The sequence below is a fragment of the Tiliqua scincoides genome, chromosome 3, assembly GCF_035046505.1.
Source record: "Tiliqua scincoides isolate rTilSci1 chromosome 3, rTilSci1.hap2, whole genome shotgun sequence".
NCBI classification, from domain to species: domain Eukaryota; kingdom Metazoa; phylum Chordata; class Lepidosauria; order Squamata; family Scincidae; genus Tiliqua; species Tiliqua scincoides.
In genome coordinates this window covers 163,311,491-163,372,438 of record NC_089823.1, presented here as the reverse complement: position 1 = coordinate 163,372,438, position 60,948 = coordinate 163,311,491, and the positions used below count along the sequence as shown (strand labels likewise).

Below are 60,948 nucleotides of genomic sequence, written 5' to 3'. Positions count from 1 at the left end.
GCTGGCTGAACAGTTGCTGCAGAATTGAGTAGCCCCATACTTCCCTTACCCAGTGGAAGGGGACAAATGTTCCCTTCCCCCAAGGAGCTAGCAGCAGCTGCCTAGTTGTGCTTAGGATGCCAAGGCAGCCCTGTGTGCTGGGCAGCTCAGGACTGAGCCCTAAGGCCCCAATCCTATCCAGCATTCCTGAGCTGCAGCACAGCCCTGAAGGAAACAAATATTCTCTTACTTTAGGGGGGGGGGGCTTTGTGACTGCCTCCTCTTCGCAGGATACAGCGCAAGCCCCATTGGTATGGCTGCTGCACCAGTGTTGGAAATGTGGATGGAACTGGGCCCTAAGCCGTACTACATCAGTCACTTCCAGATGCAAAACCATATCCTTTTGCATAGAAAGTGGCCGGGTAGTGCAGGGAAAAGCTGTAATCCTATATGCACCTTCCTGGGACTAACAGCCCAGGTCTGTTCATATCTACTCAGAAGTAAATTCCACTGTAGTCAGTGGGGTTTGCTCCCAGGTCAGTGTGGCTAGGACTGCAGCCTCATAGCCCAGTCCAACCCAACTCTCCAGCCCCAGGGGAAGGGTACAAATGTTCCCAGCCTTGAGGAGGCCTCTGTGGCTGCCTCTCCAACACAGGGAGCAGCGCAGACCCCACAGGCACAGCAGCACAGGCACAGCAGGGAAACTGGATGGGCCTTAAGGCTGCAACCCTACCCACACTTTCCTGGGAGTAAGCCCCATTGGCTATAATGGGACTTACTTCTGAGTAGACATGCACAGAATCGGGCTCGCCCGCTGCTACTAAACCACAGGGACGCTCAAGATTCCACTGAGCAGCTGTCACCTTTTTTGTTTTTAACCTCGCGGGCAAGGGGAAAAAGCATGACGTCATCAGCATTCGAACGTCCCGCATTAAGCAATGGCATTAACACTCTAACCGGCCCTCCTCTATGTTCAGAAGCCTGTGTCGCTCGGCTTGTGACGCGAACCGAAGGCGCTCAAAAAGTCCCATGGTGCTCCGCGCGTCCCGCTGATTGGCTGAAGCGAAACGGAGCGCGCTGTTCAAAGTGGTGGTGAGCGGAGGCACCACGGCTTCGGGCGGGTGGGATCCTGCTGAGAGTGGGCGTCCGGGAGGGGACTCGGAGCGCTCCCCGGGGCTGAGCGGCCTCCCTACCGTCCGTCGGGGTCTGAGTGGCCGTCCTCGAGGAGCCCGCAGGGAGCTGCTGCTGCGGCCAGAGCGGCCGTTGGAGGGAGCCCGGCCCGGCCCGTTCGTCTCGAGGCTGGGCTGAGGCTGCGGCTGCCTGACGATGAGTTTCCAGGGCGGCGCCAAGAAGGAGGAGAAGGGCAAGAATATCCAGGTGGTGGTCAGGTGCAGGTAAGCGGGTGTGCCGCTGCCGCCCCCTGCAGAGCTGAGAGCCGGGGGGGGGGGGCAGGCGGCCTCCTCCTCCTCCTCTGGGGCAGCACCCAGGAGGCCTCCCCTGCGTTCTCACTCACAAGAAGCCCCACTGACTTATGTGGCAGCCAACCCGTGTGCCACAGCCCACTGGTGTGCTGTGAGCGGTCTCCAGGTGTGGCGCTGGAGTCATCTGTTAGTAGTGTCTGTGAGGGTGTGAGCCCCCCCTCCACCAGCAGCATGATGTGTCCTGTCAAATGCTGAAGAGCTGACTGGGTGCCTTGACCTGGTCAGTGTGTGGTGAAATGAAAAGGGTTGAGAATGGCTGTTCTGTGAGGCTTCCTTCCAAGTAAGGGCATCAGAACAGCCCTGTTGGATCAGGCCAAAGACCCACCTAGTCCAGCTTCCTGTATCTCACAGCCTGTACCCACCAAATGCCTCAGTGAGCACTCAAGACAACAAGAGACCTGCATCCTGGTGCCCTCCCTTGCCCCTGGCATTCTGACATAGACAAGTACAGGTGTGAGTCACTTAACAGCAGGGGATGCATTCTCCTATCCCTGTTGTTATGTGATTAGGTCATTAAGGGAGCATTCAGCCCCATCTAGTGCTTTGTTGTGTAAACAGACACTCCCTAGCTGGCTGTGCAGTCTATTGGAGACTGATTACCTCTTATTTGCATTAAGAGTCTCTTTGTTGTTTAAACAGACACTCAGCTGCAGGCTGTGGGAGACCTGACTGCCTCATTAAGAGCCTCTTTGTTGTGCTTATATGCGGCCTGTTGTTAAGCAGGCAGTTAAGCAACGCACACTTGTACACTGTCTTGTGGCTGTTGGCACCAAAGCTAGCCTTTCCGCACAGTGTCGGGAATCGTGATGATCAGACCACTGTTGTCAAAAAAAAAAGGAAATTTCCTTAAACTGATATTACTTAACTAGCAGCAAAATCAATTGCAGGGGATGGACAGAAGGAAGACTGTAGACCACTGCTGTAGTTGGCTGATTTCTGATGAGACACCTTGCTGGTTTCTTGCAAAGAATGCTGAACTGTAACCTGATCCAGCACCAGCAACGCACTATTATGACCATAAGCAAGGAGTGCATACATTGAACATGGTTTAGTTGTACCTTGTCCTTAAGCAGTTCAAGGGCTGTGTGGATGTTTGATTGGGTATGTATCCTGGGACCGGTGCTTTTCAACCTCTTCATAAATGACCTGGAGACAGGGTTGAGCAATGAAGTGGCTAAGTTTGCAGACGTCACCAAACTTTTCCGAGTGGTGAAGACCAGAATTGATTGTGAGGAACTCCAGAAGGATCTCTCCAGACTGGCAGAATGGGCAGCAAAATGGCAGATGCGCTTCAATGTCAGTAAGTGTAAAGTCATGCACATTGGGGCAAAAAATCAAAACTTTAGATATAGGCTGATGGGTTCTGAGCTGTCTGTGACAGATCAGGAGAGAGATCTTGGGGTGGTGGTGGACAAGTCGATGAAAGTGTCGACCCAACGTGCGGCTGCAGTGAAGAAGGCCAATTCTATGCTTGGGATCATTAGGAAGGGTATTGAGAACAAAACGGCTAGTATTATAATCCCGTTGTAAAAATCTATGGTAAGGCCACACCTGGAGTATTGTGTCCAGTTCTGGTTGCCGCATCTCAAAAAAGACATAGTGGAAATGGAAAAGGTGCAAAAGAGAGCGACTAAGATGATTACGGGGCTGGGGCACCTTCCTTATGAGGAAAGGCTACGGCGTTTGGGCCTCTTCAGCCTAGAAAAGAGACGCTTGAGGGGGGACATGATTGAGACATACAAAATTATGCAGGGAATGGACAGAGTGGATAGGGAGATGCTCTTTACACTCTCACATAATACCAGAACCAGGGGACATCCACTAAAATTGAGTGTTGGGCGGGTTAGGACAGACAAAAGAAAATATTTCTTTACTCAGCGTGTGGTCGGTCTGTGGAACTCCTTGCCACAGGATGTGGTGCTGGCGTCTAGCCTGGATGCCTTTAAAAGGGGATTGGACAAGTTTCTGGAGGAAAAATCCATTAAGGGGTACAAGCCATGATGTGTATGCGCAACCTCCTGATTTTAGAAATGGGTTATGTCAGAATGCCAGATGCAGGGGAGGGCACCAGGATGAGGTCTCTTGTTATCTGGTGTGCTCCCTGGGGCATTTGGTGGGCCGCTGTGAGATACAGGAAGCTGGACTAGATGGGCCTATGGCCTGATCCAGTGGGGCTGTTCTTATGTTCTTATGTATTGTGCATATAGCGACCACACGTGTACAGTGGTAAGCTTTTTCAAAAGTGTGAATGAATGGGGGCCTATAGACAATCCCAGATCCAATTCCTGCTTTACCTGCATTCATTACATTGTATGTCTGTGCCGTTTTTCTGAGTTAGTACTCTTATAAAATGCATGCATGTTTGTGGACTACTGTATTCTCACCTTGCTTTTATTGTTTACTAAAGTCAGCCTGCAACCAGATACCTTTTGTTTCATTCCCTTTTTTGTTGCTCTTGCTCCAATATCTCTTATGTAATGTAGCTTTTTTCTTATAACACTGACAGTCTTGAAACTCACTTGATATTAATGTCTCTGTTATGATGAAAACCTTGAAATTGTGATTTTGTGTATCCTCATTGCTCATAAAGGGTGAAGTCTAAACCTGTACACAAACTAAGTGATTGAGGAACTTGGTTGTAAATGCATTGAGGTTCAGTCCTGTCTTGGGGGAGGGGAAGCAAATTTGCTATCTGTGCAGATGTGTTGTGCTTTTAGCAGGACTATTGTGGTTTGAGAATATGCTGCAAGTTAAGAAGCTTCTCTGAACGCTACAGTCATGGGGCATATGCCAAAACTGAATACAAAATTAGAATATGTTCAGTAAGGTTTACAATACCCAAGATCATTGAAACTGACTTTGTAGAGGACATGGAATTCATGCAAATTCTCATCAATTTTTAGTCTTGTTTACTTCACTGTTCTCCCTCAAGGTGGATATTTTTGTATCAAAACTCATTGTAAATCTGATCCAATCAGTTGTCCTGCCTTAAGCTTGTGAATCAGTTGGCACATCTGTATCAAAATTAGTTCTGACTGTGTAAATTTAGCTTTGTAACTGTCTAAGAAAGTTACTAGCTTTCTAGCTCACATATTGCTGTTGCTACAATTGTGCCTTAAATTATAGTTCCCAATGCATGCCATTCAAAAGCAACTAAAGTTAAATGGCAAATTTCCCATTCAACGCACACAATTTGTCTCATTAATCTCTTTTCCATAAGAAGCAGCTCTTGTCCAAACACAGTTTGGCCATTTTGAGCAATTTCACACATTTGCTGGTGTACTGCCAAAGAATATACACAACAATATCATAATTTGTAATGTCAAATTGATAATTATTTCTTGGGTTCCATTGGCTTATGTGTGTTTCTGAAGTTAGGTTACATCCTGTACTTGGCAACTTCTGATTAATAACCTATTTATTAGACCAATTTATCAGATATAGGTTTAATAACCCATTTATCAGATACGAAGCTTGCAGGATGTCTTAAATTTTTGGACCCTAGCTTGTTTATTTATTTTTGGGTGATAATGATGATGATGTTTGTGGTTGGAAAAACCATGAATGATTTTACAGGTAAATCAAAGATTTCACCTTTCCTAGTGTTGGCTTGGTCTTAAATACGTAGTTAAGTCTAGATCAGATGCACCCAAATTTAATATGCTTATAGAAACCTGTGTGTGTGTTTGAGTTCATATTTCAGTGTAAAAAGTGGATAGTACTGTCAAATTTCAATTAAGTTTGAGACTTGCTGATACCAAAGCAAAGAGTACATCCAGCATGCATACATTAGGCTGTATTAGCCCTAAACTGGCTTGCATCTTTAAACCTAGCACACATTGTGACTGAAATTTGAGATGAACTCTTGTGTTTTCTAAGGCCTTTCAACGTATCTGAGCGCAAAGCAAATTCCTATGCTGTTGTGGAGTGTGAGCATGCAAGGAAAGAAGTTCTGGTTCGCACTGGAGGGTTGACTGATAAAACATCAAGGAAGACTTACACATTTGATATGGTAATATTTACTAATTTTATACTTGTACTAGAATGCTTAGTTACCTTATCAGCTTTGACAGTTTGCAGGAAGTGTGGCATACAATCAACTGAAGTAGCTGTAAGATTTTTCAGGGACCCAGGAAGAGCCAGATAAGCATACAAAGTAAAAGTATGATGGTACTGAACAACTTGAGTAGCAGGGCATCCTTCAGGTGAAGCCTTCTAATACTCTTTTGCAGTTGTGGGATTAGTTGTGAGCTTGTATGAGTTGTGAACTTTAGTTCTCAGACTCTGGGAACAGCTTCAGTTTCTAGTAGAGCTTCTGGGAAAGATGCAGTAGACATCTGAAAATTATAGTAACTTTGCTGATAAGTATAAAAACGTAGTCTGCCAGCAAAAATTTGCCAACTGCTTTTTATACTGGGGGTGGGAAGGATAAGGAGACTGGCAAGGTGGTCTCTCTTTCCATGCAGTGGTTACCAATCTGACCAGATACAGTGATGCTATTATAGTAAAAGATGGGTTTATACAAAACCGGCATCCTTCCATCAAACTCCCCTTTTAAAGCATGGGGTTTTTTTGGAATATAAACATATTTTCTCCTCCCTTGATGAATAGTGGGATTTTCTGAATGCTTTCCACATGCGCTGCCTCCGACGCATCCTCGGCATCACCTGGCAGGACAAAGTTCCAAACAACACAGTCCTGGAACAAGCTGGAATCCCCAGCATGTATACACTGCTGAAACAGACGCCTGCGTTGGCTCGGTCATGTCGTGAGAATGGGCGATGGTTGGATTCCAAAGGATCTCCTCTATGGAGAACTTGTGCAGGGAAAGCGCCCTACAGGTAGACCACAGCTGTGCTACAAGGATATCTGCAAGAGGGATCTGAAAGCCTTAGGAATGAACCTCAACAGATGAGAAACCTTGGCCTCTGAGTGTTCTACTTGGAGGCAGGCTGTGCAGCATGGCCTCTCCCAATTTAAAGAGACACTTTGCCAACAGACTGAGGCACAGAGGCAAAGAAGGAAGGCCCATAGCCAGGGAGACAGACCAGGGACACACTATACTTGCTCCCAGTGTGGAAGGGATTGTCACTCCCGAATTGGCCTTTTCAGCCACACTAGACGCTGTTCCAGAACCACCATTCAGAGTGCGATACCTTAGTCTTTCGAGACTGAAGGTTGCCAACAACAACAACATTTTGGGGAGGAAAGCAAAAGTACAGTCTATTCACTTATCCACTGGAATGAAGAGTACCACTTACTTTGTACCATTTGCAGTCTGTTTTCACCCATCCACAGTCATTCTGAAGCAATCACAGCATCCGCTGTAGCAATTTTGAATCTCACAGAGGCCATATTGAACTATATGTGCCAAGAATATGCCCGCACAGCCTGGGAAATGAATATCGGTAGCTAGAACACTAGGCAGCCTTTATGACCATGAGGCAAGTGCCTGTTTCATGACTGCTGCAAAGTGTAATATTTTGTATCTAACACAACAGGTTTTTGGAGCTCAAGCCAAACAAATTGATGTGTACCGGAGTGTTGTGTGCCCCATTTTGGATGAAGTACTGTTGGGCTATAATTGTACAGTGTTTGCGTAAGTGTCAAATTTAATTTTTCTTTTTTTACTTTAAAATGTATTTCTGAAGCTAATGGTCCACAATTTCTTTGCACAGTTATGGTCAGACTGGTACAGGAAAGACCTTCACTATGGAAGGGGAGAGATCACCTAATGAAGAGTATACGTGGGAAGAGGTAAAATGATGCGTTATGAAATCTAAGAAAAGGATGTTGAATTGCAATCCTAAACCCAATTATAAAGGACTGTGTCCTGTTTAACTTAACGTGCCTTAGTTTTGAATAGATGCAGAGGATTGTACTATAAATGTTTCACTGCCTCTAGCATTAGTACAGTGTTCAATTGCCACAGCACTAGGGATACACATATTAAAGAGCCATGCTTACTTTTGACTTGATAGTGTGTTATATTCCTGGAATTTAAGGAGAATCAACTACTCCTAGTTTATTGTGTGTGTGTTTTTCTATAGGATCCACTTGCTGGTATAATTCCCCGTACACTGCATCAAATATTTGAGAAGCTTGCTGAAAGTGGCACTGAATTTTCTGTAAAAGTATCCTTGTTGGAAATTTACAACGAGGAGCTCTTTGATCTCTTAAATCCAACTCCAGATGTTGGGGAAAGGTTACAAATGTTTGATGACCCACGTAACAAGGTAAAAGTCTGACTTAGCTTCTTGAAGCTTTAGGATTCTGAACTAAATATGTAACCTCTGAATTAAATAAGTAACTTAAAATTCTGTTTTGACAGAGAGGTGTGATAATTAAGGGACTGGAAGAAATAACTGTACATAACAAGGATGAAGTTTATCAAATCTTGGAAAGGGGAGCAGCAAAAAGAACCACTGCAGCTACTTTTTTGAATCAATATTCAAGGTAAGAAACTTTCCTCCATCATAAGAGGCACATTAGGCTTTCCTGCTACTATAAATAATTAGAAAATGCATCCCATCTAAAGCTGATGTTTGCCTTTGAATAAGCAGGCTAAAATGCAGGATCTGCTATAGCTGTTGAAATTCTATTATGTTCCTATAAATTATTCTGGAGATACTTATGTCTTGGTTTTTGTTGGTGCTGAACAGTTCTAGTATCCTTAAGTAATTCTGAATGTTTGGAACTGCTCAGCTGTTGGAAAATATTTAAGAGACTTATGCCTAGCTATTTAAATACCACATATGAAAAATGAAAGGACTCCCTTCTCCCATATGCACATCTGCTGAGTTAATAATTGAAGGCCATGATGTAGGTGTCCTTGAGGTTAGGCAGGTACTTACTAGGAACAGGGATTTCTACAATAATGACTAGGTTAAACCTCCCCAGAACAGGCTACTCTGCACCCTGCTTTTTTCTTTGGCACCAAGTCATGTCTGTCTTATCTGGAAGAGCTTCTGAAGATTGATAGTGTTTCTTCTGCAAGAAGAATTTAATTTTAATTTTGCTGCTTTGCTAGTTCTGTTTTATGTTTTATCTTGAATTGCATGTTTAATGTTTTTAGCTGTTTGGAGGACTGAATTATGAAAAGATGTGGTTAAGAACATTTTAAGTAATTTTAAAATATCAAGCCTGGCTACAGCATAGACTTCGTATTTGAAGACTTGTATCTGAATTGGACAACCAGCAGGGGGCATTGGTACTTGCGATAAGACCAAGAGGCAGAATGAGCTTAAAGAAGCTACTATGCTGCGGAAGGGAGCAACAGATGCATAATTTGGGTAACTGCAGAACTAGAATCCAGTACTCACTTTTGCTCTCATAGCATCATAGCTTTGCTTTGACAACCAAAAAACAACCCCTTGTCCTAGATCAGGATATCCTTGGTTTGCTAGAATATAGATAAGTCTTCAAGTGTTCAAATGGTTAAACAGTGCCTAATGTGCTTATGATGGAGGATATGAGTATTCAAGTATTCACATGGTTAAACAGGTGATGTTTCCTGAGGTTTGGAGGACTGGGAATGAGTTCTGTGCATACTCAGTTACACTGGTCACAATTTGTGTTTTAATGGAATACTTATCTAAAACTTAACTTCATTTGCAGTCGATCCCATTCAGTATTCTCAGTTACATTACACATGAAAGAAACAACAACTGATGGAGAAGAACTTGTTAAAATTGGGAAGCTAAATTTGGTGAGTATCCATATTTAGTGTGGCGCAAATAGATTAGGCATTGGAATAACAAATAAAAGGGAAAGATAATATTGCTATAGCGACTGTAGATCTTGGCCCAATCATCAGTAGTGCCGGCACAGTGCACATTCTGCCGGCATAAGCTTTTGCAAAAGTGCTGTAAAGCACTTTGTGATGGCGTGCATATTTGCAGTGCCAGTGGGAATGCCAGAGCCTTCCCCCTGGCACTGGCATGCAGAGCTGCACCCACCAGAGCAGGTACATCTGGCACTGTACAGCACAGAGGTTGGGAGGGGTGGAATGGAGCAGGGGGAGGGCAGCGATGGGGGTGGGATGAGCAGATCAGATCCAAAAAGTGGTAAGGGGACAAATGTCCCCTTACCTCAAGGAGATCTCCAGCGTGCAAAATTCCCCGAGGATGCAGCAGAAGCCATGCCAGCATGGCTGCATCGGCTCTGGGAAACATAGATAGGATTGGGCTATCTGTGTTGAACCCAACTGAGGTAATCTGTTACCTCATACCTATTCAAAATTTATTATTAATGTATTTAATACCTTCTTAAAATGTCTTAATAAGCTGACATGCAAACATGTAACACAGAAGATGCATTGACTCTGTCTTCCAGTAGACTACATTTCACCTTTTTTCTGGTTTATAAAGCAAGCTTGTATTTTCAAACTGTGTAACTGCAGGAAGCTTGTTGACTGGGCAAGGTGTTGTTTCTAGGTTGATCTTGCTGGAAGTGAAAACATAGGTCGTTCTGGAGCAGTTGACAAACGAGCTCGTGAAGCTGGAAATATCAACCAGTCTCTGTTAACCTTGGGAAGAGTTATTACTGCACTTGTTGAAAGAGCCCCACATGTTCCCTATAGAGAATCTAAACTCACTAGAATCCTGCAGGACTCTCTTGGAGGACGTACAAAAACATCTATAATTGCTACAATTTCTCCAGCATCAGTAAATCTTGAGGTAAAGTACTTGCCTTAAAAATACTTTGAGATATATGAAGTGTCATAGTTTATAACGTGTTCTGGTAATTGGGAATATTTCAGAAGTGAAAACATTGAACAGAGTAAGAGTGAGCCTTAGCCATAGGGAACAGGTTGAAGGATACTGCAAGCTCATAGCCACCTGGCTGAAAAATTTTTATAAGAGAAAATGAGCAATGCAAAACAATATGTAACATATGTAACAATATGTAACCACTTATATTATGTGCTGTTTTCCATCATTGTAATTTCAGATCTGTACTGTATATCGGTATCCTTCAACCTTGGGGTTGGAACCCCAAAGGAGTCATGAAGCCTCAGTTGTAGGGTTCTGACAAAACCATTAGACTAGAGCACCACCAGTAAAGGGGGAGGCTTCTAGTGTACCCCTTCAGGTACCAGAAGATTGTGTCCCAATCCTGCTCAGGTTCTTAGCAATTGTGCTAAAATAGCTTTCACTAGTGCCAGGCTTCATGGTAACTTTTTCTGCTCTCTATAATAAGGATATTTGGTTACAGTGAACAGTGCTGAGAGGGCATTACATGGGCAGGGAGTGGGCAACAACAGGGATTGGAGTGGGCAGATAAGATCCTGGGAGGGGCCCAGGATCAACAGTGGGGTTCCCAGTCATTTATATATTGGGATGGTGGCACAAAAAGGTTGAATACCACCGTTGTACATCATCCATTTTAAAGTATGACAACTGATTGAAGATCTTGAGCAAAAAAAGAATGCCCTACTGGATCAATAAACTGGGATCTAATTGCTTAGCCAAAATTAAACTTGTAGACTGGAAAAGGAGTCATGTAAGGTGTCCCAGTTTATATTTGTGAAGTGTTAATGCCCTTTGGTTCTTCTCAATTCGTCTGTTTTGATAGTTATTTATGAATGAGTAACTTTTAGGCATGAATTTATTAGGACCTCAGTGCTTTGAGTCCTAGCTGTGAGAATCAGTAAGTTCCAGTAGTTTATGAATTGTTCCATGCTGTCTGATTGGTACACCAAAATTGTTTTTACCCACATGATCTTGTTCATGAGCATCGCAAACCAGGATATTCTCAATCATGATTATACTGCTGGTTGCTAACTCTTTCTTCATGCACTAGCTACAGTTAGCTTTGCTGGCACAATTAGATTCATAATAAGTATTTGACTTCTCTTTTTAACATAGAGTTGCATGCCTCCCAGTGGGTTAGGAAAGTTGGTTAGGATAGGTTGTATTAGTGGAGGAGTTGGAATAGTCTGTTAATGACAGAAGCTATATTTCCAATATTACTTTATCTTTTTACATGGCTACCATGAGACTGAGGTTCCTGTGCAGCTGCACAGCTTGAAGCCCCATGAAGCTGAGCTCCACATAGCTTGGAGCTCAGTGTTCCTGGGTGTCTGGTGATGACACTGACATCATTGCCATGCATCCAGAAATACCGGCAAGCAGCCAACAAAGAAGTTCACACAGCATTATGGACCCTTTCCAGGGAATATTGCACAAGACTGGCTGAAAATTGTTGCAGATGGGTCACGTTTTATGGGTCACAATATAGAGATGAGATGTTAATATTGTGATGTTTACTTGATTAAACAGTTGGAGTAAGAACCTCTCAAGAAACTAAAAATGCTTCCTTGATTGATTGAACAGTAGATTTGCAATGTTTCCATGCATTAGAAGTATCTCCCCTCCCTTCAGACACAGGAGGGAAACACCTTTTCTGAGATGGAGTTGCTGCAACATGTATCCTCTTAAAACAAAATTCTTTGTAGTCAGTAACTAATTAAATATGAAGTGTTTTCCCTTTAAAATTTTTCCTCCTCTGCGGATGTATATTTCAGTTAATTATAAGTTTCAGATGATTAAGGGTGCAGTCCTAACTAACTTTCTGGGCATAGCTGTGCCAGTGGGGCATGTCTTGCAGTTGGGGGGTAGTCACAGAGGCCTCTTCAAGATAAGGCAATGTTCGTTCCCTTACTTCAGAGCTGCATTGTCTTTACCTCGGTGCTGAAAAGTTGGTTAGGATTGCACCCTAAATCAACTAACAGTATAATTCTATATGTGTCTACTCAGGTATAAGTCATATTGAGTTCAGTGATATTTCCTTTTATTATTTAAGCACATATAGGATTGCTTAAAGGATACTTTACTCAAAGGCAGCCCTACATGCTAGTGAGAGTATAACCAAATAAATTGGCAGAATGCATTACAAAGCAGGGTGATAGGGTCCACTTCTCTATACAGAAGGGAAAGCCTGAATTTCGGAATACTGGGTAGGGGTCTTTAAAGGGGGTGCTACTGAATTTGTTTTGGTACCATTATACAAAGCACTTTGTAAATTATTGTTAAGGCTCAGTTCACAAAACTGACAGATAGTTCAGATGGAAGACAAATACAAGAAACATTTAGTACTCCATGGTAGCCTTTTTGAAAATCAAACCACAATTTTGATATAAATAAATAAATAAATAAATAAATAAATATATATATATATATATATATATATATATATATATATATATATATATATATATATATATATATATAGGAGTCTTTCTGTTTTGTGAAGGTAAAGAATTGTTTAATGTTAATAGTTGCTAACATTGGGAAGGAAGAAGGAAATGGCCAAAAGTTGTGGATGTTTTGTCCTTCTGATATTAATGATGATGAACACTCAATACTGTAATAACTTTTCTGTCTCTTGTACAACAGGAAACACTGAGTACTCTTGAATATGCCCACAGAGCGAAGAATATCTTGAATAAGCCTGAAGTGAACCAGAAGCTCACAAAGCGGGCACTCATTAAGGTTTTGTATGCCTTTACCAATTATAAATTATCTTGGAATCTTGCCTGCTGCATTGTAGCTTGTACCAGTGTAAATTAGTTGCAGTGCAAGGCCTCTTACAGGGGGATTGAGGGCCCAAACCTATCCAATTTTCCTGTGCTGATGCAGCTGTGCCCATGCGGTATGCACTGTTTCCTGTTGTGGCGAGACAGTCACAGTGGCCTCCACAAGGTACGGTGACATTTGTTCCCTTATCTAAGGGCTGCATTGCAGCTTCAGTGGTGCTGGAAAGTTGGATAGGATAGTGCCCTGTGTCAGTAGATTGTGGGGTTTGCAGAAAACAGTCACACTAGATGATACGTTCTGGTGCTATATCGATATTTTAACAGGAGTATACAGAAGAGATTGAACGCTTAAAGCGAGATCTCACTACTGCACGAGAGAAGAATGGAGTTTACATTTCCCTGGATAACTATAAGTGAGTATTTTCTGTAATCTTAGTAATCTAAGGACAATATGGCATTTTTTGTGTTAAAGCACTACCTAAGTAGCACTGGTGGGGGAAAAACCCTCTCCAGTTTATGGGTGTTATCCACAGTTTCACTTTCTGTGAAGTAAGGAAATCTTCAAATGTATTTTAAGCCCTAAATGATAAGCAGTAGACCACCTACAGTTGTGTAATTTCCTTCAATTCAGAGCTGCTTCAGGCCAGCCCACAGCCCATGCAGTTCTTTTTAAAGATTGGGGGAAAGGAGTACACCAAGCTCAATTCAAGTGCAGAGGTCTTTTTTTATTCCCAGTGTGCAAAGTAAACTGCATGAAGCACATGGCATGGGGTATGGAGAAGGTCAAGGGTCAAGCAAATGTTGGGTTGGAGTAGAGGGATTATATTGGGCATGTGGGATGCTAATTGGCCAAGATGTGTCAGTCATCTACTAATGGGGGGGCACTCCCAGGCTGTTGCCAAAGTTCACAGCTGGCAATAATCAGCCTAGGAGATAGGTACTTTCTCATTGCAGAGGCAGCATAATTGGGGTGGCAGAAGATGGGCCTAGCTTTTGTGTCTTGGGTTGTTCCCAAGTTCTTGCCATGGAAGGCAGGTGTTGGCCTTGGCTGTTATAAGAGCAAATAGTCTATCTGCATATTTTAGACAGAAAAATGTGTCAATAACTCACAATATGAGAAACCTTCAAGATCCAAGAAGGAGCAGAAAGTCTTATCCAAGTGGATAAATATGGTCATCTTGCCCTCTTCTACCAAATGTTTAGTTTTGCCAGGAAAGTTGTTCAGTGTTCACTATCTGTGACTTTAGTGCTCTTCATGGGAAGCTGACAGTCCAGGAAGAACAAATTGCAGCATATACTGAGAAGATCCGGGCGATGGAGGAAGAACTGAAAACAGTAAGAGAGATTGACCTATTCTTGGTCCTCTGGGGTACTTTTGGAAAAGAGTTGTCTTTTGTCATTCCAAGGAAGGTTTAGCCTTCAGTGAGTCACTTTAAGAGTGACTTGTTCCAGTGGCAATGAACTGGAACAGAAGCAGAGAGGGAGCACTTGATAGCTGTGTGACAGGAGTCCACAAATTGTGGTTTGGCTTTCTAGCCTGATGTTGTGTTTGGTCTCCACTGACCCCTTGGCAGATCGCCTCACAAGGTTGCCAGTGACAACTATCTCTTCCCCAAGTTTTCTGTGAATTGTAGAGGTAGTCAGGGAGGGAGAAGTCTGTCTTCCTATTCAAACAAACTTTGAAGAAGGACAGTGTCTTGTTTAAAAACCATTTCTAGCCAACATTACTTATATGCAACAGGGATCAAATGTGTGCACCTGTGGGCTGGGCACAAATGGGTTAATCTTGTATGCAGCTTTGGAGAATGCAAAGCATGATGCAACCTTCTTTCTACTTCCTTGACATTTCCACAGTTGTCAAAAAGAATGGGTGATAAGAGTGGCTGGTGTTAAATGGGCAAGTTGGGTCAGGGATTCTGCTAGTTTACCATCCACCCTGTTATCCAGCAGACATCCTTCCTGAGGTATTTGGGGTGATCTCAGCAACGGTATTGGAATGCCCTGGCTATTTGGGGGATGTCAGTCATGCCAAGGCCTCCAGGATAGGTACAGCTTGGGACTTCATGGCTTGCTGTGGTCAATAGGGGCTTATCGCAGTGGTTTGCAGCCCCCATGCACATGGCTGGGCATCATTTGGATCTGGTTTTCACAGTGGGGCAGGGAAATAGTGGTCTGGTTGTAGTGGGGCTCAACATCAAGCCTCTCTTGGATAGATCACTTCGTGGCAGTGTATAGGCTTATGCCAGTTCCTTTACTGAGGTAATGGATCTGATTGTATGGTCCACCGCAAAAGGTTGATGGACCCTATAGGTTTCCTGAGGGCTTTGGGGGATTTTCCTGCTGCCAGATCTTGTGACTCATTTGCTGCCTTGGTCAACCCGAGGAATGAGGAAGTGACCAGGGCTGTACATCAGATCACCTCTGCATGATTCAATACATTTTCTTTGTCAGCTATCAGTTTCATGACCCACCAACAATCAGGTTGGGACCTACTGTGGGTTGTGACCTACAGTTGGGGAAACACTGTACTAATTGCATGAATATTGCCTTATGTGGCTTTTGCCTCCAAAGTAGCATTGCAGATGCGTAAACTCTCTGTTAAAACTACTTAAGATATTGCTGAGATGTCCCAGTTAACTAAAATCTGCAAAATATTTCTGAAAATGTAAAGGAGTGTGTATGTTAAGCAACTAATGGCATTTACTATAATAGTCTTGTAACAATTTAGAACAAACAAGTGTAACTGAAATGTATCTGTCCTTTCTAGGAACTTGTCTCATCCTACAGTATGAAAACTTGACTTCATACTCAAACAGAGCTCTTGTTGTTGCTCTAATGGATCTTAATACCACTTCAGACAAGTGTCTTCCCTTGATTCTTTTTCGGATTCCTCCTAATACAGATCACGGAGTTATTCACAGCTCACAAAAGTGAGCTTGAGCAGTGCAAAACAGATCTGGAGGTCGTGGGAAAAGAGCTGAGAGACACTCAGAAAGACCTGGAAACAACCAAGGTTCTTCTTGTTGAAGAAGAGTATGTGTCATCAGCTTTGGAGACTACAGAAGAAAAGCTCCATAACACTGCCACCAAGGTAATGCAGTTCTCTCTCCTACTTTCCCCCAGCACTTACTTAGTTAATGTTTGCAATAAGTCTGTGACTATAACTTGCACTGTTGAACCTACTTTGGCATGTGAACTACTAAAATTTGAAGTGAGTGCCAATTCATGGCTTGGAACCAAAGGTGTTATTGCAGAGTGCGCAACCTCCTGATTTTAGAAATGGGCTATGTCAGAATGCCAGATGCAAGGGAGGGCACCAGGACGAGGTCTCTTGTTATCTGGTATGCTCCCTGGGGCATTTGGTGGGCCGCTGTGAGATACAGGAAGCTGGACTAGATGGACCTATGGCCTGATCTAGTGGGGCTGTTCTTATGTAGAGATTTTAAAATGAGGGTCAGAACCAAGAAATGGGTCACACTTGTACTTCATGTGGGCTGCACCTGTGCTGTTGCCATTATTTTTTGAGACTTACGACTGCGCAATTGAAACAGTAACCACAGCTAGTTGATGTTGTAGATCCCAGTGATTCCCCCCTCCTATTTTTAGGGGTCCCTCTTTGTCCACACCCAACTTACCTGTTCTCTCCATGGCACTCTGCTCTATCCCCTTTCTCTCCCCCTACCTTTCAAAATTGAGTGTATACTGTTGCCATGCCACACTCTTCCCCTTCTGTCCTTTATCTGGTTTGGAAGGAAAGATATAGGAAAACTCCCCAGTAGCATCACACATTGACTGGCTGCTGTTGGATGGAAAAGAGAAGGAAAAAAACTAGTAGTGCCACTGTACACGCCCACTAGTTGGCCAGTCAACCAACATAACTGAAGCTTTTCTTCCATTATTTCCTAGTTTAGGCAGAGATGGAGGGGGACTTTTTCATTTGAAGAGCATGTTTTAGCACAATGTCCAGCTGCAGGTGGTTTAGGCTTATCTTGGAGGCAAGGTTCAAAACTGCTATGAAGTGGACAGAGCCTCATACTCGCCAGCAAGCCATTAAAGCTCAAAAGCACCCTGCTACTTCTGTTCCCAGAGCCCAGCAACACTTAACTTCTGCTGATTTCCTCCTGCAATTAAAGGCTTGTTGTGAATATTAATCCAAAGGCCCTGTGCTTGTTGCTCTCTCTTCAAACTGCACACAATTGCTTCTACTTCTAGTCTGAGCCCCAACAGTGAACTATCTTGCTTCAGGGGCTGTTTGGCTTGCAAGGCTGCAGGCTCCTGGTTGCAGGGGAAAAGGCCTCTCAGCTTGTTTGCAAAAATAGGTTCCTTGTATTGCTGCCTACTTGGCACCTGCAGTTGGTACAACTTGAGACCATTAATTTCTGCAATACAGTGGTTTGCAATTTGAACATAGCTTTGTAAGACTTGCAAGTTGATCTGTTCTGATTTGCAATCAAGGTGGTAGTGAAGACTGACAATATCTTTTTGTCTTAGCTGCTTAGTACAGTTGAAGAAACTACCAAAGATGTGTCAGGTCTCCATGCAAAGCTAGATCGCAAAAAGGCGGTTGATCAGCACAATACAGAGGTCCAAAAGACATTTGCAGACAACATGAATGCTCTCTTCAGTGAAATGCAGAACTCTGTAAACGAGAATAGTTTAAAACAGCAGAAGATGCTAGATTACTACAGCTCTTCGGTTGGTAAGTGCTTCAGTTCAACTTTTTTGTGTTGCAATAATTCAAAAGGCTCCTCTCCCCCCATAAAAAATACCAGTCCAGTAACTAGTCAGGTTGGTTCCTGAAATCCATTAATAAGATTCTTACTTCATGGTGAGAAGTGGCCAAGTTAAAACTGTTACCAGTCTTTTAACTGAAATGTTTCCCTTGGCAGGTGACCTTCTGACAGCCAGCTCTTCAGCTTTTGCAATTACTGCAGCAGCTATAAATGAAGCATTCAGTTCTGTAAAGGAGATGGTTTCTACTGAAACTGCTCAAACTTCGGAAAAGATACTGAAGCAGGAGACTGTGACATCTGAAAATAGTGATGACCTTCAGAAACTAATAGTAAGTTTAGGTGGTGGTACTAAGTAATAAAATGACTAACTGCCCTAAAAACTTACTTTGATAAAACTTCCTGTTTCCTTGAAGTTTAGTTATATGGAATGAACTGGCAAAGGTAACCTTCGCCTGAAAAAATAAGAGCTGGTTGAACAATTCGGTCTTTACAAATGTGACTGGTAAAAGCCAGTGACTGACAACTAGATTGATACTAACTTTCTCCCCTCCCTTTTCCAGTTGCTTGTCATAGTGGCCTGAGGTAAGACTGGTGGTGGCTACAAGAAAATAATATCAGTTATAATTGTGAACAATAAACATTGGGGAACGTACCAGTTGTTCAGATGAATTCTAGACAAGTAAGTTCTGGGGACAGTGGGCAGGCTGGCAGTCTTAGCAAGAGTAGGCCTGAGCCACCAGCTGCAATATTAACGTGCATTCTGCAAAATATAATCCATAGACTGCACTATTGAATTTCAACATAGGTGTAGTCATGAGTTGCTGCCCCTTTGGAGTCCCAAAGGGGTGCAGAGCTTGCAGACCTTTGCTGTAACTCTCCCCTTTCTCAGGCCCAAATCCAGGTCCTGGCCATGCAAAAGTGAGCAGGGACAGGGCTGATGGTCACCTGCTTCCTTCTCTGCCTGCTGTGGCTGGGTTTTCTTCTTTAGATGGGTCAGCTGCCAAGGGTAAGGCTATAAAGCCAGCAACTCCACTTGCCTTCCTCTGGAGCCAGCCTCTCTTTCATGCCCTGGCCAGGGCCCTTTTATCTGAGGAAAAGACATAGATCAGGCTCCCTAGGTTGCTCCAACCTACTACCTGACCCAAGTCTGCCCCCCCATTAAGTCTTTAGCTCCAGGTGTGAGCAGGGCAGCGAGTTGGTTTGCACCTCACCCTGGCTGAGCACAGGAACCTTTGTCATGGCTTGCAGCTCTGGCCTGGCTACTGCCTTGGAACTATAGGGCTGTGACACTGCCCTTTCCACTGGCAGGCCAGCCAGACAACCTCCCTCCAGAGCCCCTGCCAGCGGTAGGACTCAGTTCCACAGCCTCAGGTATGTTGGATCCCCACTCCATCCTTCCATCCAGGTACCACAGTCCAGATGGTTCCAGACCTGGACATAGGAAATAATACTTTCATTTAATTTTTAGACGTACAGTGCTAATTCTCTGAATCTTTGAGTAGGTACGGTTCACTAGGGGCCAGATTTAGACGTGACGTTAATCACATTGTTTTTGGCTCTGCCTGCTTGGGATGGGTGTGTATGTGAATATGCACTTAATCATAAATAGACATAAGACCCCAATCTGGATTAGGTCTATGACAAGGACTAAAGGTTAATGTTCCTATGATCCTGGCCCATGTTTTCCATCTTCCTCCCTCTATCAGCTAGTTGGCTTCTTAAAATGTAAACAAGCAGAATCAAAAGATACAGTTAAGATCATATCTACTTTGGTTCTCATTTTTGTGTAATTCAAAACTATTGCTTAACTTTATCTCTAATGTTTCCTTTACTTTTACCAGTCTTCATTCACTGTTTGACTGAATCTGAATGTTTTCTTAAATGTGAAAAGTGCTTTATCTTGTTCCTCTATTTTTGTTGCTAGGATGGGCATACATCTGGACTGGGCAGAACTCTAAGTGTTCTGTCGCCTTTGGTGAAACTTGTGCTGAACTTAAACTCTCAGCTCCAGGATAATTTAAAGAAATATTCATCCCTGACTGAAAAGGTAACAACTTTTAACTGCTTCCTTCATATGTCTTGATCAATGTATTCTAGTAGACATGATCAAGTTTTACTCTTCAATTTCAGATTTTTACAAAAGGGTTGCAAAATGTTGCCATATCGTGACTTCAAGACTGATGGATATCTAGTAATATATCAGGATAAGGGTAATTTAGAAAAAGTCAGTAATCAATGTATATCTGAATTTTGATAAGGAATTTCTTTCTGATTTAAAGATGGAGGGCCATAAAAAGGAAATTGCTATCTTTTTCCAAGAACATTCTCTTGCTTTGAGTAAGCTACAAGAAGAAAGTTCCCAAATGATGGCTCAGCTTCAGCATGATTGTGAGGCCTTGGAGAAAGAGGTGGAGTTGGTGAAGCTGGCTCATAAAAAGGTATTTTTCTCATTTTGCAACACACTTTTGTGTTAATGGAAGTGGAAAGCCAAATTGCTGCCTGGTTTTCATCTGAATGCTGGACTATGCAGGACTGGAGCACAATGCCCTACTCCTCTGTACTAGATAGCCCACACTGGCCATTTCTAGCTGAATGGAAACAAGAAGTATAGGTAAAGTTGTAACATACATAGGATAGCAAAATCCTGTGATTATGTGGAAGGACATAAGACATGCCACATGTGTGCTCAACTTTGTCCAATCACTCTTGCTTCCTCAAGGGGAGACTGAGGCAGTGCAGACACGATGTTCCAGCATGCCCCAGCTAGCAGATTTGCTATTGCTAGAGAGGAATTTTGGTAATGCTTCCTCTCAAGGCTTCCCTCCAGCTGGGTGAGGGGAGTGCTACTTTAACTTGGGCCTGCCTAAACTAAAGTTGGGTGTGAGAAGAGTGAAAAGGGAACCAGTGGGATTCTCTAGCTCAGTAGTTTTCAACCTTTTTCATTTCACGGCACACTGTCAAGGCACTAAAATGGTCAAGGCACATCATCAGTTTTTTAACAACTGACAAGGCACACCATGCTATCAGTGGGGGCTCACATCCTCCATTGGCCCAACTAATAAATGACCCTCTCCCAAATTCTCATGGTACACCAGTGTTGCCATGGCCCAGTGGTTGAAAATGGCTGCTCTAGCTCCTGCACATGAAGGCACAAATCTTTAGCAAGTGAGCAGTGTCTTAGAGAGCAGTGATGAAACTGGGTTAGAGCCCTTGTTTTAACGGAACATGTAAAAAAAAATGGTATGGTTTATTTTAAAGAAAACATTGGAAAAATAACAGACAAAACAGGTACTTGGGAATGGAGGCAGCAAAATGAAATAAAATTCTGATGTGAGCTATCTAGACTGGTCTCTGTAGAGAAGACTTAAGCCCAAATCCTAACCAACTTTCCCGCAATGACATATCTGTGCCAGTGGAGCATGTGCTTCATCCTGCAGTTGGATAGCAGTCAAGGAGACCTCCTCAAGATAAGAGAATGTTTGTTCCCTTACCCCAGTGCTGGAAAGTAGGTTAGGATTGTGCCGTTACACAGTATGCAATTATTTTGTTCACCTCCTGGATCTGGAGGGGCATGACATCAATGTGCATTTCAGTCCAAAAGTGCTGAAACATGCAACACAACAGCAACATCCTCCTCTACCTCCTGATGTTTTGGGGGGCTGACATTCTCCTTTTCCTATAGGCAACTCAAACTGCCCCTGGACCTCTTCTCAACCATGATCAGCTGGATGGACTTAACCACTGGATACATGTTAGCACAACCCAGCAGAGTTCCAATGTTTTCATCCTGGCTTGTTCTACCAGGAGCAGATGTCAGTCACACTCACTTTGTCCGATTAAGCCTTTCTAGTGGACCTCAGTTAAGCCTTTCTAGTGGATTGAAATGTTGAGAGATTGCCATGGTGGAGATAGTTATGTCAAGCTGATTAAGCAGAGACAGTTCCATAATGCATACAATCGGAGGACTTCCCAGTAGGATAAAGGGGTGCCATTCACCAGAAACACCAATGCACCTGGGGTAAATTTGAATGTTGAATGTCTAGTCATACTTCATGATCACAACCTTTAACATTTTACATATTTGAGGATCATATCTGAGGATTAGTGATTATTGTCTACATTTTTACCAGGGTACATCCCAGCTCATTGCTTCTCTGCAAAACCAGTTGAGCATGTTAGACCAAGAAATGCAACAGAAGCTGTGTGGAGTTCAAGACAAAGGTGGCAGTTTGAAGAAGAATATTGTTGCTGTACAAGAAAACATAACTGTGTAAGTATGTCTTCAAAGGCTATTCAAATGACTACAGCAGGTTTGTCAAACATAAGGCCAGGGGGCAGGATGCAGCCCGCTGAAGCTTTTTATCTGGCCCTCAAGCTCTCAGCTGCTGAGCCGTGCTGAGGTGTCACTGCTGAAAGGGTGACCTGCATGATAATTGGGCTCTCCCATATCTTGAAATATGTTCAAGATTTGCATATTTTCTCTTCTGTCATTTGCAGCTAATGAGTTCCTAAGTGAGAGAAAAGTGCTAATTTCTGGTTATGACCTGTTTAGCAACATCACTTCCTACATAATGATATCACCTCCAGCCCTCAGTAGGCACCATGAATGCTATTCGGCCTGCTGTATGAAATGGGTTTGACACTCCTGAACTATAGGCTTCTTTTCCTGTCTGGTAGTAGTCAGACTTTCTGAACATAAATTAGCATTTTGTACATGCTGGTTTTATATTGACAGTGAATTGCTTTTTGCACCTCTTGGGTGACGAGATGGGATATAAATGAATTAGCCATGTAATGCACAGGTATCAGGAAGCTATCATTCTCATCGACTATCTTGCTATACTCTCCTTCATACAGAACTGTACTTTAAAGTACAGCTGCTTTCTATAAATCAGGGTGATTTTGATCTTTGCTGTCATGGTTTGTTTGTCTCTGGTTTTGCCATGCAGGACTCCCCAAAGTTCACTACGCAACTGTTAAAATGTTGTGAACTGGTGTACAGGCATGACTATGAGCTACAAATCAGGAAGTCCTCATTTTGAATCTTGCCTTTGCCATTAATTTAAAAGATAAACTTTATATTGACAGTAAATTTTTTTATTGCATCTGTTGGGTGACACTTTCTCTCAACCTCATCCTACAATAGAAGAATATACTTTTCTACTTTACAGAATTGTTGAATGGATATAGTACTGAATGTAAAGTGTTTTGAACACTCAAACACTATACAAAGTAGTATCTATAACAATGGTTTAAACTGGTGGTATTCTGATGTCACAGAGATAATTGTATATTGTAGAAAACAGTCCCATAATGGCAAACCAAATCCACTCTACCATATGGTTTTAGGTATTCACCTGTTAATCTATTGTCTACACAGCCAAACTACTGGCCTTGTCAGTTCTACAACTTCTCAGCACAGCCTATTGACTCTGCCCCTGGAGGACTTTTCCCAAGAAATCCAGCAAACCAACAGAGAAAATGTCAAGATATTATCAGATTCAACTAGTCATTGTGAGGACCTGGGCACTGGCTTGAAAAGTATGTGCCAGGAAGCAGGAAACTGGGGTGAAATTGCAAGAAGGAAGATGGTCTGCATTGCTGATCAACAAAGAGCCTTCCTGAAAAGCAAGAAGGAACATCTGCAAAGGATCTGCAAGGTATAAGGCTGAGCCTTGTAGACTGGTGACAAGAGCACTTCTTCACAACACTTTTTTATAGGAAGACAAGGCTGGTTTGTGAAAAGCAAGTGTGAAGTCCCTAAACTGTGTTATACATCCAAGTATGAAAATTGCTTGATTAACAGTGACAGTCCCCTCTAAATCTAGTTTTAGGCTGCTGTCCTAAACACTCTTAGAAACATGTCCATTGAGAGTATCTGGGGCTGCTATTCTATTTATTAATAATATAATCAGATAATCATAATTGGATAATCATAATCAGTATTCTGTATATTTTTCAACAGCAAGTACAGTTGATCCTCCTTATCCATGGGTTTGGAACCCATGGATTTGACCCAACATGGGCTTCAACCCGCATCTGGAGGGCCCACAGAGGACCTCCAGATGCAACCGGAAATGTCTTCTGGAGGTGTTCTGAGGCGCAGAGTGGTCATGCGCAGTCTCCCTGTACCTCAGAAGGCACCTGAGTGACGCTTTTGGTTTTCTGATTGGTTTATCATCCACAAGATCCTGTTGGTGGCAATCATGAGTATCATAGAGTGAATAACTTACCGTATAGTGAAACATATTTTACTATGGAGAGTCCGTTGTAAAGTGGCTTAATCATAAAGTGATCCCATTGTAAAGTTGGGTTCCACCATACATACTTCTACACATGCTCGCCATCTGTCCTTTAAGCTCTCTTATGGGTTTATTAGTAGGTAAAGAACTGATTCTGCTGTGTAAAGTATTCTGCTGTGTTGCATTGATGCAGATATTCATTTGGCTGATTTGTATGTACCTCTGTACGCAGTATACGTATATACTCTGTTTACCAGTATTGTAGTTCTGGTTTCTTAACAGTTCCATCTTGCTTTCAGAATCTCAATGACAATTGTAGTGCATCAGCTGCTAAAATCATGGACCACATTGAGAGACAACAAAATGTGGAAGAGGTTATCCACAAGAATCTCCTTGACCAGATGCAGGATGGTAGGAATGTGCTTTCAAAACAGAATGAGGAACTCCTTGAAATAGCTGAGGCTGGCTCAATTCAGGTCAATGGCTTCCTGGAAAAGGAACTTAAAGAGGACATCCAAACAGGTATGTGGGGTGGGTAGATTGAGAGATTAATGAACCATGCCAATGAACATAAAACTGAACACCTTTCTATAAAGCTGAGTTTTCTACTTCTAAAGACAAATAGTTGAAATGATATCTAAACTTGAAATCTCCCTTTCAAGGAACCACCCCGCAAAGGAAAGATTACCATTATCCAGTGACACTTAGGAGAACTGAACCCCGTGATCTCTTACTTGAAAAACTAAGGCAAAAACAGATAGAACTAGAAGCTTCGCTGAAGGCTGCTATAACAAGGACTGCAGAGGTCTCAGATCAGGTATATGTGGAAATCTGAGAGATGAAGAACAAGACCTGTGTTGCTTAACAAGAAGAATGTGCAGTGGTGGTGGTTTGTGAGTGAGAATATTCATATGCTACTTAATAAAAATATTCCCAAAGTGGTTTCCATAACATGAGGAATGAGAAGAACCATCTTCTCATTCCTCATGTTATGGAAACCAGTTTGGGAATATTTTTATTGAGAAGTAGCATATGAATTACATTATAGCAAGTTCTGTATGCTGTCATGAAGGCTTTTCCTGTAGTACTTAAAAGATGAGCATTTAACATGTTAATATGACTCCTCAGTGCCTTCAGTAATATCAACAGGTAACTTGTGTTCCCAGGATTCTTTGGAGGATGAAGAGGAGATAACAGAGGTCAATGAGAGCCTTTTCAGTGAAAAGTCGTACCTGGAGACTAGTGTGTGTATCCAGACAAGTGGTGGTGTACCCTTCTTCCAGGTAAGCCCTGTATTGTCAGACCCTTGTGTAGAATTGGAAAATGGCAAAAGTAACGAACTGTTCTTGCAGGATTAATTCTGTACATCAGGGTAAAGGGCACACTGGAAATGCAGAAGACTAGAAATGCTAACTTTCAAGGAAGAGTTAGAGCAATGAAAATGTTTGCTGCTTGTTGAAAATTAAATTGTGTGTCATTAACATGAACCTGTCTTTCAAACATCTTGCTTCCCCCAAGAGAAAACTAGAATCTCAGCAGGATTCTTTGCAAAAATCCATAGACAAACTTTCTAACCCTCAGAGTATTGGGTCGGCAACATCATAAACAACTTATATGTTGCCCTCACCTCATTCTGCTGCATGGGCTGAGCCAGATTTGGAGCCCAATCTGATGCATATCTACTCAGAAATCACATTATAGCCAATAGGGCTTCCTCCCAAGTAAATGTAAATAGCATTGTATCCTTATTCTTATCACTTTACTTTGGTCAGTCATTTAATGTCTGACTAAAATTGTGGTAGAACAATATCTCTAAAGATTAACCAATATAGACTGCTAGAATTACTGATGAGGACTCATTTGTAAATAGAAATATTCTGGCTAGAGCATGCATGTGGGGGGGGGGGATTGGGGGGTATTTTGCAAACTGATGAATTGTGTACAGTAGTATGACATGATTAGAAAATGAAATTGCTGCTAAGTTTCTCCAGTATTGTGCATGAAGGCAAATTACTAACTGAACTCTCTAACTTTGCAGCATAAAAGGAGTGTCAAAAAGGATAAAGAGAACAAACCTGCAAGTTTCTTGGAAAAAACCAAGGAAGAAGATACAGCAGACCAACCTCTTTCAAAGTCAAAAATGCCATTAAGAGCCCTGAACTAAGGATATGTCTCAAATGTTGCATGGGTTTTCTGCTTGTGCTTGTATGTGGTGCTGCAGTATCTTAGTGTCACAGCTAACTTGTAAAGGGAGCTAGTAAATAACTGTCTAGTTTTTATACAGTTAAAAAACTTAGAGCCATGGTTTTCTTAAATAAAGAGCTTTAAATCTAAATTCTAGCATTATGAGTTGCCCTTTGCCAATAAGATGAACCAACAAAAGTAGCTGGCACAACGGCAGAGGGCTCTTGAACATGTTGAAACATGTGGCTTATTTGTAGTACATGAAAATCTTAACACCTTGTTCCATGACTTCCATATACTGTATATATTAATGTAAGTCTAAGCCAAAACCTCTTTTAAAGATATAAAAACAAATGCATGACATTTTAAATACTAACAATCTTCTGTGGCATCAATTTTGTTGGCTAGAGCTTCCATAGTTGGATACATGAAGTGTTATCTTCAGTTGGCTGATAGATGTAAAAATAGTATACATTTAGGAACAGACAGAAGTGGGAGGTGGGGAAAGATGAGAATATGTAATTACAAAGTTAAGTCAGAAGGCTGAGCAATGAAAGGACATTCCTGTTACTCTGAAGAGTCAAATTATGAACAAGGTCCTGTGAAAAGAGTAAAAATCTCCAACATAGTCTTACACCAGGGTAACCTTGGTGGTAGTGAAGGAACTTGGAGATATAATTCCTAAAGGGAAGAGGAAGCAAAGCACATCCCCACCCACACACCTAGTACTATCATTACTCTGTGTTTCTTATCTGATGCTGCTCCTTCTGTTCCTGGTCTGTTCCTAGGGACAGCCAGCTAATACAAGTACTGTAGCACACCCACTTAGCATTATTTAGAAGGGGAAATTATTTAGAGGTATTGGGGAGAGAATGTGTTGTGGGGATATAAAGAGTTGGGGAACAATTGAGTAATAAGTTGAGAGAAATGAATAAATTTTCTAAACCAGTGGTTCTCACACATTTAGCACTGGGACCCACTTTTTAGAATGAGAATCTGTCAGGACCCACTGGAAGTGACATCATCCAGCAGGAACATTTTTAACAATCCTAGGCTGCAATCCAACCCACACTTACCCAGGAGTAAGTCCCATTGACTATCATTGTTAAAAGAATATACATAGTAGCTTGTTAAAAGTACAGGTCTGTAACATTTCCCCAAATGCTGTCACATACCATGGTAGCATCAAGTCTATTATATTAAAAATGAAAGATTGAAATGAATGGGGACCCACCTGAAATTGGCTCATGACCCACCTAATGGGTCCTGACCCACAGTTTGAGAAACACTGTTCTAAACAGAACATGCTTTTAGTAAGGTTTGGATAGATGGGAATGACTGACATCAGTCTGATCAGGGTATTGAATATATCTGGAACTCCTTCAATCAAGTTTGCAAAGAGTGTGCTATAATCTGGGGAGCTGGGAATCAGACAGCAAGTTGCTATTTTTTTCTTTCCACACTCACCAGAGAAGCTCTCTTTCCAAAGGAATCCTTGCAGGTGCAGACTTCTGGGGTGAACTTTGGGGAAGTCCCTTCAGTGAAAGCATCTCTCCAAGCAAAGTACCCAACAGGTTGCTGAGGGCCAGAATGGCCAAGCTTCCCCACTGTATACTACAGGCCAGATAAAGTCCTCTGGAGAGCCACGTGTGGCCCTCAGGCCAGGGTTTGGAGACCCCTGAGTTATAACAATGAGCCTGTGAGAAACTCATCTGGGGTGTGGCTCCATTTGAGCCTTGCCAAGAGTTACCTGCCCACTGCTGACTGCCCCTTCAGACTTCACCTAGTGGTGAACAAGGAAATTGAGGCTAAGTGAGTATCTTGCTAGATACAGCATATGTCTGGCTAGGTTTGGTCAGATGTTTTCATCTTGCCTCTAACACAAATACTTGGTTTTTCTCCAATTGCTAGTGCTTGTTTGTGCCTGTCTTTTACCTCAACCTTTTTTGTTTATTTATTTTAAAACAGGAATATTTAACTCTTATGCTCTGAACAAACTGGGCAAGAAAAGTATTATCTCCCCCCTTGGTTAGCTGGCCTCCGAGATTGTTCCTATAGCATCAAGCTTTTGTGTTGAGCAAGTCCTGGTCCTTTGGGCAAACAGGAGGAAGGCTAAGGAAGGGGAGGCTCTATTTTGGGGGGTATGAACATTCCCTCTTGTGGCAGCATACCTACCATGGTTTGATGTTAAACATTATTGCCATTCAGTGGACCACAAAGCTGCACTTGAGCAACCATAGTCCCTTTCACCAAACTTGAAGATCAACATAGATAGGGTGCCCTTAACATTGGATTACAATTACCACAGAAACAAACTGTTAGTTCAGCCAAACTTCCTGCTCCTTTTCACTTGAGTCATGCATTATTTATGTCTAGCAACACCTCCAATAGTGCAGGCCATGTGTTCTCCAGAAGTTGAGGGCTGTACAAAACAGCTCTTTAGAAAACAATCTTATATGTAGAAAATGGATGGTGATTGAATTTGTTGGTGTTAGCTAACTGATAAGACAGCTGTTTTCAACCTGCGGCTGCCTCAGGTGTGTTGCAAGTCCAGAGCAGACAGGCAGCAGCTGCACACACGGGGAAGTGGCTGCTTTGAGCCTCAGCAACAGAAGAAAAAGGAGCAGGCAGCCAGCAAAGGGGCTGGTCACGGCTGCTTTGCACCTCTTGCTCCTGAGCAAGACAAAGGATGCAACTCGATCTCATTTACCCGGGCGTAAGCTCTGGTGATGATAATAGGGTTTACTTATGAGTAGATACCCCCAGGATTGGGTATTATCCAATCTTAGACCACCAGCCTAAGTAAGAACTGGCTAGCTAAAAGCATCCTGGAAAGTCCCTTTTCCTTGCCACAGTTTGCCTGCAACTTCCCAGATCGACCCTCCCTGCATTGCCTATTGCCTTTTGGGGAAGGGCATTGGGTCACAATCCTATCCACACTTTCCTGGGAGAAGGCCCTGGTGACGATAATAGGGCTTACTTCTGAGTAGACATGCCTAGGATTGGGCTTTTGGTCTCACTCTTTTTTCCTCAAATACATGGGCAGGCAGGCAATTGGCACTACTTTTCTCCCTGCTCCTCTCCCTCCCACAGGTACATTCCCCCCCTGCCAAATCTCATAATTGCAGTCAGCACCTCTCTTACTGTCCCTCCCCTCTGCACCTTCCAGAGGTCCAGAATCACTTGACTCTCCCCCCACTCCAGCTGAATCCTGCACTTGTTTCAATCATGTCTCTTCATTGCCCCTCACCCCACATCACTCCACTATGTGCTCAGTCTGACCTCTCTTTGCCAACACCTTTTGGCATAACACTTTAATTACATTTTTCCTGCTTTCCAGAATCACATGTACTTTCTTCTCCAAGCTTCTTGTGAGTTTTTGTCATGTAATGATTTAATTGTAGTAACTATATTAATTAAAAATTAATTGTAATGTAGTGATTTAATGTAAGTAAAAAACTGGTAGTGTGCCTTGACAACTTTAGTGCCTTGTCAGTGTGCTGTGAACTGAAAAAGACTGAAAATGGCTGAATGCCATTTTGATATAGGAAGCTCTGCAACCAGACCTTTCTATGAAGTAGGGTTGTAATAGTTAACGTCAGAGCCTAATTCATGAGTTGGCTCAACACAATTCCAGCATTTGCAGTTATTTCTCAATATGCTAGGACTCCAGGTGGTGTCTCACCCACGCATTCATCAGCTCTAGACTATGGTGAGGGGATGTACAAGGTCCAATTCACTTTTGAACAAAAAAGAAACATGCTAATAATAAGCCATAGGGTCAAAAAAGCTTTGCTTTTGGAACTGTACAGTTAAATTCTTTTGCAATCTTATGCTTTGTCTTTTTTAAAAAGCATTTGATGGAATATATTTTATTCCTTTTTCAAACTTGAGTGGGTGGATCAGGTCCATTTTTAGCCTGGAAACAGAATTATGTCCTGAATATGTGAAGAAATTTTCATCACAATATTTGTGTCCAACAATATGTATTGTGCAAGACAAATAAAAATGTTGAAAGGTAGGTTAATCAATCCACACTCAATGTATATCCAGGGGTCATAATACTATCAAGAGAAACATACATACAATGTACTATAATAGGGTACATCTATTCACTACTGCATAATTTTATAGGCCTTAATCATGTCCCCCTTAATTGCCATGTTTCCCCAAGCTAAAAAGCCCCAAATGTACTTATAAGGAGAGGGTTCTAGCCCTCTAATTTTGGTTGCCCTCTTTTGCATCTTTTCTAGCTCTACAAAATTCTTCTTGAGGTATGGCGACCAGAACTGTAGCCAGTATTCCAAAGCAGCTGCACCATAGCTGGGACCTGCCCCAGATCTGATGACACCCCTCTGCAGACAAAGGAATTGTCATTCTGGTATATCATGTCTATGGTTCAAATACCAGTTGTGGGGGAGAAGAGTCAGAGCAGCCCACAGGATTGCTCAGGCTGCCTGGTCATTCTCTGGACTGTCGCCAGACAACATTTCCCCACAATGGTTAGCTCAAAAGCGAACAGGAAATGGACTCTTAGTGGGTCTGTCTTCTCTCAGCTGTGTGAGGAGCCTCTTGTGTTTCCTTTTGCAGAAGGCAAGAAGCTGAGGAAGGGAAATGAACAGCTAGGCAGGATTCTAGTTTCCAACGCTGGGGATGGTAAAAACAGTCCCATGTATGCAAGAGACTTGTCTGGCCATATTCCAAAGATAATTGAAGCAGCTGGGATTATCACAACTTGCTCTACAGCAGGGGTCTCCAAACCCCGGCCAGAAGCGGCCTGCAGTAAGCCTCTTTCCGGCCTGTGGCCAACCTCTTGTCCCCTGAAAGCCTCTGGCCCACTCAACTGAACATGACCAGAACTGTGCTCTGATTGTGCCTGGAGGGTGTTCTGAGGGCCAGAGAGGTTGAATGAATGAGCCCATTCATTCATTTATTCTCTCATCTAAATTCCATCTCTAATTTATTTAAATTTCATATTTAAATTTTTTTCCGGCCCTCAACACCACACCAGATATTTGATGCGGCCCTCTGGCCAAAAAGTTTGGAGACCCCTGCTCTACAGGATCCCTTCTTCCCCTTTGACTGCAGGTTTGTATTTGAGCTAAATATTAGTTTGGAGAACTGAAACAAATGAACAAGGTGAGTGCAATTGTCTATAATTTGTCTAACATGCAATGGGTAGCGCAATCATAACTTGCGTTGGAATAGGCAGGCTGGCAGGCCTGTGCTGTATCCAGTGCAAGTTTGGGGCTGGCTGAGGCTTGACCTGAGGCAAGGGGAAAAAATTCCCCTTACCCTGGGGAGAGCTGCAGTGGCTCCAATGGGTCTACTCAGATCTGCGCCACCTGAAGAGGTGGTGCAGATCCAAGCAGAACAGAGAAGCCAGGAGCACCTCTGTGCTGCCCAGGAAAGGGGCTAGAATCTGACATAACTGCTGAATCCTGGCCCTGCTGCCCACCCTCCCTCCTACCCCAAAACGCCTCCCTGCGGGGGCCGAGTTTGGCTGGTGTGAACTTACCAGGTGCAGAGGCTGAATTTGCCCTCCAAGGGCCAGTGTGCATCCCTGTGTAGCCCAGCCCACTCACATGGAGGCGCAAACATGCTTTCTGGCACGCTTGCAATCCTCCCAGGCCGGCGCAAGGGACTTGTGCTAGTCAAGCACATCCTTAGAGTTGCATTGCTTCTCCTTTCTTTGATGAAAAAGTCTTTGCCCTTCAGCCAATAAGGATGGGGCCACCACTTTGGCACCACCGACTGCAAACTAAAACGCAAACAGGGCTGGTGTCATGTTGCAAGGGACCCTTGGCAAGCTACCTTCCATTGGTCCTGTTATACATGGTAGGTCCCAAGAGAAGAATTCTGCCACCATCACAGACAGGCTATGGGGACTGAGGTGGTCTCAACGAGCAACAATGTGTCCTTTCAATGGCCCTCAGGGCCACTCCAGCCCATATGGTGACTTTCTGTGAATTAGAAAAAGGCACCCCTTCCTCAGGTAAAATGTTTTTAAAGTTAATATATTTATTACTCCATAACAGCACCTCCTTTCATACTCCAAGCTGCATACTAGGTAAAGGACAAGGCTGTACTGGGACACACAACCTTTGGGCTCCATAGGTGTCCATCTCACACTTGCCAGCACTGGCACTACCTGTGCTGTCGGCCTTGTGAAAATGTTGGCTGGAATGAGGTCCTAGAAAACAACCAGCGTCATCAGTCCTCTTCAGTCCCAGTGGTCGCTCCTCAGTGTGTCTGTGCTGAAGCTGGCATGCACCTGGGCACCTGCCCATCTCATTCTAGTGACAGTGTGAGGGCAGAGGGAATGAGAGGCAGTGGGTGAGCATGTTTCCAGCCAGAGGGGAATGTGGCACCCTTGTAAATACGCAACTTGCAGACCCATATGAAGCAGCACTGCCTGGACTCCGGGTAGCTGCCCAAAGATGCTGACACCTGCCATCAGCCCTGTTCAAACTGCTGGTCTGAATGAACTCTTTATTACTTGGTTTTTAGGTCACCTTCAGCAGGCTCTGATTTCAGACTTTTCTTCTGAGGCTGCAATCCTAACCACACTTTCCTGAGAGTAAACCCTATTGAACAAAATATAACTTACTTCTGAGAAGACCTGGTTAGGATTGTGCCCTGAATCTCTTCCCTCTACAGTCTGGAAGTTCTAGGCTGGTTCTGCCCCTCAGCTGTGGCCCTGCTTTACTGAATCTCTCATTGTCCCTAGAGTTTAATCTCTGATAGAACCTCACACATTTCTTAATGTTCATTTTTTTCCCTGTTAAGCTGAACTTTTAAAGTAGCAACTGAAATCTCAGCAAATAACCAGCTGATTTGTTAAGTGTAATCGGGGCTGTATAACACTCTCCAGTTAAAAGTATATGGGCAATTGCTTGCTTAACTGTGATATACCAGAAAGGTAGCACAAGACTTTCTGGGCTTTCAGTGCTCTATTGCCTCAGGATTAGCAAAACCAGATAAATTATTGAAATTAGAGTTACAGAATTGTTTTATTTAAAAGGTGACATGGTTATTTGCTTAATTGGCATGATTTAGCTCAGTTATAAGATTGAGGATTTTTTTCCCCCTTGTCATCTGAATTTTAATTACCTTGGTGCAGAGTTTCATTTTATTTAAATGAATCATCATCATGATTAGAAACTTAAAGAAAGAAAGCTGAGATTCTCATGTAAACTAAACAACCACATTTGCTCCTGCAGAATCATAGCATGTGCACAACTCTGAACAGAACCTCTGCACAGCCTTTTCCATTAAGCATTAAAGTATAACCACTGTCAAGTGAAAAGAAGTGACCCATTAAAAACACTCTTCTTACATACATATATCTTATGACTATAGAATAAACTGTATATATTTGGGGCTGCAGGCTTAGCACTCATTTCATCCAATGGGAAAGAAAAAAAATAATTTCAGTATATTGGCTCTTTTTAGTGTCCTGACAACTGGATTGTATCCAAAGAAAGTAATGATAGGTAGCACTGGGCTGCCTATCTCCCCCAGTGCAAATGCAACTGCGGCAATGGAATGCTGCTGCATCCCATGGGAGAGTTTCATGTCCCAGAGGACTCCTTGAGGTAAGAGAACATTTGTTCCCTTGCCCTGGGGCAAGCCTCTGCTGCCCCAGTGGATCTACTCGGACTTGCACCAGCTACTTTACAGGTCCAAGGTCAAGTGGACTCAAGTCAGGGGATAGGATATTGGTGGCAACACTACCACTGATACCATCCTTTCCTGGCCTCAACCCACTCCCTCCTCTCTCCAGTCCTCTGCCTCATCCTTCCCCATTTTGACTTACCAGCATGGGACCAGTTTGGGGGCCACTGGTACATGAACTTGTCTGCTGCTGTGGTGGCAGCCAGGCTGCACTGTATAGCATATCACCTTTTGCAACAACCACAAAGCATGCTGTGGCACTGGAATATGAGTTTTAGCAACGCAGTGGGCCATTGGGATTGGGCCCTAAGTCCACTGAAATTAATGGGTTTTGAATTGCTCATAATTAACTTGTCACATTAATTTCAGTGGTGCTTAGTCATATATAACTCTCAGTGGTGTTGCTAGCAGGTGTGGGGGGGTACTGGCCACACTGTGTGTGTGTGTAATGGAAATGTGCAAGATCCCTTGAGGAGATAGGGTGTAGTGTCAACAGTGGCCACTTGCTCTGGCAGGCAAGCATAGGGTTAATCCAAGGGCTCTAACTAGTAGTGGGCATGCTGCACAGCTGCAGCCACTAGGCAGTGATTTTCAACCTTTTTCATCGCAGGGCACACTGACAAGGCCCCACAGGTTTTTGACAATTGATGAGGCACACCATGCCGCCAGTGGGGGTTCACATCTCCCATTGGCCCTATTAATAATTGACCTTCCCCAAATTCCTGTGGCACACCAGTTGAAAATGGCTGCACTAGAGTCTACCAGGTCATTAAGGGATAAAAGCAGCATCTGATGAAGGAAGAGTTTGGTGAGTAGCAGAAGGAAGAAAGCTTGAGGAACTGAACTGATGGATTAATGGACTGAGGAACTAATGGCTGATGACTACTAGAACTGCTGATGGACTAACTGACTGAGGGAAAGATGAGTGAACAGACTTTGGAGACTGCTGGTGTTACCAAAAAGGACTGTTTTGTATAAGGGAATAATTATACTGCCCTTATTGGAAACTTCAGGACCATAGGCTGGACAACAAGACGGCGTAATGCAGAGAAATTCCCTTTTAGCTTAAGGAGGAGACTGAAAGAAAGAACTTTTAATAAAAGATTATATTTTTATTACAGAAACACAAGGGTAAACATAATGCACATGAAAAATGATGAATCTTGGTCCTAGTACTTGCATCTAGTGTACCTAGCTTTATGGTGGTTGCATGTGAAAAATATTTGCTGCATCCGAGGAAATTAGAAAGGGAATGGTTGTAGGGAAGGATTTTAGGGGTCCCTGGTTTGCCAAACCCAGTTGCTAACTAAAGATGGGGAGAGAAGGGGAGAAAAAAAGGGGGAAGAAAGGAGAAAGTCCCAGACGCGACATAGTTACCTGACTTGTAGAGCAGTTGGGGGGGGAGAGTCCTGTGGCAGACCCTCTGACACGGAGGGAAAGCCAGAGAGAGAGCATGTGGGCAGAAGCCCTCTCTTAAAAGGGGTTTTGTCCAGACCTGGAGCTGACCTGGATGTGACCTAGAGCTGACCTGGATGTGCTTGCTTACTACACACAGTGGGGTACTTGGAATATGTAAAACATTGAAAGGATTATCAGCAAAATTCAATAGGGTCAAATGGCTGTCTTCCTAGCTGGGGGAACTTACACAATACAGTAACCCAGGAAAGCAGTTCAAATTTGCATAGAGTACTTAAGCAGTGATTGAGTTAAAACAATACAATGAATAGGAGACACTTAAACAATGATTTACTATGCCAGACTTCTTCCTAGAGAGGTGGAGGTTGTATCAGCTTGTGACTTGACCAGAGTTTTTGGAAACGTGTGCTGGGAGATGTTTTTGGAAACGTGGCCTGCATGATGTTTTAGTAACATAACCAGATATAAAATCACAACTAAGGAAAAAGGGGATTTTCATGTGACACTGGGGACACTGGAGATTGGTGTGTGGCTGCTACTCCCAAGACCTGCTGAGGTCCAAGTTGTTGCTGCAGTGGCTGGAGAAGTTGCTGGTAGAAGAGGGGAGGAAGGAAGACCTCTGTAGGTTGAATAGGTGAGCTACCCTGGTGGTGGGGTCAGTAGTGCTGCATTGCAGAACTGGGGCCATTGTTGGGGAACAAAGGGGAGCTAATTAGCTTAAAGTGAGCATAGGTTCTCTAAGCAAAACTTGGACTGGGGATCTTGCAAAATGGGGTGACACCACTACTGGCCAAAACTGTTGAAATCTTGGTATTTTTGAATAATACAATTGTGTTATGTATCATATGATGTGGAATTTCTGGCAGAATGTAATTAATCAAACCATGTTAAAATATCTCTATTCTATGAAACATTATAGCCAAAAAATGAAACCACAACTGCCTTATGTAACAAAGTGGATTTTCTTAACTCAAAACAATAAGACTGATTGTTCCAAGAGCCAATGAGGTGCTGTTATGACATAGCAGGGAACCAATAAGAAGTTAGTATGAGTTGGTTCTCATTTCCATGTATCACAGTTAACACTAGAATTCTTATTCAGTTGTGTGAATATCATCAAATTGGCCAGTGGGGTTTTTTGTTGGTTACTGATTTGTTGGATGACCTGTACTATTATATATCTTTTAAAATTCTTAAACTTAATAGGGGTTACACCAACCGTAGTGATGCCACTGCATTTAGGTTGTGTGTATGATATTGTAATCTATTCAGTTTGGTCTGGTACGGAATTACATGATTTAAAGATGCAATTTTAATGATGAAGCAATGATGTGGGGGAGGGGCGATGATGCATCACCACACCATCACACTCCACACACTGCATGGGAGGAGGCCCATCATGGGGGTGAAATGCTGGCCTCCCACACCAGGTGACACAAACCCTAGCAATGCCATGGCTCTGATCCAAATAATGGTTGAATTAAAATAGGATATGCTAACTTTAAACATGTGTTTTAGCTATAACAATGACTACGCATGTATGTTTTCAGTGATCCTAATTACAAAGGTTTAAGCAAGTGTTTTTGTATTTATTTGTTGAAGGGCATTGGTAAGATGGGCCCTGCAGAGATGGCTTGAATACACACAAAGAGATGTGATTACATCTGTTAGTTAATGTGGAAGCCAATCTTATTAATTGTAGATTTACAGAGGCCCATTTTATTAGATGTAATCCATAGCTTATGTTGACAATTGATTTTCAATGTAGGACAATGAAATTTATTATCTGTAATTTGATAAGGATAATGAAATTGACTTTATAAAGGCTGCTGCCATAAATGGTTGTGCCTGTGGAAAAACTTGCATAAAACTGAAGTAACAGTGGAAATGCGGAAAAGCGATGGCTGTTTTCATTACATTTAATAGTTTCTGAGCTTTTCTGGCTGACCTTGATCTTGCAGGCTTATGTACTGTAGTTCCTATTAAAGCTTGCGTTTGAGAGATGGCTGAACCTTTTTTTACTTCTTAAGAGGCAATCCTTTTCATAAAAAACAGAGTTTGCCATGTACTCTGCTGTGCAAAGTGTATAAGGGAAAGGAATTATACATTTATCTGAGAGAAATTTTTTGAGGGATCCGTTTTGCTTGCTGGATCATTTTTCAATCCAATATATTTTTGTAGGATGTCGGTATACACACTGGACTAGTAGTGCCTCTTATAAAATGAATCTGATGCTTGTGAAAATGAAAGGCTTGGTTTACTGGGCTGGTTAAACCTTGCGAAATATCATTGGTTCCATTTTATATCTCCTGCATGTTAAACACTGACTGTTTTTATATCATGAGACTGGTCTGATTGACTGTTTTGTTGGGAACAGAAAATTGCAAATGATGCCGCCTGTGGAAAATTTCTGAAGCAAAACAATATCACAGATATTAAGCTGTGATAGACTGAGATTGGAACCATGTCCCATTGCAGTCTACTGTCCTTTGCTCTAAGATAAAAATCACACTGAGTTTGTTTTCAGGAATGGGACAACAAAAATGCAGGAAAGCAAGGGCTGTGGCATTTGGGGATGAGGGGGGATGACGACTTGTCATCAGGTTGACTATACAGTCTAATCAATAAACTTGGAGCACTGGTGTTCCTAGAGGGGTGGCCAAATGCTAAGTTTTTTCAGGTGCCGTGATGCCTGTGTAAAGCGCTCCCTCCCCCTTGCCTTCAGAGTCAGTCATGGCTGCAAAGGCCTTTGCTTTCACATTTGCTTCACACATTTGCCTCCCCTCCAGGTACACCAGTGACCTGGAGTCCCAGGAGCACAGTACTACTTGAACCCACAAAGTCAAAAAAGGCAGAGGGGAATGATCAGAGAAAGTGAGCATACAGCATTTTTGGGTGGTGGAGTGGAACTGGAAATTTGTCAGTGTGAGGTGCCAGAGAAGGGTATCAAAGCAGCGTTTCCAGTAGCCAGGCCCAATTGCTAGAAACCTTGAGCCATTAGAGCAGCTCTCAGGCAAAGTGAGGTACTGGTCTTACCTTTACTGCACTGTAGTAAAAGTTGCCAGAGAGGTTTCTACTGCTTGGCAGCCAAGCTAGATCAGGTGCTCTAAGGAAGCAGTACAGTAGTGTTAAGGCTTGGTTGGGTTTCTGTAACCATAACTTAAGTCTTTGTTCCTCAGCCTGACAGAAGCTGTACTGTTGCCATGAATAGTCACAGTAGACTCTTGATGACCCACTCTATCCTACCTGACTGTATCTTCTGGAAATTGACCTCAGCCAAGTCCCGACTATGCCTCTGGCCCCTTGGATTCTGTTCTGCTTGCACTGACCTTGACCTTACCCATTTGGATCACACCCTTGATTATAGACCCCTTCTGAGGCCTGACCATCAATTGTGATACATACATTGATGATCCATCCTCATTGGCAATCTTTCCAATGTGGCCCACACTCGCTCCATGTTTTTTGGTCTAGTGCGACTGTTGTCCAGTGCGGTAGTCCCTGTTTAAATGATCTGGAAAAGGTATCTGGCCAGCAAGTAGCTGGTCATCCACAGGTTCTTTTGACATGGTATGGGATCCAGTGTGTGATTCTGGTGCTCCATCGGTCGTCTATTTGGTGGATGACATGTCCTGCCCATCTGTGCTTTGCAGAAGCCATGTACTTGAGCGGGTCGCAGATCTTGAATTCTTGCCGGAGGTCTTGGCTTCTGAGACCATGTTGCCATTGCTTTTGGTGGTTCATCCCGAGGAGGCATCTTTCAAGTGCCCGGTGGGTAGTTCGCATGGCAGTAACTGCGGTCTTGTTATCAGCCCATGTTTCTGTGGCATAGCAAAAAGCAGGAAGTACTATGGAGTCAAACAGGTAGGCTCTCAGCTGCGGATCCTGGTTCTGACTGGTGATGTCTCGATCCCATGGCAGCCCACGCAGCTTTCCTTCGTCTTCTTGTTGGCATCCTTCAGTCTCAAAAGACTATGGTATCGTGCTCTGAATAGTGTTCTGGAACAGAGTGTCCTCTCCAGTGCGCGAAGCCTGGGTAAAGTAGATATGGAAGATTGACTGTTACCCATGCAGCAAATCCCCCCTCTCCACATCGCTGAAATGGTCCAATGGAAAGGCAGAAGCCAATACAGTTGGTTCCAGCGACGTTGCAGGAGTTGCCAGAACGTGACTGTGTTCAGCTATGAACTGCCTCAGGGACTCCGGCTCTGGATTTTGCCTTGAGGTTGACTCCTGAAGCCTTTTCCATAACTGGATGTAGCCACAAGGCAGTGGAGGTTTGGGATCAGAGTTTTCCTTCTCCCAGATGAGCTGCCTTCCCAGGCTAACGAGTCCCATCTACCCGGTGGCTGTGTACAGCCAAACAGAGGGCCTATTCTTATCCCCAGCCCTCAGGGGCTCCTTATCTCCTTCATCTCCTTATCTCAATTGTTAGATCGTTGGCCATGTTCACTTCACGTCCCAAGTAGATGTAGCTGTCAACTTTAGACAGGGTGGCACCACAGAGTTGCACATTGCCATTGTCGCTCCATTGGTTGGTCATCATCTGAGTTTTCTTCATGTCCATCTCCAAGCCAATAGCTTTGCCTACTTTATTCAGCTCATTCAGCATCTTGTTCATCTCCATTGTATTGCTGCTGATAAGCACAATTGTGATAGCTGAGAGTTAAAAACAAGGGTCAAGTCAATTACTGAAGTGAAAAGAGTAAAGTAGGAAATTCAAGGGAACACTTGAGATGAATTTCAGATGTCACCATCGGTAGGAAGCCTGATCTAAGAACGGGAGTTGATAGATCAAGGTGGTAGGAAGCAGCTCTGAGTTTAGAACAACTTGACAACTTCCACAATTTTGGGGGAGGAGAGCATAAGTTCAGGATCACTTTTGGACTGACAAATCCTTTTGACGGGTGGGAGAGGCACTGGTTTTCCTGTTGCTTGAGAAGGGCAACAATATTTAGCAAGAGGACTGCAAGCTATAGAGAGTACAAAGCATAGTAGCAATGGACAGTGTACTTTGAGTTGGATATGAACAACAGTACATTTACAGGAAAAATCAGTCTACTTATTTAAACTATAGCACATAATGGTTGTATACAAATGAAATCACTACCTCATTTTAACCCATTTTTGCTGACCCACAAGTGTGCACATTTGGTCTCTGTTACATATATGCAGCATTGGGCAGAAATGGCTTAAGGCTATGTATTTTTTTCAATTATAATAAGAATTGTAACTAATGATCAGGTTATATGGCTGTTGTGTGTGTATATATAAAGTTTCATTAGAATAAAGTCAGGGTACCAAATAAAGGAAACAGTGTAAAAAGAGATACAGATAAAAGGAACATTTCAAATTGTAGAACATTTGAAAATGTGACAGAAAGATGTATATTGAAAGAATATGTGGTACTGATTTATCTGTGAGACTTCCATGTGACTTATCTGTGTGAGGCTATGGATTTTTGAGAATGGTAAAATACCTGTACTTTCATAAAGTGGTATCTTTTGAAATATAGTTCTCCACCTTAGGTATATTTTGCTTTGCAGCAGGATTGCTTCTTCACTGTTTAGATCAGGGGTGTCAAACATAAGGACTGGAGGCTGGATGAGGCCCTCAGAAGCTTTTTATCCGGCCCTCAGGCTGTGAGCTGCTGAGCCATGCTGAGGTGTTACTGCTGAAAGGGCAGAAATTTAACTCACTTGAAAATTTAACTCTACCGTATCTTGAATATGATCAAGATATGTATATTTTCTCTTCTGTCATTTGCAGCTAATGAGTTCCCAAGTGAGGAAAAGTACTTATTTTTGGTCATGACCTGTTTAATGACATCACTTTCAGCCCTTAGCAGGTATCATGAATGCTATTCAGCCCTCTGTATGAAATGAGTTTGACACCCCTGGTTTAGATAATTAGCAAATATTTTTATTCACCATGTCATCAAGTTGCATAGTCTCATTCTGTCTTATGGATAACTTGATAAGCAATAATTTGAGAAACGCAGGCATTTGACATGGACTAGATAGTTCCATTGACTTAAATCCAAGAACTTCGATGTAGCTGGATTATCAATTATCTTATCTCTCAGTTTTTAGTACTCATTTAAACTAAAGAACCACAATCTTTCTCGTAGTCTCCCCATCTTCTATCACAGGGGCCAGATAACAAAAACAGACAGTGAGATAATGGGTCCCCTCTACAGATTTCAATGAAGCTTTTAACTGGGACAAGGAGGCCAGATGAGACGGAATAAATTCACTTGAATGATCTGTTGACTGGCCATGTTAGTTATGCCCTCATTATCTTCCCCGTTATCCTTGAGGACTCAATCCATTATTCTTTGGGCAAAATGCAGTACTTTTCAGGACCTCATTATTGTTATAATGGTTTAACTCCTGTCAAGAAGATATAAACAGTATATTTTTATAGGGCATGTACTTGCAGTAGTCATAACTACAGTGGCTCATAAACAACAAAGAGCCTTGTAGCACTTTAAGACTGATCAATTCATTTCGTGGACTACTGCAGTTCACAAAACCTTAAGCTGAAATAAATTGGATAGTTTTTAAAGAGCTGCAAGACTCTTTGGTGTTTTTGCTGCAACAGACTAACAATACTTCTCTAGTAGTTGCTATAATGGTCCATGAAAGAATCACCCCATGAGCAAAAATGTTCACATATCACTAGTAGAGGGGACAAAGTTACGTACACAACAAATAGGACTGCAGTTCTACTTCTCTAGGTAATTAAGGAGAGTTGGTAAGCAATGTACCTGATTATAACTGGTAGTATATAAGCAGTAATTTTATTGGTGAACCAAAAATGGTGCCTAAAGTGGACAAGAGGCACACACACTTGTTCAGCTGCTCCAGTCGATGGACTGATTTGTGCATGCACATCTCAAGAAGAAAAACATTTGCTGTAGGGCTTCCGAAGCCCTGTATTTGGATGCTGCCAGATTGAAAACCGCTTGGTTTTGCCTTCATAGTGTCACCCACCACAAGAGGTCACTAGTGTGCCCAAGGAAGCAAAGACACAGCTTCACTACAAGTAAAGCAATTAAACCAGAATAAACTAGTGAAAGCAATTATGGCCAAAGGGCAACCTGCTTCACCACAACAAGTGGACAGCCTATGCACTCCGTGGCTAAACAAGGAACGGTTTCACAAGTTTCTGTTTGTTTAGATCTATTGCTCCAGGCATGTGCTAACATGCTGTTGTTGTAATAACTATGACAGCATTTAATTTCCAGTGTAGAAGCCTGGAGCCACCCCAGAAACTGAGGGAGGGTAAATGGCCATCTTGCTGCAGTGCATGTCTGTATTTGAATGTGGGGTCCTCATGGCCCATGTCCAAGATTCTATCTGTTAGATTATATGGTTACTGTACTGGTGGTGAGCAGTAGCTGTTTAACAAGCAATTGTACAGAAAGCTATTCATCATTCTGCACTCATGAAAAACATTCACCACGCCGTACTGAGTGCATTATACATATGCATTCAGTACATACGGGAGGCTCATGTAGGAACACAAGCAACACCATTTTGTACTATTTGCTACAGAAAGTAGGAAATGCAGAGACCACCCTGTGATGTTTAAATATTGTTTTTTTCTAGTACTGGTGTTGCAAAGACATGGAAGAAGGAAAAGAGAATATCTGAATGTCTGGTTTTCAAATCAGCACTCTGCACGCCCTGCTGAAATAGATGTATGAGCTGAACAAAGCACTACATGGAGAGGCTGCTATTTAAAAAGTATCCAATTATTTCATCCTGTTCTTATGGGGTGCGCACAGGAGCCTGCACCTGTCCATTAGTTTATTCGGCTTTTGATTCAAGGTAGATTGGGGTGTTTAAAGAGCAACACCGATAAACTAGCAATTAGAGGAGAAAGTCAACAAGGTGAGATGGCACCACCCAGTCAGGTGGACTGTTTGCTCTGGAGAGGTGGGGAGACAGTCTCTGGACAGGATAGCAGCCTAAGAGCCAAGATAAGAGTTTTCCGTTTGACATCAGTCTCTACTGCCGCTGAAATTATCAGGGAGGGTAAATTGACATCAATCTGTGAAAATACACTATCTTGAACAATTGCTAATTGATGCTGTTCCTCAGCTGGACCAGATGTAATTGTTTTATATTTAGCCCACCCGCATCTGTAAGGTCAAAGAAAGCCATTAATCCCTCATATTGGTATTATTTATTTTAGATTTATTTCCAATTGTATAATTAAGATGGTATATGACAACACTGTGAAAAAAGAAAACAGTAGCTACCAGAACTGATATTTCTTTAATAAGTATTTCGGATGTATTTTGAAAAATCTTTTTCAAGAGCTATCCAGAACAGTCCATTGCATAGCCTGTAACCAACTGAAACAGATGACAACACTTCCTTCTCTATTTTGTTCTTACTACAGAACTATTCTCCCCATTTTCCACATTGGAAAACTGATGCAGAGGGCGCATGGCTTATTCAAGGCTATCTCCTTCTAACTGCATGAGAATATCAGGTTCAGCTCAGATCTCTCAAATTCTACTCTTCAGAATCCTATGGCCCCAGTGGTCTGAAGAAACCATTGCAATCTCTCTCTCTCTCTCTCTCTCTCTCTCTCTGTGTGTGTGTGTGTGTGTGTGTGTGTACATGTACTCATACATACTTACCAGAGATAGAAATATGCTTCTTTCAAAAAAGAGATATTAGTACTGCGAACTTGTGAACATTTATCAGTAAACCCTCCGTGAGCACAATGGGTTTTATTTCCAAGTGAATATGTGCAGGATTGGGCTGTGTAGAGCATAGCTGGGTTCATCCACTATAGCCTAAAGTGATGAGGCTACACAGAATGTGGGAAGAGGGGAAGAAAAGAGTTGGGAAACAGCACCTTGAAAGAAGTAATGGAGGATGTTTGGGGGGGAAGAAGGATCAGGAGAATAATAGAGCCGTTCCATTGAACCATATCTGTTCAATCCGGTTCTGAAGTGAAGCAAAGAGTTTGACCTCCCTCTATGTTCGTGCCTGCAGAGTCTTTCTCAAGCTACACCAATGCAATGATTTGTACACTACTAATTTGTGCTAGAAGGGTCTACTATCAGGAGAACCAGTGACACAAACCAAGTGACAACCAGGCATGTTCTGTGGCTTCATCTATCTGTACAGAAATACTGGATTAGGAGTTTGTTCAGGCCAGAAGTTATTCCTGTGAGACAGAATTCAGCCTAAACACCTCTCATTTATTTAAAAAAAAAAAATTGGTTGTTGCTGTGTTTCTAACTCTTCCTTCAACTGAGACCTGGCATTGAAACATTCTTGAACCAAGCCCTGGGAAGCTCAGTTTAGCATTTAGCATACAAGTGTTTATATTTGAGGACAGAGTTTTTCTGAATGATCGCCTACTAATATTTTTGATTACAGCACTATCACTGGGGATGGTTCCAAAGAGTTCTTTTTAAAGTGGTGATTCCAGAGTTTCTTCCTCGAGTGGTAGGGACCATGGGGGCACATCTACAAAACACCTAGGAATTGGTTTCAAATCAGTTTCCCATTACTTCCATGGGACGCTGGGAGTTGTAGTTTTGTGCGACTACTGAGCATTCAAACCCTCCCTGTAAAACTAGGAGAACGTTTTGTTGTGGGGTATATCATAATTCTGCAAGAAGGGCTCCATGAGTTGAACAGACGCCCCTTAGGCCACAGTGTCACTGTTCTGAATCAACTTCCCCATTATTAGTTAGGGTCAGAATTCGGTTGTAATGCCTCTCGAAACATCAATGGCTCGACCTGATCACTAAGTGGTTTCCTGAGTAATTTTTATTCAGCATTTATATGAATAGATTCTTTACTCCCTGTTTCTGCCATCTGCATGGCTAAAGTGGATCAAACTGATGGTTCTTAATAACAATAATAAAAACAGAATTTGATCTTCCATAAGTTTGCAGTTGTTCCATATGTCCTTGTGCTGGGAAAATATCAAAGGTTCCAAAACATAAAATGACAACTCCTCTGAAGTGAAGTTAGACTATGAGAAGGGATCTCCCCCCCACACATTTTAATATTATTGAAGGAAGGAGTCATGGGGGTGGGGGTGGAGGCCTATGGATATATACTTGGTATCTTTACCACAGATGTATACACCATGAAATCACCTTTTCACATGTAAAGGTGGATGGATGGATTCTACTTCAGTTCACCAGTTTCAAGAGCAGGAGGACAAATGCCATTCACACTAACAAATATGATTTTTTTTTAAAGGAGAAAGGGATGAAACAACCCAGGTTTCTGAACTAGTGTCTTGGACTCAGTGTTGTAACTTCTGTATCAGTTGCTTCCCACCCACCCCACCAATGGAACCATTACCTCCCACTAGATTAGTGGTTCCCAAACGGTGAGCCAGGGCTGCCTGGGGAGCCGTGGAATCCTCGTGAAAAGCCCACAGCCCTATACAATGTATAGGATTGTAACCCTAATGGGGAGCTGTGGCCAATGGTCCAGTAAGTGAAGGGAGCCGCCAGTCAAAAACGTTTGGGAACCACTGCACTAGATGTTTTGCCCGACCTTCGCCACTGTCACGGTCTCGATCCTGGCCCGACTGTGAGCCCAAGCCTATGCATGTCTACTCAGAAGTAAGTCCCATTATAGTCCCTGGGGCTGACCCCAAGTGTGGCTAGGTTTGCACAGCCTCTGTCGTGTTCTCTTGTGTTGGAAGTTGCAGCTGACCTTTCCAACGACAGCCCCAAACACATGTGCTCCCCACACTTTAAAAAAAAGGGGGGGGAAGGAGGGAGGAAGTTTGATTTTATCCAGAAAATAATTAGAATCTCATGTATTTTTATTGGTTTGAGTATCCAGCAGAGTGGAAATATTGAAACTTCAAGCCCCTCTGCATTAAAAAGTCACCACTGCTGGGTTTTACGAGCTCAGACTGTGTGAAAAGGCGGACGGGGACAGCTTCGGAGGGCCCAACCGGGCCGGGCTGTGGGGAACCCTGAATGGCCATAAAAAGGGTCCGATCGCCCGTAAAACGAACGAGGGTGATATTAAAACGGAGGCCGCTCCATCCGCGTTCGCGGAGGGTTGGAGTTAATAGTTTGCAACCTGGAGCAAGCGATGGGATCGGAAAAGGGCTGGCTGGGCTGCAGCGGAAAAAGAATGAAAGTGCCGGGGATTATGCAGCAGCCCAGGAATGCAATAACTCCGCTCTTGCAGCCTCCCTTTAACAAGGCCTATTGCTGGCTGGCGTAAAAGTCCGCAGAGAAGGATCTCTGCGCCTGGATGGAGGGCTCCCACTCGCAGCGACGCGGGATCGGGGTCTCCTTCCACCTTCTCCTCCCCTTTTGACCGGGCAGCTTGGGGAGGGAGGATTTTTGGCTTCTTCGTTCCCAGCATCCACGTCGTTATTGCACAGGGCAGCCTTTTAGGGCAGGGGTAGGAAGGAAACCGAACTGCAAATCCAAGGCTTCCAGATGAAAAGATGACCTAATTCCCTTGGGAAAAAATCAAGCACTACCTTCAGGGACAGAAATGCAACCCCCAAACCCTGAAATGTACAGGCTTCAGTTCTTTATGAGACACCAGCAAACGCCAGCGGGGTGGGGGCCTGGCGGAGGGGTCTGTTCTGAGCCCCCTCTGTTGAGTCATTGGGGCTCACTGGAATGAAAAGTCCACCAGATCGATGGGAGCCAAGGACTGGTGGGTGTAAAACGATCGTTCCGTTCTCTCCACACTTCCTCGTTTCACTTCCCTGCTCTCTTCCTTGTGAGGCTCCTTGAGGATTGAACCTAAAAATCAATACAGTGCAAGCTGATTTCTTAGCAATCAGCTGTTTTCGGATGTTCGTACTCGTGGAATTCTTGATTGTGTGTGTGTGTGTGTGTGTGGGATCCTCTGTGTGTGTGGTGTGTGTGGAGAGGGATCCCCTATGTGTGTGTAAGTAAAGGGATGTTCCAGAGTCAAGGGGTGGGGAATTGCCTTCACTTCCCCCCCCACCCCAGTTTGCAGGGGGGCTTGTGGTTCTTTTCCCGCAGAAAGCTCGTCCCAAGAACCTGCCCCTTCGACGGGACCGAGTTTCCAAGGAGCGAAAAGTTATTTCCAAAAGGAGTGCAGGGTGAGGAAATGGTCTTACGCAGGAGCCAAATCTTGGGGGGTTCAGGGGAAAAGCCCCTTCATTTCTGTGCATGGAGTTGGCCTCGCATTTCTAGGAGTCGTCCCCCCCCCCCCCCGCTGAGGCGTGCAAACTCGAAATGCTTCAGTCTTAGGACGGCGATTCTCTAGTGCCTCCCACCGCATTCACTAGGGCTTACATCCAAATAGAAGTGCACCGACGGCGGGATCGGGTCCCACGTAGCGCAGGTCCTGGCCATGCCATTCCTCGGGAGTGAGTCTCATGGAGTTCCGCTGGACTTCACTCCTAACTGAGTGCGCGTGGGGTCGGGCTGGTGGGGTCGGGATGCCCCTCAGATGCCCCCCTTGATCCAATTAGTTGTGTCTGGCACCTGGGGGCTCCCCTGCCTTCTGCTATACCAAGCCACCCCTTTGCTTCATGCCCACTTGAGACAGGCACATGGGGACAGGAAGCCCCTGCCGGCGGGTCTGACGCCCAGCCCCCACCCCAAAACAAGGCGGCGGGGAGGTGGAGGGCTGTCAACGCACTCAGTTAGCGCCCGGCCAGGGGTCCTGATCAAAGGTGGCGAAGACGAACGAGCCGCGCTGAAGACATCCGCAGCTTTTCCTCGCACACGCAGCGCGGCAGTCCCGTCAGTCCGGATCCGTCCCATGAGTCACGTTGGCAATGGGAAGCTGGGGGGAGTGAATGCCCGAGTGAATGGGGATAGTCACGCACCCAGGAGAGAGCCAGCACGCACCGGGTCTCAAACAGCACTCAGCCCCGCCGCCTGTTGGGGAAGGTCGCTGCGAAACACGAAGAAAGGCAAGCGTGTCTCTGAGCGCACGCAGAGTGTCTTTCCCCACTCCCTTAGAGGAATCAGACTAAGGCTGCAATCCTATCCACACTTTCCCGGGAGTAAGCCCCATTGAACGAAATAGGACTTACTTCTGAGTAGACATGCTTAGCATTGGACTCTGGCTGCAATCTTATCCACACTTACCTGGGACTAAGCCACATTGGACTTACTTCTAAGTAGACATGCATAGGAGTGAGCTCTCTGGCTGCAATACTATCCACACTTACTTGGAAGTAAACCCCATTGATCATAATCGGACATACTTCTGAGTAGACAGCATAGGATTGGGCTCTAAACTCGCACATATCTGGGACTTAGAAGAAGCGTCGCAAGGCAGAGAAAGTGGCTTTCTGGCAGAAAATCATCTATTCCTCCCCCCCCCCCCGGCGCCGTAGCCACGGGCGCGATGCAGCTATCTAAACGTGTCCCGGAGGTTGGCTGAAATGCTTAGGGGTGGGGTGGGGGGCTGTGACTTGGTCAGAGATCGCGCCCGTCAAGCAGGAACCAAGCCTGCAGTTCTAGGCACACTCATTTGGGAGCAAATCCCGCTGAATTCAACGAGACTTCCAAATGAACGTTTGCAGGATTGGATATTTGCTCGCTCCACAGCCTGGATCAGTCCCAGAGCGAGTAGCAGAGGGGGAGAAGTGTGTAGTGGTTAGAGTCCAAATGAATTCACAGGGCTGTTGTGAGGAAAAGGGGGTGATGGGAGAGAATCTTGAATGGTTCCCTGAATTTTTGGGAGCCTCTTGGAGGAAAGACACAGTAGCAGTGTTGTTACAGTTACTACTACACTTACTCCTCCTCCTCCTCCTCTATGTTCAAGCAAAAAGAGGTGTAGGGGCTCAATTCAACTATTTCTCTTGGAGCCTTGACTCGATTTGTCGACCCTCACTGGTGACAAACACAGTCTAGACATGCTCAGAGACTTCTTGCTCTGGAAGGCGGTTTCACGTCAGTATGGAGGATTTAAGGGCCAGTCCTAACCAATTTTTGTAGTGCCGGTGGAGCCGCCATAAAAGCCCAAGGCAACTCATGTTCCCTTATCTTGCGGAAGCCTCTGCGTCTCCCCCCACACTGTGGGATGCAGTGCACACCCCATTGGCCCGGCTGCATCAGCTTGGGCAAATTGGGCCCGAAGCCACCCAGTTGGGAGGGCAGCCAAGTGTCACCGCCTTTCCTTTCCTTTCCTTTCCAGATCTCGCTCTGCCCGGTGTCTGCAGCAGGCAGAAGTCAACGAGTGCTTCCTTCCCTTCCCTTCCCCTCCGTTGGGGGGTTGCACCTGTTGCATTTCGGCCTGCTCGCTGGAAGGGCAGAGGCTTCTTTGCGCGGTGTGCTTGTGGATTCGCCTCCCGGCTGCTCCATCCTGTGGATTGGCACTGCGGGGTCGGAGGGGGAGGCGCTTGGTAGGGCCGGGGGGCGAGGCCTCTCCTCTTGCCCGCAGGGCTTATTGGCCAGCCGCAGGCTTGGCAGGAAGCTGCTCCGCCCAGCGGCGCCGCCAGATTGAGCCTGCTGCCCCAAGAATCCTCGCAGGCAGCGCCCAGCCAAGCAGCGGTGCCAGGAGTCCCGGGTCACCCCCAGCCAGGCCAGCTATGCAGTACCAGCCCCCCGGCCCGGCCGCCGTACCCCCCTTGTACGCCCCCACCCCGCTGCTGCAGCCGGTGCACCCCACGCCCTTCTACATCGAGGACATCCTGGCCAGGGGGGCGCCCGTGCCAGCCCCGCCGCCGCCGCCCACCCTGCCGTCGCCCAACTCCTCCTTCACCAGCCTGGTGAACTCCTACCGGACCCCCATCTACGAGCCGACCCCCCTCCACCCGGCCTTCTCGCACCCCTTGGCCGCCGCCTATGGGGCGGGCCCCTATGGCACGGCAGCCGGGGCTCCCATCTACCCCTTTCCTCGCGCCGTCGGGGACTACGCGCACGCCCTCATCCGCCACGACCCCCTGGGTAAGCAGTAGCGCCGCCGCCGGATCGGACCGCGAGGGCACCGAGAGGGTGGCTGGGGGCGTGGGAGGGCGGCTGGCGGGCTGAGGATCCCCGAAGGCTCAAGCTAGGTTAAGGGCCCGATCCCAGCAAATTCTCCAGTGCTAGTGCGCTATGTGTGCCAGTGGGGTGCGCGCTGCATTCTGTGGTGGTGGGGCAGTCAGGGGCGTCAGATGTGGCTGCATTGTGGCTACCCCAGAGTTGGAAGGTGGGATAGGATTGGGCCCTAAGGCTGCAATCCTATCCACACTTTCCTGGGAGTAAGCCCCATTGAACACAATGGGACTTACTTCTGAGTAGACAAGCATCGGCTTGTGCTGTAGTTTCCCCTCCCCCCCCAGAAGCGGCGCTGAATGTCCAGATCAGAGTTCGATCCTGTGCGTGCCTACTCAGAAGTCAGCCCATTATAGTCAATGGGGCTTACTCCCAGGTCAGTGTGGGTAGGCAGCCTCGGACAAGCCTTCCTCTCCACGCTTTTCTAGGAGTAAGCCCCATTGACTATAACAGGGCTGACTTCTGAGTAGACATGTATAGGGTTGGGCTCCCAGTCTATGAACGCAGCCCTGAGAAGCGCCGGAGCCCCTGGCTGGCCCTCCTGCTCTCAGAAATCACGGTGGTTGACTGGCTGCTGGTGCAGGAATCGGGCCTCGGAGTTTGACGTGGTCGTTTCATTGGTACACGTACCAGATCGGAGGTTTTGCAACAGGGCAGCAGCAGAAGCCTGCCTGGAGGGGAGCATTCAGCTCAGCAGGCAGAAGTAGCCCGGGGGTTACAGCCCCGTGTCGGCTGCCGCAGGGGTGACAGGGTGTCAGGGTCTGTCTTGGTAGGTGGAAGGAAGGACGGGGTCCTATCCTGCGTCGAGGCCTGAGCAGTGACTGGGATTCCCCACACCCCAGTGGCCCAGACCCGCTTGCGTCACCTCTCGGTCGCTGAAAATGGTCTGTCTTGTGGCCCTTTAAGAAGGACCAGCCTGACTGTGGCTGGAAGCCTCGTAGACGAAGGGAGACCCCCCCCCCAGTTGGATGGCCCAGGGGGCTAGGCCGTGTCCACGTTAGTTGGTGCCGCTACTGCAAAGGCAGGCCAAACCTATGCAGGTCTACTCAGAAGTAAGTCCCAGGGTGTTCAAAGGGCCTACTCCCAGGAAAGTGAGCATGGGATTGTAGCTTCAGGCCGCGGGGCTTTCAAGGGCTCTTTGTGCTGTGGCCAATCCTATGCATGTCTACTCAGAAGTAAATCCCATTATAGTCAATGGGGCTTACTCCCAGGAAAGTGTGTGCAGGGTTACAGTCTATAATTGCTCTGCTCTCCATCCTCGTATTATGGGAGGGGGGGGGAAGGTGTGTATGGTGGGCTCTGAAACCCCAGACACCCAACCCTTGAGCCCCTCCAATTTTAGTGACACCGTACCTCTCCTGCAGCAATTAAATGGGCCGTCCCACAAGTGAAGGGGCAGCCCTCCTGCCTTGTGAGCATCGCCCGTGCTACCGCTGTGAGATGGGAGAAAAGTGTAGTGTATATTGCTTGTTGTGCCAAGAATCGGAGTAGCTAACCCAGGCTGCCATCCTATGCATGCTTTCCTGGGAGTCAGCCCCATTTAACTCAGTGGGACTTTCTTCTGAGTAGACACGCATAGGATTGGGCTGCCAGAGCCGTCAAGTACACGCACGGAGTTCCACGTGCGCGATAAGATAGTTCTGCATTGCCTTCTAGGCTGATCCTGCCTACGCACGTGTACTTGGAAGTAAGTTTCACCGAATTTACTCCCGATACGTGTGTTTCAGCTCAGTGAAACGCTTAGCTTTTGTCAGGGCTGGCCCCAAATGGTCATTTACTCACAAGTAAGTCACACTGTGGCCGAGGGGCCTAAATTAAAGATGTTTGTGTGCAGGATTGCAGGCTAACTAAGAGCTCAATCCTGTGTATGTCAACTCAGAAGTCCATCCCATTATAGTCAATGGGGCTTACTCCCAGGAAAGTGTGGCTAGGATTGCAGCGTGAAGGGTCCTTGTTTTGCTTGTCTACGAAGAAGTAAGTTCCATTATAGTCAATGGGGCGTACTCCCAGGAAAGTGTGGGTAGGCTTGCAGCTTCATGCGCTGGGATTAATGCGAGAATGTATATTGTGGGCTGGGTGCGGGGAGAGCTCCGATCCTTAAACGCGTTAGGCAAGCAGACCCATTTCAAATAGATGGGCTTGCGTGTAGGTGGTGTGCGGATAACAGTCTTGCCCAAGTTGGCACAAAACCGGAGTCACTTCGGAGCCAGGAGAGATCAACATCTCTCGATTGTATTTCTCGATTGTTTTAAAGTAAGAGGGGGGAGAACGCAGGGAGAGGGAAAGTCGTGACCCCATTGGTGCTGAGGGGAAAACTGAGGCTGGTGAGGTCCCCCCCTCGTCTAAGATTGCAGGGTCGGCTTCAGTCTGTGCTGCCTGAGAGCTCGGCCGCCCCTTTCCGTTCATACAGGATATCTTGCGCTCTTGATAGGAGTAAATCTGGTTTCAGAAGCTGTTAAGTGTTTTCCTGGCCGCCCGGACCAGGCTCTTCCCCGGGAGTCGTGCACGCTGCTGATTATTTTATCGACATCCTCAATACAGACAAATTCAGGAAACACTCGGCTTCTGATAGCCCGGATCCGTTTTTCTGATATTGTTCATTTCCAATGTGTGGGATGGGGCTTGATGGCAGCTAAAATAACTTCTGGCTTCCTTAAAAAAGAAGAAGCAGCAGGCTGTTTTCACCAGAATTACTAAAGCCTGACGCAAACGCAGGCTGGAAAGGCACAGTGGCCTTTTCAGAGGAGGACGCTCTGCAGCCCTGGTCGTGGTCAGCCCTGCAGTAGCCTGATCCTGTGCTGCAGGTTTCCTTGGAAGTAAGCCCTCTTGGGTGCAGTGGGGCTCGCCCCCCCCCCGAGGTGTGCCCATCGCTGCAGCCTTATTTTGAACCCCTTTGACCTTATTTCGTTACCAGGAAATTATGAATAACTTAACTTCACAAGTCCCACTTCCAGTTTCTGGTTTTGCTTATTCTAAACGCAGCGCAGGTATTTCATTGGGTAGTCAAGCCCAGTAAAGGCTCAGGACTGCAACTCGATTGCAAACATCAGGCTGCGAGCCCATGCAAGTCCACCTTCGCATAACTTTTCATAAAATCGCAGGGATTTACTTCGGAGTAAACGGGCATAGAGTCTGCCTGTTGGAAGACTGGTGGCCGACCTTGCAGGGTTGTAGTGAGGATAGTCGCAATTAAGCTTCCATGTTCAAAGGCAGTCTATCTGCAATCTTATGTCTGTCTACTCAGAAGTAAACCCCTTTATGTTACTCCCAGGAAAGTGAGAGTAGGATTGCAGCCTAACTCTAGCTAGCAGAGGCTGAGGACAAGAGGGGGTGAGGGCATCTAGGTCCTGCCTGCCTGTGAGCTTCCCAGAAGCATCATCCTGGCCCTTGTTAGAGACAAAACAAACATTGTTGGAGACAAAAACAATGGAGCCCATGAGGTTGTTTGGGTCTAATTTAGCAAGGGAAGATTTAAGTGCCTTTGATGCAATTTTTTAAAATGTACAACATGGATTACATGGCTGTTATTGTCTGGCATTTAAAAAATATTGGAAGATGGGTGGGAGGCAGTTGTCATTCCCTTTACACAGATGGGGAAAGGGGTCCTAAGACCTCCTAACTTGCCCATGGCTTTTCATGGCTGCCATATGAACACATAAAAGGAAAATATAAATCCAAAATTCCAGATTGGATCCCTGTCTCTGATTGCATCAATAGGCGTTGTTTTTTTAATTGTTTCATATTATTATTATTAGCTTTAATTCAGGTAAATGCCCTCAGAACTGGGGTGCAGGTTCTAGTTGACTGTGGGCTGCCATGAAAAAACAAATCCACACATTTCCATGGAATTCCACTTTCAACCTTGGAAGGCAGGTTATGTTTGGCACCGCAGCTTAAACCTATGTTCAGTGCTTCCTCTAGTGTATTTCCTGCAGTTCTTTTATTTCAGGATGGACTCCTAAGAACACATGGACGTTGCAATAATAAGTCTTAAATTCCGTTGCAATAATAAGTCTTAATCTCTCAGTAAATACTTTTTGGATTGGAATATGCCTTAAGCCGTGTCTGCTCAACGTTGCATATGCACAGCAGGAAGCAAAATATGTTCACCTGTGGACTGGGCAAAAATGGGTTTTAATCTAGATCGGTGACATCTGGAATTTAGTTGAGACGACTGTGGATGGAGTGCAGTTCATAAACCACTTGCAGCTACACTACTGCTACTTAGACAGTTTGCAGCCCATCCCACAAAGAAGTATTTAGATCTTAACAAATCCCGATCTACGTTTTATTTGGCCATATGGAAGCTTGGAGCATTCAAATGTGCAATTATTTCAATGCTCATACATTTATTTATTTTTTTTAATTTTATTTTATTCACTGCATTAAAACCCTGCTTTATTTCCCCAAAAGGGCACTCAAAGCGGCTGTTCGATAATACTAACACTGTAATTAATTACGATTCGTTGAATGGTGGTTTGGTTTTCAACCTGTTGTTTCAAAATCAGTTCCACCGTTTTCTGACTTCTCTGAAAGGGCACTTAACTTGGAAGTAGGTTCCACAGAAACGACTGGGATTTACAAGGGTAGGTGCTTAGGATCAGTTTGTACCCCGACACCCCAATTTATGTGGAGGGAGAAAGAAGAAGAGAAAATTAAAGTTCAGGTTAACCCATTTTTGCCCTACCCCCATGTGTACGCATTTGATCCCTGCAGCGTATATGTAACCTTGGGCCGAAATGGTTTAAGTGTGCTTCAGGGTTGGACATTCCAGAGATTTCCATAAAACTCCTCTTCCCATAACGGGCTTTGGATAAGAAGCAGACTGGTCTCTTGCTCCTGGTACAGGAGTGAAAGTGGTTGAGCAAAGAGGCCAGAGTGGGTAGGTTTTAAACTAGAAATACTGTACATGCTTCTAGCCCATAAGCTTTTAAACTCTTGTTATGGGTCCAGAAAACTTAGAAAAAGAATCTCTCAACCCAAACCAAAAACATAAACCCATTTAAAACCAAACGCCATGCAGCTGAGGCCCACTATTTTTTTTAAGGGTCTTATTCCATATAAATGAATTTATGTTTTGTAATTCTGGTCTCTCGTGCAGTTAAATACATCATGCAGTGTTTAATTATTTTTGCCCCGCCCACAGGTGTACACATTTGGTCCCTGCCTGTTTCGTATATGCAACGTTGGGTAGAAATGGTTAAGCGGATTGGGAAGAGTTGCCCTGGCTGTCTTCGTGAAAACACAGTAGAATGCGTTCTAGTGCGCTTATGTAGCGATGTGAGTGTAAATGGTGCTCTTCAAGGAGTGAAAAGACCCGTCCCTGGCGCTAGAGGCTCACCCTAGAGATATTGACATGAGGAAGCCAACCGGGGTATGGTGGTGGTGGACGGAGGCGGTGGGAACAAGGACAGCATCTGAAATAGTTTTGAACCGGTGCCTCACTGCAGTAGGGAAAAGTGGAACAAGGAAAGTTTGCCAGCGTATTATTATTATTGACAGTATTTATATACCGCTTTTCAACGAAAAGTTCACAAAGCGGTTTACAGAAAAATCAAATAACTCATGGCTCCCTGTCCCAAAAGGGCTCCCAATCTAAAAAGATGCAAATGAATACCAGCAGACAGCCACGAGAAAAGAAACTGCTGGGCTGAGGAGGACAGGTTATTTTCCCCCTGCTAAATAAACCAGCAGCGCCCACTTTAAAAAATGCCTCTTACCCAGTTAGCAGGGTAACAGTTAATGTATATGGTATATGTAATTTACACATATATATACATTTACATATATAAAATTGTGTGTAATTGATAACGTGTAATTTACATATATATAAAAAGTGTGTGTGTGTGTGTGTGTGTGATCCCGTCACACATACAACAGGATGCGCAACATAGATGCGCGGGTGAATTTACTAGGCGTCATTTATTAGGCTGGGGAGTAAAATAACGCTCTGATTAGACTCGACTTGTGCTTTGCGTGTCTGGAAACTCCCCCCTCCGCCTGCCCTTCAGAGCCACCGCTTTGGAGGAGGTGCCAGCAGGGCCATGGAGGCGAGCGGGGCAAGCTTTGGTAGCCTTCCTGAGTGTAGGGAAAAAAGAAGAGCATCGTTGGGGGGTTGGCTGGCAACCTTCAGGTCGACCAGAACAACAAGGGCGGGGTGAGAGGTTTGTCTCTCTTTTTGACAAGGCTCGGATTCCCCCAAGAAATGGACGTCCCGCGAGTAGGGGGCTGAGGAGGAACGTCCTCCCTCCCTGCAGGCACCCTGTGCTGGTTCTTCAGCTTGTAGAGCCGAAGCACAGAGCGGGGAGAAGCAGCTGCAGCTCCCCCCCCCCCCCCGCAGGGAACTCCCTCCCTGATCAGCCCCTTCCTAGCTCCTGGCAGGGTGGTGAAGGCGAGACGGGGAGAGCCTCGGGCGCCGTCCTGAGCTCCTGAGAGTAGGTAAGGCGGGCTGCATCCCGCGGACGTGCGGCGGGTGGGGAGGCAGGTGAGGCAGAGCCTCCCGCCGGGCTCCTTCCAAGAGCGCTGCCGCAGTGTGAGGCTCCCACCACCCACGCGCTCTGCGCAGAGCCTCCCCACGGGAGTCCTTCCGAAAGCGCCACCGCCACGTGAGCTGCTCAAGCACATTCAACCCAAGCGCGTGTGCTTGAGCATCTCATGCTGCGGTGAGGAGGCTCTGCCACACGGACAGCCACACGGCCGGGCTACTTTCCGGTCCTCAACCGGGAGGTGGCTGGCCCCGCTCAGCGAAGGGCTATGAGCCCAGTCCTATGCCTGTCTACTCAGAAGTAAGTCCCATTAGAGTCAGTGGGGCTTACTCCCAGGAAAGTGTGCATAGGATTGCATCTCAGAGCTCAGTCCTAGACATGTCTACTCAGGAGTAAGTCCCATTAGAGTCAGTGGGGCTTACTCCCAGGAAAGCGTGGCTAGGATTGCAGCCTCAGCCTGCCACGGGTCTTTCCATTGCAATCCCAGAGTGCGGGCCGCCCTGTGGGTCTCCGGGAGGAGGAGACCCACGACTCTCTGTGGCCCTCGGGGCTGAGCCCGCTTGGGGTGCCTCAGTGATGCGGACCTGGCCGGGCGCTCCCGGGCGCGGGCTGCTCTCCTGGGAGTCGTGCTCGCCTTCGGCGATGGTTTCCTGGGGTTGGTGCAGCGAGCGGGAGGAAGGAGGCAGCTTCGGCTCTCTTCTTCCGAGCCAGAGACCAACAGGAAACACATTGGCGGAAATGTTGCCATCCTCCTCGCCTACTGCCCTCGTCCGGCTGGGGACAAATCAGAGGAGGCTGCCTGCCTCCAGCAGCGGAGACTTAGGGCCCCGTTCTACCCGCGCTTTCCTGGGAGTAAGCCCCATTGATTATAATGGGACTGACTTCTGAGTAGACAGGAATAGGCTTGGACTCTCAGGCCCCAATCCTACCCAACTGTCCAGCACTGGGGCTGCTTTGCAGCTGCATCCAAGTAGGGGGACAAGCACTCCCTGACCTGGAGGAGCCCTCCATGAATGCACCCCCTCCGCAGAACACAGCAGGGGCTGCATTGGCACAGCTGCCCCAGTGCTGGAGAGTTGGAGAGGATTGGGCCCTTATCCTCCAGCCCTCAGCCCATGGCTGACCCCCCATCAACAGGCTGGGACTGGGGAGGAGTGGACCTCTGTTGAGGGGGCTTTTAATAAAAAAAAACCCCAGACTTTTTACATTCAGGCTTTTGATTCCCGAGTTTGACTATCAGGAGCATGAAAAAGATCATGCCAGTAGCGGTGTCCTTTCATTCTAGCCAGATTCAGATTCAGAAACCTTTTATTGGCATAAAATCAAAACACAGTATACTTAAACCATACCTAAAACAGCCACATAAATCAAGCCAATCCATCACCCTTACTCACTTATACCACGCCTCCTCAAAATTAAATAAAGAAATTTCACCACCTGTCGTGTACATTCTTCATCCTTTCCTAATAGCAAATGATGTAGCACAAGGTCCTCCAACCCATGTAAGGAGGACAAAAGCGGCTTGAGCAACTGCAAACACAGATCCTCAAACTGTTCTTTCCTTCTAGCAATGTTTCAACATTATGGCGCCCTGTTTTCTCACTTCTTTCACTGTCTCCAGAAGGCACTTATACTGATGTTTCACTATTAGGCCAATTGATTATACTTGTCTCAATCCATCTTGACTCAGGGATTAAGCCATTTCTGCCCAACGTTGCATATACGCAACAGGGCACCACACCGAATACGCAACTTTGCATATACGCAGCAGGCATCAAATATGTATACCTGTGGGCTGGGCAGAAATGGGTTAAACAACTCAGAATTCTTTGATGGGGGGATTCTCATCAGTGGCATGTAAATAGGACATATAACAGGCAAAGGTGTTGGGGGGGAGTTGTTTTGAATCTACTGGCACAGGCATGGCACTGAGCGCACAGGCAGGTTGGCTTCCTGGTTCCAGTCACAGTTCCTATGTGTATGGAGCAGTGTTTCTCAAACTGTGGGTCAGGATCCACTAGGTGGGTCTTGAGACAATTTCAGGTGTGTCCCCACTCATTTCAATATTTTATTTTTAATAGACTTTATGCTACCATGGTATGTGACTGCATTTGGGGAAATGTTACAGATCTGTATCTTTAACAGGCTACTATGAATATGCTTTGAACAATGATAATAAATGGGACTTACTCCTGGGTAAGTGTGGGTAGGATTGCAGCCTAGGAATGTCCAAAATTTTCCTGCTTAATGATGTCTCTTACGGTCACGACATCACATCTGGTGGGTCCTGACAGATTCTCATTCTAAAAAGTGGGTCCTGGTGCTAAATGTGTGAGAACCACTGGTATGGAGGATTAGACTTGGCCCTAGTTCCTGCCTAGCATATAGATCCAGCCCTGCCTGACAGAGGCACACAGGCCTTGTTCTTTCAAGAACTTGACCTGAGGTTGAGAAGGCCAATCCATTTCCTGAAATTGGTCTGTGATCTATGCACATGTAAATGCTGCTGCTTGAGTGAGAACTTGCATTGGATTTCTCTTCCTGTGGAGAACATGGAGCTGTTGCCCAGTTGAAATAACATGAAACATCTGGACGCAACTTTGAATATTCATGGAGGAAAGGCATGTTCTACCCTTGGTAGTTCCAGAGGGGGGATGGCAAGGGGCCTCACAAGTACCTCGTCTAGTGCCTCACTTCAGTTTACCCTTTCTGTGCATCTCTCTCTCTCTCTCTCTCTCTCTCTCTCTCTCTCTCTCTCTCTCTCTCTCTCTCTGTGACCACCACCCTGTTCAACCTGGGCTAAACCAAGCAAAGAAGGTGGTTGCACCAGGGACCTCACTGTTCCTCTAACTCTCCCCGTATCTGTCTCTCACAGGGAAGCCACTTCTCTGGAGTCCCTTCATGCAGAGGCCGCTGCACAAGAGGAAAGGAGGCCAGGTGCGTTTCTCCAATGACCAGACCATTGAGCTGGAGAAGAAATTTGAGACACAGAAGTACCTGTCCCCACCTGAGAGGAAGCGACTGGCCAAGATGCTGCAGCTCAGTGAGAGGCAGGTGAGAGCCCCAGGACCCTGACACTTCTTCGGCTTGGGGAGGGGAGCAGTTCCAGTCCTAGACACCTCCCCACTGGAGTATTGAAATGCTTCCAATTCTCTCCAGCAACATCTCGCAACACACACACACACACACACACCCCAGCATGGAAAGAGTAAAAAATGGGTAGGTCAGAGCCTGCAGCCCCAGTCTACTCTTGGTGGTGCTTGCTGGAGAAGTGGGGCTTCTCAAGAAAGTGGTCCCCCCCAGGCAGCCACTTGACTGGAGGCAGCCCCTCACCCTGCATTTCTGCCCTTCAGTTGTCTGGTCAATTCAATTTTTGTTTGGTAGCTTGAACGACCCAGGGGTGAATTCAGTCTGCTTTTCTTAGCACTATATTGGGCATGTGCACTTTGGGGAAGGGCATTCAGGAGTAAAACTTTACCTGCCAAGAAGCTTTGAATTAACTCCATTGCCTCTACCTTGTTAGGTCCCTTGCTAGAATGCTGCAAATACACCAGGGGTCAATAGCCACATCCTTGACATAAATCAGTTATGTTTTAGAAATGATTGTGGTGGTTCAGATTTGAAGTAAATTCGAAGTAAGCTTTTTCTTTAAAAGAGGAGTCATTGCAAAGGAATGAGCCAAAAGAATATTCCTGTAAACAGAGAGGAAAGCAGTCCAGCTTATGCATGTTTACTCGGAAGTAAGTTCCATTGCATTCAGTGGTGCTTACTTGCAGAGAGAAATGCACACATTTGCATCCTAAGGCTGTAATCTGGTATTCTTTCCTGGGAGTCAGCTCACGTCTATTTAAATGTGCTCCGAATAATCAGTCCATTTCTTTGGATCTTTCTCCCCTTAATGTGTTTCTTTCTCTCTGTCTTAAATCATTTAGGTTAAAACGTGGTTTCAAAATCGACGGGCAAAGTGGAGGCGTCTAAAGCAGGTAGGTGGAGATTATGCCTCTGCTCATATTTGGAGCCCATGCTGGAGTCCTGTGCATTATATTGCAATCCCCAGAGAATGTAGTGAGACCACACAGAATTGCGCTGTTTAATCTTCTTGAGCTACAATTGTTTTAGGATAATCTAATACGACAATCAATTGCTTTGATACAAAGAAGTTATTATTATTATTATTATTATTATTATTATTATTATTATTATTATTATTATTATTATTA

General features: G+C 44.9%; 2 protein-coding genes across 2 annotated transcripts in view; both read left to right on the top strand.

The window, feature by feature from the left end:
- Window positions 1–1,119: 1,119 nt before the first annotated feature.
- Window positions 1,120–26,476, top strand: KIF11 (kinesin family member 11). The gene is made up of 22 exons (XM_066620634.1): window positions 1,120–1,373; window positions 5,340–5,472; window positions 6,962–7,059; window positions 7,139–7,217; window positions 7,511–7,696; window positions 7,792–7,916; window positions 9,078–9,168; window positions 9,896–10,138; window positions 12,860–12,955; window positions 13,324–13,412; window positions 14,247–14,334; window positions 15,902–16,090; window positions 17,491–17,698; window positions 17,889–18,061; window positions 19,657–19,779; window positions 20,012–20,170; window positions 21,863–22,002; window positions 23,113–23,392; window positions 24,274–24,496; window positions 24,637–24,791; window positions 25,141–25,257; window positions 26,013–26,476. Exons 1-22 carry the CDS (start codon window positions 1,306–1,308, stop codon window positions 26,136–26,138), a joined length of 3,189 nt encoding a protein of 1,062 aa, XP_066476731.1. The 5' UTR covers window positions 1,120–1,305; the 3' UTR covers window positions 26,139–26,476.
- A 23,319-nt stretch (window positions 26,477–49,795) lies between these two features.
- HHEX (hematopoietically expressed homeobox) overlaps window positions 49,796–60,948 on the top strand; it is a 12,889-nt gene continuing 1,736 nt past the window's right edge. The window contains exons 1-3 of the mRNA XM_066621667.1: window positions 49,796–50,153; window positions 59,604–59,782; window positions 60,661–60,711. Of these exons, the coding sequence (XP_066477764.1) occupies window positions 49,796–50,153; window positions 59,604–59,782; window positions 60,661–60,711 (588 nt within the window). The remainder of the gene's footprint in view (window positions 50,154–59,603; window positions 59,783–60,660; window positions 60,712–60,948) is intronic.

Excerpts from the sequence above, each read along its gene's own strand:
- KIF11 (XM_066620634.1), top strand. The coding sequence starts at position 1,306 with ATGAGTTTCCAGGGCGGCGCCAAGAAGGAGGAGAAGGGCAAGAATATC. Across the intron at positions 5,473-6,961 it reads AGACTTACACATTTGATATG|GTTTTTGGAGCTCAAGCCAA; the intron begins GTAATATTTACT and ends CTAACACAACAG. Across the intron at positions 22,003-23,112 it reads GTACAAGAAAACATAACTGT|CCAAACTACTGGCCTTGTCA; the intron begins GTAAGTATGTCT and ends TTGTCTACACAG.